General features: G+C 42.6%; 1 protein-coding gene across 1 annotated transcript; it reads right to left on the reverse strand.

The window, feature by feature from the left end:
- Nucleotides 1-37,198: 37,198 nt before the first annotated feature.
- On the reverse strand, nt 37,199-38,409 carry LOC133923439 (pathogenesis-related protein 1A-like). The gene is made up of 2 exons (XM_062368739.1): nt 37,786-38,409; nt 37,199-37,429 (listed from the first exon to the last, which is right to left on the reverse strand). The coding sequence occupies exon 1, from the start codon at nt 38,370-38,372 to the stop codon at nt 37,791-37,793; it is 582 nt and encodes a 193-aa protein (XP_062224723.1). The 5' UTR covers nt 38,373-38,409; the 3' UTR covers nt 37,199-37,429; nt 37,786-37,790.
- Between the last annotated feature and the right edge of the window lie 33,680 nt (nt 38,410-72,089).

Here is a 72,089-nt window from a genome sequence, read left to right on the forward strand (position 1 = left end):
ATGGAGGGTTTCATATTTGATTAGAGTCTCACTCTTTGTTCACAGTATTTACATGTTGAGACTCGGCTTAACCGATGTGTTAGAAATTATGAAGGGCTACAAGGAAAAATTGGTAGTACACCTTTCTTCAACAGCATTGGTCGAGGTTTGGCAGGAAAGTGCATTGTGAATTTAGACCACAAAACATGGCGTCAAGCTCATAGATATGTCTTGTTCAACTACGGCAATATTGGACCCTACTTGAAGTAAGCTAACTATGTCATTTAATAACTTGATTATGCCTTTTTACCATTTTTTTCTAATGTGGTCAATTGACCTTTGCAGCAAGCATTCTCAATATCTTTCCTCAATTGGTATTCAAAATCCTTTCATGAGTGGTTTAGGTTGCATGTAGAAGAAGGCTACGAGGAAGCTCGAGAAGAGATTAAAATTTTAGCTAAAGGGCCAATGCTAATTGCATGCAAGTATAATAGCTACACCATAAATGTGTTCAATTTCCGTACACAGTCCTATGACGAGAGTAGGCCTATACAAAGTAGTGGAGTAGCTCTACTTGCAAAGACAACATGCTTTGAAAGGGGTAATAAAGATAGCTTCATAACAGGAAACAAGACATATTATGGTATTATAAAGGAAATTATTGAACTGGACTATCACCACAAAGGATATGTGGTGCTTTTCAAGTGTGATTGGGTTGACAACCATGTACAAGATAAATGGATCAAAACTGATCAATTTGGTGTAACCATAGTCAATTTCAAGCACTTATTCAACACCGGTGAGCGGATATTAGATGAGCCTTTTTATTTTAGCATCACAGGTGGCTCAAGTCTACTATGTTCCAGATCCAATTGAACCTGAGTGATCTGCAGTTGTTCAATCAAAACCAAGAGATATGTATGATATGGATGACATTGCTGAGAATGAGAACCTAAATAATAATCATTTTGTGGAACTGCCTAATCTCCATTCCAATGTGACTATAAATGTTGTTGTCGGTGCTGTCCCTTGTGTTAGAACAGACATAGATGGTATAATTGTTGATGCAAAAAAACCTAGAAAGTAAGTTTTGTTTCCATAGTGTTCTTGCTATATCTTTACAGCTGATTACTAGACTCTTGCCCATCTATTTATATTATCAGCTTTTCAAGAAGTTACTAAACCTTATGTCACTTTTCAGGAGGAAAAATACCAAGCGCAGCAATAAATGGTAATGATAGCCTGCCTGCCGAGTATGACCAGCAGAGGCTTGCAAACATCGCTGCCAACAAAACAAGGCTGGAAGCTCTTGACATACCGAGTATGAACACTTTGGTGCAGCAGCGTCAACCCAACAAGAAAGCAAAGGTTACATATGAAATTCTTGCATATTCTTGGTGCTAGTCTTATATGTTTCTGTAGTAGTTAAAATAGTCATTTTTTTACTAAAATTAGAGGCCATTTCATATATGATTTTTTGATTTAATGTCAATTGGTATATCACAGGAAATGCCAAAGCTATTGCTCATGTACTAATGAATTGGAACTCTTACATGAGGAATGAACTGCATATATCCCGCAACACCTGAATACAGTAAAGGCAATAAAAACTAAGTTTATAGGGAGTTTGAACCATTCCAGATATATTCCATTAGAGTGCAAAACTTTATCATTACAAATGTATCTAGCATTTTCTGTCATTTTAAAAATTCTCAAATAATGATGTCTTGGTTAAGGATAGTACACAAAGGAAAGAAACTTATTATTTTAGTAAGTCCTTGATGTACTATTTTATCACACCCAGTTTTAACGGCTAAAACCAGATGCGACTTATGTGTGTCCAGGATGTTCGACACACATAAGGACGTCACAAGTGAAGTAACAAAAGCAATACTTTTGTAGAATAAACGTTAAACTCTTATAGCAATTGATATATATTATCTTCTATGAAAATATCTGCAGCGGAACAGAAGCACTGGTGCCCAACAACACCGCAGGCAACTGACCGGGAGACATGTGCCTAGAACGTCACAACGTCATCTTGATAGTCTTCAACATCTTCACTCACTGAGCATGGTATAGGGAAAATAGCAAGTGTGAGAAAAATAATGATATGCAGGCTTATATCAAGAAAAAAATATTTGCGTAAATACAAGTAATGAAAAAAATATTTGGACTCAAAAGCATTAAGTAATTATTAAGTGAATGTAATCCATACAGTCTAACACGCAGCATACAAGGCTCCCCACCTTGCATACCATAACTGTCTAGTACTCCTTGTACTATAATCAAAACCATAACCATCTAGTACTCCCTGTACCAGAACCATAACCACAACCAAACTCATAACCACAACCCATAATCACAACCCACTAATCATGTGAGGATCCAAGTCTCTCATAACTATGAGCACGGCTGTTATAACAGTTTTACACTCTACAGAGGTTGTCCAGCTTTCCCCACGAGTCAGTAAATTCCATGTTATCATGTTCACGAAACACTTAACACACGCCAGTGGTGTGCTACCAAGAATCACTGCATGACATTTACCACCAACCAGAGACTAAACCAGTATGTGTCTGCCCACTAGGTTTCACCGCCAGGCTTTACGCAAGCTAAACTCCTACCCAGAAGCCTCCTTTTGCGCTGACACAACACACACTGGATAGACTCTAACTAGTATGTCACGCCTTACCATATCAGCCTCGTGGTTAGTACGTTACTTCTTGGGTTGTCGCTCCACGAACCGGTCCTTACTTAGTTTACTTGAGAAAATACTAAACCAAAATCATAACCATGACAACCATCAAAACCACTTTGCTCAAGGCCTAAGGTTCCATATTGCTAGACCATTAACACATTAACGAGTATTGTTGCATATGTTCGTTAGTCAAGATTATGACACTTCTCAACATCCCAAAAGCATAGCTAAGCAATCTACCCATAAAAGACATCTAAACATAAACCATCTAGGTTCCAAGGGATGATAAGGGAAAATCTAGGGAAAACCCTAACATAGGTGACTACCCATCATATTGCAAACATTGCATGCAATTTTGTAAAACAAAATATTTAAAAACATAGGTTCAAGATGATCAAGGACACTTGTCTTTTACCCAATGCTACTTAGTGTTGTCGAAATCTTGGTCTTGAAGTCCCTCGAACTACTCCGGAATGTTATCAATTGATCGCGAGAACTACCGACAAACAACACAATGGAAAACACTAAGAACAACATACCAACATCATCAAAACACTTTAAAAAATACTATGGTTGGATAGGGATGATTTTAGAAACATTTAGATGCAAGAATCGTCTAAATTGGAGTTAAGATGAAAAGAGAACATCTTTCGAGAGATGGATTAGACTGAAAAGGAAATGCTGATTTTTTGGAACTATCTTCCTATGGGAAATGTTTTATTGCACAATCACTGTGTCAGGCTTGACAATATTATTGTGCAAGATTCAAGAAGTGTAGGGCAGACCAGACTTCACTGATTAGGCTAAGGAGAATGATGTGGCACTGACTTGGCATGCTATGCAAGTACCATCTTGGATTAAAAAAAGGATACGCTGAGATCTAGTATTGACCACCTATGATGGATCAAAAAGGCTGAAGGTTAAGGATACTACTGGTGACTCTATGTAGCGGTGGTGGTTCGGATTTCGTCAGAGATGGCGATCGGGCACGTGGCCACTGACATCGATGTCGACTTCAGTGGTGTTTCAGTGAAACGAGGGAAGTATGGCGTAGAATGAGAAAGACTAACTCAGCGGTATGGTTGGTTTTAGAAGGGGTCATCCGAGGTAATGGCAAAACAGCAATGACTGCTTCTAGGTTTGGTGGTGACCGCGAACAGATGCAGAAACGAAGACGCTAGCGTTCCCAGAGATTGGCTATGAAATTTATAAAACCGTTTGAACAAAGATGTTCATATATCCTGAGAACACAATTCTATGGCATAGTTTTTGGTAGATCATCCCCTGATAGGAATAACAACCAACGGAAATGAGACGGGTGATGGCTGCGACATGCTGTGGTTGGCAATGGCGTCCTGGTTGTGTCGCTGCACAAACGGGGATGGGCTCCTAGGCTCATATAGAAGACTCCATGAGACACGCTGTGACATGGTTAGTGCATCCATACGGCTTTCGGATTGACGTGGAACGCGAATGCAAATCCGGTGCATGCGCAGAACGTGTCTAGAAACCGAACAGCGGGTATGTCAACCTTGATTACGGTAGTTTGGCTACTCTACTGGTCGAACTGGTTGGTGAGGGTGTGGGGAACATCATGGGACATACATCGGTGAAAGGTCTTGGTTTTTTGACCTCTGGTCGGTCGAGAACGTCGATGCCAATCGGCTATAGTGCAGTTGTCCCGCGGCTGTCCGTGAGGGTGACGACCGTGGCGGTGTAGATCGGGCTTTGGCCGAAGCTAGGGCTTGGCTAGGGACTTAGTATGATGCTAAAATAATAGTAATAGAGGAGAAGAAGGGGTCCTCACCTTCCTTTGATGGTCGATGAAGGAGGATTCACGGAGAAGACGACGTAGCGCATCACGGTCGGCGGCAGCGGAGGCTCTAGCGAACCTCAGGTAATGCACGGACATGGAAGCAGCGACTTCTAGGGCTTGAGGGTGTGGAATAGGGGTAGGAGAGGGCGTGCAACTCATATTTATAGGGCTAGGGGTGGCTGGTTGAGGTGGAGTCCAAACCGAACATGAATTGGATTCGAGTTCGAGTCGGTTACGGTTTCTTTTTTCGCAGCTCTATATTCCAAGGATGATATCTCCATCGTCCGGACTCCAAATTAGATGTTTCTTGATTCTACATCGTTGTAATTGAAAAGATCTACATCTTTGGTAGTCATTGAAACTTCTGAAAATGCCATCTTGATTTCCAAAAATGCACCACAAGATAAACTGTTTGAACTCGGACTTCTCTGCGCAGCACTGATTTCGGGGGCCATAACTCCTAGCTCCATTATCCAAAAGGTTACTTCAATAAGTTCAAATCGAAGCTCTCAACGAGACCTACAACTTTTCGTGGATCCTTTGTTGGGCCATCTAGAAGACTTGGCTAAGGGTTTGGACTTGAGCAAGATTGAGCCCAAATATACTTTAGGTATATCTAGGGTTTAGAAAAGAAACTTTTGCAGAGAAATTTGAATAGAGTTTGAATTTGAATTGAGCTTGAAGTGAATTTAAGAGAAACAAAAAATGAGGTTGAACAAGAATAGGAGTAGATAAGGAATTTGAATTCGGATTTGGGTAGAATTTCAGAAAGAGGAGAGATTGGCTTTAAACAAGAATTTGAATAAGATTTGAATTGAACTAGAGAAGGATCAAGTATGATCAAGGATTGAATATATGATGAATTCAAAGATTTTTAATTCCAACCATTAAGATCCTTAATTTATTCACTACTGAGTTTTGTAAAAACCTTTTCAAAATCTTTTTCACTCAAAATACCAAAGAGAAAGAAAAGAAAAAGAACCCTAATGCATTTACTTGGCTCCTAACAAAACTCAGCATGCAATGCACACAAAATAATAACCTATATTGATTGATTTTTTTGAAAATAGGTTTTAAACCTATTCTATTGGTGAGCTATTCAATAATCTTGAAAATTTTTAGAAATTTGAGAAATCTAAAAATCAAGGTGTTACATAATTGAGCGACTCCATTCTAGCAAAACAAAAATCTGCTACCATCACCATCTTTCCCACTGCTAGGTAATTATTGTGTTGTATGATGAGAAAACAAACTGCTGACAACTGAGTCTATTGTTCAAAATCTTCAGATGCAGCACAATCAGAACTTTGCTTGACCAATGCTTACCACATGTAGATTTACTCTTTACTGTGTAGTTAAGTAATCTGGAAGGAATACTCTTTACATGTAGATTTACTCTTTACTCTTTACTCTTTACTGCAGTATTTTATTTTTTCCAGCTCTATTATCATCTATTTGACAGTGAGATGTAACTTTCTTGCAGAAAAATCAACAGGCAAGTGATGTTGCATGTGAACATCCCAATTTGCGGCCAAGGCCACAGAGAGATAGTCAGGAGGAACAGGGTTGTGAAGAAGGTGCCAATGAAGGTATTTTAAATCCTTTCTTAAGATGTGTCTATAGCATAAATGATTTATGTTGATGGTTCATGTTTGTCATGTCATGTTTCATATGTAGAATTAACTACTCCAAATCTGAATGATGGAATACAAGACAAGAGGAATGGTAGGGGTATCACTAGAAAGGAGAACATATTTTCAAGGACACCTGATATGCTTAAACTCAAAATTGAACTCAATGACTATGGTCAGCCTGTTGGAGAGAATTCTAAGCAATTTGCTAGTGTCGTTGGGTGTCAGGTGAGAAAGAAGCTACCACTTGGATGTGATGATTGGAGGCTTGTTGATCAAGAAAAGAAGTATGAACTATGGACTGACTTGCAGGTATTTTTGTGCCTCATTTATTTTTCTTCTCCTGTTCTGAATTTGCACAAACATTGGACTAATTTGTTCCTTTTTCTTGACAAATAAGACATTTTATGATCTGGATGATTCCGCCTTCAATTGGGTTATTGCTACAGCAGCAAGAAAATGGAAGGAGTACAAGTCAACCTTAAAGGAGTTGTATTTTAATCCTACATTAACTGACGAAGAATTACTAAGCAGGCATGATACAAGAGTCAACGATGATGATTGGAAATATCTCATTGACTATTGGAGGTCTCTTGAACATGGAGTAAGGAACAACTGATTTTCCAACTAATATACAATCTCATTGCAATTTGATTTCTTGTATTACTTGTCGAGAGGCATCAACTAGCTGTTGGACAATGGCTCGTAGGCTAATATTTTTTTTCCTCACTCATATCATAGGCTTGCACAGTAATTGCTAATTCCAATTGTGCAAAGTTGAATCTAACACATATGTTGGGCAGCAAGAGCTATGCTCATTCTGGACATGAACTGGTATGGAGGAATATCAACACTCTTTAGTACATTATTGTAAGCCTAATTCATTAGTAACAATTTTTATACTTTTAGGGTGCTACACTAGGGCGCCCTCCTCAAAGAGATGAGGTCTTTATCAAAACACATACACACAAAAATAGTGTTCCTTCAAGCCAGGCAGCACCAATAATTGTAAGTTTTTGGTACCCAACATTTGTATTGTGGAATAATACTTGCTGATATGTAAATATTCATATTCCATCCCTTAGAACAAAATACTAGAAGTTGTTGTAGCCCACCTAGAATTGAAGGATAAAACGATTCAGAACGGTGACCTATTTGCAAATGCTTGTGGAGAGAACGAGCCAAGAGGACGTGTCCGTTGTTTGGGTCTAGGACCAACTCCACAAATGTGGGCACACCGGGGGTCAAGTGTTACACACCAACAAGGCTCCAAATGGAAATTCTAGCATGCCAAAAAGCTGAACAGAAAGCAACAGCTCTAGAATTGCAAATGAGCCAAGTAATGGCACGAATGGACCGTATGGAGCAAAAGATGGAGAACACATCGCATCATGGTTCTAATTCAAGAGAGCATGTGGTATAGTACTTCACTAACTTTTCTTTAAATACGCAGGAGTAGCTGATTACTTACAAATCTCTTACATATCAAATATTTGATGTAGAACACAAACAATGGAGAATTTGAAGATGAGGGACTTCATCACGATCATGATGAGGAGGGGTATGCTTCTGCAAACAATGAGGATGAGAGCTTGTTTGTCCAACATGCACCAGCAAGGAACATTACATCCACCACAAAGAATCATGATTCCCATTGCAGTGACAATGAAAACCTTGTAATCTTCTCATCTTTCCTATATACTTTCCTATTTTGATTTCCATGTTCATATATGCATTGATTAGACTGTCCTAAATGTATCATTTGCATTAGGTTGGAAAGGATGTGATACTATATGCTATTTTGCGATCTGATCTCCTTATGCCAAAGCAACTGTTATCTCAACTAATCCAAACACCGTGCTGGGAGGTCAACCCCTTGGACTCCAGTTTTGTGAAGTAGTTGTGAATGTTGTGCTGAAAAGGGATGCTAAGCTGCCCCATCCATATGCTGATATGGAGATGATGGCTGATGCTCTATCGATGTCGATTGCGTGGCCATACAAGAAAGTAATAAACTACAATTTATCTTATTTCTATTTTGATTTGTAATTGGTAACCATGAGTTGAAACACTCTAAATTTTTTTGATAGATGAAGATGACCAGGAAGACATCAAACCCATGCCGCGGTACTGCAAAAACAATTACACCTGGTGAGTGCCTTATGAAAAAATTTTCACCTAGTGATCTCAGTTCATATCAAATTTTCAGATATTTCCATGCTATGCTTTACTGCCAATTGTCTCTTTTTGATCTGTTTATTGATTCATGATGCATGACCTGTAATCTATGATGACTGTAACTCTTAACTGTGATTGCATTACTAGATAGGCATAGTAGGAACATTGTTTGCAGCTTGTTTCCAATACAACAAGTGCATGGTTGCATATAACACCTGAGCACCGCATGGTTTGTCATGTTCATATTGATTGTGTTGTAACCATTATATGATTTGGGTGCTTAATTACTTGTAAGTTTCTACACCTGGAATGTGAATAGGTAGACTCTAATTATTGCATGATACCCTTGATATATTGTTGATACCTATTCCTTGTAACTCGAGATGGTCGATAGGCATCAAATCTAAGTTAAATGCTATATGCTTAGCCATGCATAGATCTTCGGTAGAAGACGAGCGGTGGACGTCACCATTGTTCATGAGCAATAGGTAACCGGTGTATATCTGCTGAATTTTTTGACATTTTTTGCTAATTGGTTTGCCATGTGGTACAAACCCATGATTTCACTTTTTTAGGCATGTGGTAATTGTCTGATACACTACCGGCTGGTTGGTTGGTGCTTGCCAACACTGTTGCATCTGCCGTGCAGGGACTGACAGGAAATTCCTTTTCTAGCAACTAGTAGCGATGAGCTCTTTCGGTCACTTGATGGTCTGGTAGCTTTAGTCAAGTGATATGCCACCAAACCAAAACCACTACTTGCTTTGGTTGATTCTACAACAATGCTCTAACTAATTTGAAAAAATCATGTAGATGTAGATGCATTTCCAGCTTTCAGTTAATCTATCCTTCTGTTTGTTCATGGTTTCACATCATGGATTTAGGTTGCTGTTGAGTGACAAGTAAGCAAGTCCTGCCTAACAACCATATCCATAGAAACAAATATTATTATGTGAGATACGACCACCTCATACATGGATCTTCAGTATGTGCAACTGATTCAATTATGAGGAAACAATTTTTTTGTGAGATGAGAACAATTTTAGCATGTTTATTGTCACTTATGCAGATTGCAACTGATTCCATCGTGCATTTTTCAGGCAGTGCTGGACGGTGCTAACTACCACTTTTGATCTCCACATGCATGACAACTTGTGCTAGCTACCACTTTTGAGCTCCACATGGCAAACTATTGAACGCATGGTTCTTGGCTTTTGGACTATGAGGTGTCAATGTAAAATGGGAGCTTTTGGTTGAAAATGTTATCTTTTTGTCTTTTGGGCATGCAAGTATGTATGTTTGATCACTCTAGTCTATTTCTAGCTGAATCTGAACAATGGAATGTGAGCTGTGAGCTTATGGTTGAAAATATATGTGATTGTGTTGAGGAGATCGATGTATATACATTGGGTTAGTGAATGCATGATTTGTGAACTCTCAAGTTGTATGTTGTACTATGAACCATGATGTTTTGCTGAAAATGTATGTGAGATTCTTGTGGTGACCTATAATTGTATGTTATTTTGATCATTGTATATGTAAAGTACTAATTACCGACTGATATGATGTTTGCAAATGATTTGATCTTTTTCAAATGTTTGAATTCTTGGTGTTGGACAGTCCGTCGCTAATAAAGTAATATGCATCTAACCATCAGTCGGTAAACATGAGTCGGTCGGGAAAAATGCGTTGATCTTTTTCAAATGTTTGAATTCTTGGTGTTGGACAGTCCGTCACTAATAAATTAATATGCATCGAATCATCAGTTGGTAAACATGAGTCAGTTGGGGAAAATGCGTCGGTCGGGAAAACTCCGTCGGTCGGGAAAAATTCCATAACACCATCAATCTATTGGTTGGCAATAATGCGTTGGTCAGCAATACGTTTCCCGACTGGGCTTTAAACGACCGAAATATCAGTCGGCAATACTTTTTACCGACCGACGGTAAGTCGTTGATGGGGGCTTTTAGCGACATATTAGGAGTCCTTGATTTTGTGACATGGTGTAGTGTAACATCATGATCCATATCATTAATCAATTTATCAATCCTATACTACCCATGAGTAAGCGCAATTAAGCATTTTCTACCAATAACATGAAAATAACACAAAGGCTACAAGGAAGAACGGGGTAAACTATTAAACCCTAACAATAAGTCACATATTTGACAAGTATGCATTTTATAAAATAAATACTTTCCAAAAGTAGGTGCAACATGTTCAAGGGCACGTGTCTTCTCCGAAGTTCTGCTCGAAATCACCGAAGTCCTGGTCTTTGATGATATCAAACGTGTCCAGGACGAACTCCTCTACATGCGAACAAAACAAGTAGCACTAAGAACAAGTATCCAACAATGCTAACACATCAAACAAATGCTAGGACTAGCTAGAGCATGATTTTAGAAAGATTTGGGCGCAAGAATCGCCCAAATCAGAGCTAGGACGGGAAAACTACAGCTAGATGAATTTTAAATGGCTGAAAAAGGTGAAAACTATTTTTCTAGAATTAAACCTAATTTACTTGACTTTTAAAAGGCCTAAAACATGTATTTACAATTTTACAAAATTATTTACAACATAAAACTAATTATAAAATTTTTATAGAATTTATTTACATTTTTAGGAATTAAAACTAATTTTATATACATCAAAACATATTAAAAGCATTTATTTACTAAATAAAACCTATCTAAAACATTATTAGAATTATTCTAGATTTTCTAAAACTAATTTTCAAATTAAAACATTTATTCTAACATTATTTGCATTATTTTAACAATAAAAAGACATTAAATCACATTTATAGAAATAAAAAAGAACTAAAAATATTTATCTTACTAATAAAACAATTATCTAACTCATTTACTAATTTACAGAATTTTTCTAATAAAGAAAAAACCTATTTTGGATTTAACTATTTTTGTGAATTATTTTTAAAAAGACAAAACCTAATAGTGTGCAAGCTGACATCATCACATTGACGTGGATGCAAACGGGGCTTGGATTGCTGACTTGGCGATCCTAACGAGGCGTGACCATATTGAAATCTACACCCTTGATTTCTAATCGGATGGACAAGATTGGTTTTACACAAAAGGGTATCTAGCTTCTAATCCTAACCTAACGTTTGCGATCAGACGATAGAGGGCAAATCTACCTCTTGTCTGGTGTAGGATGATTTGACGGGGAGCTAGCACGACAGGAGATCATCTTAGAAGAAGTGATGGTGGTGTTGCGGTGCTCGATAGACGATGGTGAACAGTGGAGGATGACCAGATGATGATCGCGAGCTCGTTTGAAGGATCGCAAGATGTCGTAGAGGACTTGGACAGCTTGGCGATGGTGAGCTTCAACAACGAAGGTTTGAAAGCCTCTGGAGCTCCGTGTGGTGGCTGGAACTCAATTGCAACTGGCGGACGACATTGAGATGCTAATGGTGAACGCGGTTGTGAGCTCGGACGGTGTCGGGGAGGCATGGAGTAGCACGATGACGATGTCGGGGTGCAGTGAAGCTACGACAGCATCGCGAGGGCCCTCTGATGGCTCAAATTCGATGAGGATTGGGGCTGGAGCACTGTAAGGTAAAGGGAAGCTCGACCAAGAGTTTGATTCAGGTTTTATAGACGGGAGAGGGAGAATCGAATCAGCCAGCTAGCTTTAATCCTGGTGGTGACGAAATAGGGCTTCGATTTCCATTTTCTTGTTCCATTTCCTTTTGCGAAATGATGGCGCAGCCTATGATTACCATATACATGATCAATCAGTAGTTAAGGTACTTGATTGTGCACAGAGACAGTGGGAATTGGGTTTGAATCGGGGAAGAGAGAGAAGGAAGGGAGATCTGAAGGAAGATAATGATGGGTGGGGTCCATGGTGCAGTGACAGAGAGATTCAGAGAGAGAGAGAGAGAGAGAGAGAGAGAAGGAGTGCAAGAAATCAAGTGTCATAAACCTACCCCCTTAGGATGAATCTCATCCAAAAGATTCGGGATTATCTCCAAACAGTTGTGGAAATTCCACCTTCAGATCTTTTTCTCTTTCCTAAATAGCTTCATCTTCAGAATGGTGACTCCACTGTACTTTGCACATGCAAAACACTTTTCTTCTAGTAACCCTTTTAGCTGTTTTGAGAATTTTGATTGGGTACTCAGAGTATGTAATATCTTCTCAAACATCCAATTCCTCCATAGACAATAGTTCTTCGGGAACACATAAGAATTTCTTCAATTAAGAGATGTGAAAGACATCATGTACATCGGAGAGTTGAGGTGGTAAGTCCAGTTGATATGCCACTTCTCCTCTGTCTAATACCTTGAATGGTCCAATATACCTAGGTGCTAGCTATCCCTTGACTTTGAATCTTCGAAGTCCTCTGATGGGTGATACTTTGAGATACACAAGATCTTAGACTTCAAAAGTTAGTTCTCTGCGTTTGTTGTTAGCATAGCTCTTCTGCCTTGATTATGCAGTTCTTAGATTTTCCTGGAGCATCTGGACTTGCTTTTTCTACATTCTGCAATACCTCTGCCCCAAATACTTCACTTTCACTAATTTCATTCCAATATAATGGAGTTCGACACTTCCTTCCATATAGGGCTTGAAATAGAGACATCTTGAAACTGGCCTGATAGCTGTTGTTATAAGAGAATTCTGCATATGAAAGACTCTTATCACAACTGCACATGTATTTCAGAGCAGATGCTTTCAACATATCCTCTAGGATTTGATTTGTCCTTTCCATCTGTCTCTCGGTTTGGGGGTGATATGCTGAGCAAAAAATTAACTTAGTGTCCATGGACTTATGAAGCTTCTGCCAAAATCGTGAAGTAAACTCAGTGACAATGAATACAGGATAATTATCATATTCAGAAACTCCAGGGTTTCCCACAATGCTTGGGGCATATCTCTATCTCTAGGAAGGGGATTCCTGGATGAAAGGATGCTACCCGGAGGTACGTAGGGTATCCCTTAAATAGGGAAGTTTATCTTCAAGAATGAGAAGACTCTAGAGGACGTACGACACACCTATATATATATGAAGCCTGGGGCCCCTGTGGAGGAGAGAGCCATTAGAAGTCGGATAAGTTCGACAAGCCTTTCAACAAGTTAGAAGATATCCGAAGCCGAGCAAGGAAGTTGTCGACTAGGTTTAGATCCATCTAGGCTAGCCACATACCCTCCCTTGTAACAGGGTAAAATCAATACAAGACAAACATGACATAGGGTTATTATCCTAAAGGATGCCCAAACCTATATAAAACCCCCGTGTGTTCTCATATGATTTGTCTACTCGAAGCATCACGTACCTTTTCATGAGTTTGTTAGATCAGCAGTTCACAAATCATTGACAGCTGGAGCCGTTCGTGGGGATCATGACAATAGGCGTTAAAGAGTCTACACAGAACATGCAGTCGGTGTCACTGAATCCTTCATCGAGAACTAGTTTTTTGGATGAAGAGTTCTACGACAACTTTACCCCTCTTCCTAGCGAGCCGGTGATCGATCGGGTGAATTTCGATGACAAACCTTTCAGCAACGATTCAAGCGATGACGTAAGTCAATTTATGGATCAATGAGCTAAAGATTACGACATCGAGTTTAAACCACTCAGCTACCAAGACAACTATGAATGTCTAATTCACAGCAAGTCAGGATAAATCCTCACAGCTTCTGACAACATGGATTGTCAAGACCAACATAGAGCAATCGGATGAAAAAACCATAATGGATCTGGACACTTCCTCCAGCGGAGGTTACCCTCGAGAAGTTTTCACTATCGAAGACAGGGGTGACAGTTTGGGTAATCATGACAATGACTAAGAGCATCCTTCTTCTCAAAGGGGCCTTCATGCGTCCTTCGAATATAGATTTGGTTACCCCAGTTAGTAAGGATGGATGAACTCGACGATTGACTTAACAAAAGATGTCATCATCCAGGCCGAGAACTCTCATCTGGCCCAAGCCAAGAACAATGCTAATCAAGGCAGACCATGTAATCCCCCATCATGAGACATATCGGACTCAGAGAGGCATAACGGCCAAAACAAAGGTTCTTGGGATGACAACTGGGCGAATAACCGCTGTCGAGCCTCACCAATCAAAGGTCATCCGATCAGTGACTTGCATGAGGTCATCGACCTCAACAATCTAATCGAGGGATGTTCTGACATTGATCAAATTGGGACCGATCTCTGATCCCTATGGAAAAAAAACTCTCGAGGCTACTGGAAACCAAGCAAGAAACCATCATTGGATGCCTGGCTTTCTCCCTCGATTTACAGAACGTAAGCTGGCAGGCAAGGTTTTGCCATGGGACAATTGAGAAATACAATGGAAGTGCAAACCCTATTGAGTTTCTCCAGATCTATACCATGGCCATCCAAGCGGATGGTGGGGATGAGAAGGTAATGGTGAATTACTCCCTATCGCCCTTGAAGGGGGCAGCTAGGACATGGTTGACCAACCTATTGCTGGGAATAATCTACTCGTGGTAATAGCTTTGTGATGTATTCCGAGCCATCTTTCAGGGTACATATGTTTGCCTCCACACAAAAAACGATCTCTACCATTGTGAGTAGACGGGGAATAAAACCTGGCGTGAGTTCGTACACCACTTCAGCAATTACTCAAAACAACATCCACAAGCTTAGTGATTATGATGTCATACAAGTGTTCACTCCAGGAGTCAAGAGCCAGAGATGCATTGAAGATATCACCATCTAGGAGCCTGAGATGGTCAAGGAACTTATGAGATCTTCAATGAGTCCGCCAAGGCTGAAGACTTGCTCCTCTTCATCAAGGAGGAGACTCAGGGCATCAAACGTCCTCAACTCGGGCTTAAGGGTGACATGGTAAAGGCCAAGTGCAAGAAGAACGTCAACGGAAGTAAGGGCAAGAAAAATAATTTTTATGCCCATCTGTCTGACATCTGTCCCAACAAGCATCCTAGTTCTTCCCGGGGCAAGAACTCTACACTAGGCTTCGGCGAACACAACTGTAAGCCTTGGTGCGACCTCCACCAGACTGACAATCACAGTCTCCATGAGTGCTACCTGTGGAAGAAGATGGTCAAAGCGAAGGTTGAGAAAGTGGCCAAATAAAATAAGACTCAGGTCATAGCCAGAGAAGGGATTCTGGCTCCAACGGCAGTGAGGACAACACAGATCTAATATCTTTTCAGCCAGATGAGAGGATGATCAACCACATGTTCGGTGGTTCTACATCGTACAAGTCAAAAAGGCAATACAAATTGGTTGCCCAAGCAGTCTTGCAATCTTAGCTGCCATCCCCAAGGGTCATCAGGCCATTAAGTGATCAAAAATTGAGATATCCTTCAGCCAAGAAGATTGCACTGATAATTTCGTATGGCCAGATTGTTTCGCGATAGTGGTCGAGCCAATGATAAATAACTGTAGGGTTACTCGAGTTCTTATTGATGGAGGGAGTTCCCTGAACATCTTCGCTAATGTGGTCAAAGGGATGCATATCTCGCGGTTTGCTATCAATCCGGTTACACAAGCCTTCCACGGTATATTACCCGGATCTTCATCCACCCCCATTGGCTAGATATCGCTCTCTGTTACCTTCGGGAAGCATGATAACTTACAGACATAAAAGATTATGTTCTATGTGATCAACTTCAAGACGGCATATAATGCGATCTTAGGAAGACCTACCCTCACCAAATGCATGGTAGTCATGCATTACGCTTATCAGTGCATGAAGAGTCCAGGACCCAAAGGAGTCATCACCGTCCGGGATTGGCCCAAGGTATGTCTCAATTGCGACAAGTGGAGTCTCGACATGGCCGCTCAACACCAACCAGGCGAGGAACCCAAGAGCTCAAGGATCAAGGAGGATAAGAAGCATCAGTCATGACTGCGATCATAGCGCCTCGAGACGCAAACCTAGAAACCTAAGGGCTTGATTCCATGACTAATTCGGAGCCCATGTAAACAATGCCTACACTACCCCCGAATTAATAAGAGTCACTACTTATTAGCTTAATCTAGTATGTATCATTTATATTTAAGATGATATGACTTACACAACTCGATGGTCATCAATAAACTTTGTAAGTTGTAAGTGTAAGTACTAAGAGTACATTTTCATAATAACAAAGATCATATTGCCTAGGAAGTTGATCAAATTCTTCTCCTACCTTACTTGTCTTTCTGTGCATCCTCATGCCCGACAAGTGGGTAAGTCGCTTCTCGGGTCCTTCATCCCAAATGCGCACCCAGAGGGGCAGAAACCTTTTCTCAACTCAAGGCAATATGAACTCTCCATGCATTATTACATTTCTACTATTTTAGACTACCTACACGGAACCCTTCTTTCCGAGTAGACAGTCGGGGGCTTAATAAATACTAGGCATTGCAAACGAAAAACAATATATTGTGTACCTTCTAAAAGCAAATTCTAAATAGAAGAGAAGGATCGTTGCGTTGCAAACTCGAGAGTTGCAAAAAGGCTCCTTATCATGTTCCATGAGTGACTAGGTGTTATGACGCCTCCCACTCAAGTGGACCTAAGGCTGATCATAATAAGCGCTCCAACTAGCGATCAATGCGTCCGGACTAATCGAAGGAAAAATTCAATAAGAAGTCCATGATATGCTGTCAAGAGAGTTCAGCACAAAGTACTCCAATCAAATGTAAAAAGCGTTTAAGTTCCCAACCAAACTGACAAAAGCTACCAATTGTTTTTACACATCGTAGGTAAAGAAAAAAGAAAAAGACTACAGAGAGGGTGTGACCCAAAAGTCCATCTCATCCACAAAGGCTTTGGTAGCCCCCGTCGCCTCTTCCATCTTCTACACCGAGCGCTCCTCTGACTTGTCCCTGAAGCCCTTCTGGAGAATGTCAATGTTGATCTTTGGGTAATAGGCCTTTATGATAGCCAAGGAAAAGGCCACCACTTGCGCTGCACTCGGCTGAGACTACCTCGAGATGTGCTCAGCCACCTTCCCTCAGGGTCCTTAGAATGTCTCGATAAGCTTGGTCACCTGGGTGGCTAGTTCGGCAGTGTTAGGGGCACCGTCTGCCTCCGCCTAGATCCTGACCCTGGCAAGCGCCTCCTGGAAGACGTTAAGGGCTGTGATGAGTTGTTGGTGGGTGGCCAACATCTCAGCCTCCTCCTGGGCTATGGCTTCTTGGACCGCACAGAGTTCTGTAGAATGGCATGTTAGGGCAGCATGGCAACATGGCAAGTCGGGAATACCAGAGATGTACCCTTGGTCCGGCCCTCTAATTTGGTGATCACCCTTTCCTTCTCGACGGCCACCTAGGACAGTTGCTGGCACAACACGGTGGTGTCTTCTTAAAGTGTGGCCACCCAAGTGGTTGCTCACCGAGCCTCCTCACGGACTCTCTTCAGTCGCACCGTTATTACATTAGCTAAGTAATTGTTTTGTAGGAAAGCTCTCACCATGTAGAAGGATGACAAGACGCTATCCATATCACAACCAGGAGGACCTTCAATGATTTTCTTCCAAGTCAGATCCCTGGGTAGCCCATGCACGTAGTTCAGGAGGAAAGCTTGGGCGGTTAGAGGATCATCTTTCTTGCTATCGGCAACCATCATCGAGGGCTCACTGAGCTTTCCCACATCTCCCTCAAAGGAGGTCACGACCAGGGCCTGGGAAAGCTGAGGCTTGGGGGGGTGCAGGTGGTGCTCCTAGTAGCCTATAACAAGAAGAATTTGAATAATGTGCTCCTATCGACATAGGAAAGAGGTCTACGGAACTTACACTTGGATCGCTTCTTCTCCAGGGAGGGCTTCACCGGGATCAAGAAGGACGCCGACCTCTTGAGGGTCTTCTCAGGGGCGCTTCCCTTGGTCACCGATCCTGTCATAGCCAAGGGAGCACCGCTTGATGAACCCTTGGGGACGATGGTCATCCCATGGTCCTAGGCTATGGGCTAAATGTGCCTAAAGTAAATAATAAACCGGCTACAAAGGCTCTGGGCAAAAGCTCAACTTACCAGAGTTGGGGCCACCACTCCGAGTGCTCGTGCCATGACCAAATCCTTAAAATTCAAAGCCAAGGTCGGATCCCCAGCTGGTGGGGTCAAAGCCAGGTCAGTGACAATTAAGGGGACTGGAACTGTTGGCATCGGTGGCCTAGAATTTCCAATTAGCAAGTTGGCCTCTACATCATTATCCCCCTTCGGCTCTTCTTCACCAACAAAGGTTGGGACTTGCGATGATGCTCCATCGCCTCTGATCCTACTTGGGCCCACACCTCCCATGATGACAATGTCATCCGTGTCTACAATCGGAGCCCTCGTGTTCTTGGCCTCTGAATTAGGTAGCCTATGCCGAGGAAGCTATTCAAGCCTACGATGACCATCAGTATGGTTACGACTACTCGGAATGAAAACAAAGTTAAAAAATGAGAAGGATCATGAGACTTACCTATATGATCCTCCTTTGGGCATTGAGATCCGTCTCCACGATGGGGACCAGGACTCTCGAGCGGGTGGATGAGGGGATTGCATCAAAGAAAAGCATGGTTTCTTGTTGGTCGCCTCCAGCGAGAGCACTGGGAATAAGCGACAAGTAAATCACGAAGGCTAAGCTAGCAATTCCCTCAAAAGTGATTGCTCGGAGTTGGTAGGTACCCATCTCACCTTCTTGGGCTGGATCCATCCCAACCATGAATTAACAGGAGCCAGTGATCCTTAACTTCAGAGGACTTAGGAGGCGCCTGATGAAGTCTAGCGACATCATATGTCATCAAATTCCTCTCCTTCAAGTGCCAAATCTCTCCAATAAGTACTCGACAGAGGACAGTCATCACTAGCTCTTCTGTCCAGGAGAGCCTCGGTAGTGGCGGAAGACCTCGGTATGGTAGCCCTGGTGGACTGGGCTGGCAATAGAGCCACTTCATGTGCCACCATGACTAGGAACACTTGTCGACAAAAGTCAATGTACTCTACTGACTTGCCCTCTTGAAGCCAAAATCTGACGCCACTAGCAACCTTGTTATGAAACCCCTTCAGTATGTAGAAGTACCTGAAGAGGTCGAAGGATGGGCAAAAACCCAGGAACGCCTCACACGAATGTACAAAGATGCTCAGCATGATGATGGAGTTGGGGTTGAGGTGGATGAGTTCCATGCCATAGAAATTGAGCACCTCCAAGAGGAAACTGGAAGGAGGGAAGTGGAACCCAAAACAGAAGAAGTCGAGAAACACCACCATCGATGTGGTGTCTAGGCTTGGGATTATCTACCCCCACCACCAACAAGCAAGGGATTAGAACTTAAGGAGGGATCACCTCATCGATCTCTGCCTTAATCCGGGCCTCCTCATTTATCTTAGACTCCTGCCAGGTTGAGATCACTCTCGCCATCTCATTGGCACTGGACATCTCCTTCTCAACCTTCTTTCAGCCCATGGTAGTGGAGGGATTGGAGAGGAGGGTTTTCAAGGGGTTTTTGAGGCAAAGGCACGAGAAGCACGAAGAAGATGATGGAAAGCAAACAACAACAGTGGGTGAATGGAAAAGTGGGCTCCCCATCTACTTCTATACATGATGATGGAGCTCGGGGACGTCTCTTTGACTGATGCTGTGTCACAACTCGAGGCCACAACCTCCTACAATCCCGTCATGTCACATTTAAAGTCCGGTGCATGCGGGGCAGTTGGGGCATTGGAAGATGTCCATGAGGATCATGATAAACGACATTGAAACTTCTGCACATGACATGCCATCATCTTCACCCAAACCTGCACCAAGAACCAACTTCTCAGACGATGGGTTCTACGATAACTTTACCCCTTTGACAAATGATGAGCCGGTGATCGATCGGGTGGACCTCAACAAAGTCTTAACTGCGATGACTCGAGTGATGATGTAAGTCACTTTATATATGGATCAATGCGCCAAGGACTACGGCATCGAGTTTGAACCACTCGGTTGCGAAGATGATCATGAGAGCGACATTTGTCGCATGTTGGGATTCTCCCGTAAGGCTTTTGACAACATAGATTGTCAAGATACCTATCTGAAGAATTCTGACGACACACCCATGATGGATGTAGACTCCTGCTCTAGTGGAGATTACCCTGGAGAAATCTTTGCTATTAGAGATGGGGATGACGGTCTAGACAATCATGAGGACAACAACTCTATTGACACGCGGCCACCTGTCGCTCCAGCTGTGAGGGCGACGACCACATTCCACTTGCCACACCCTTCCAGATCCAGAACCCTAATGGGGTGCAGATCCCAATATCTCATGATCATCAGCAAGGGGCTCAACAATACATAACTGCAATGACACAACGGCTTCTCCTTCCATAGGAGGCCATCCTGCGACTTCCTACTATGGATCTGATGACCCCCACTGGTAAGGGTTGGATCAACACGGTGATCGACATGGTGAGGGAGGCTATCACATAGGTGGAGAACTCTCATCTAACCATGGTCGCAAATAGATCTAACAGGGGAAGTCTCGCAGTGACCCTTCCCATGGTGAATCAGATTGAGAGAGACGCAATCCCCAGAACAGGACGATCTGGGAAGATAACCAAGTGCCTAGCCACCGTAGGGCCTCACCAATCAGAGATCATCCTATCAATGATCTACGTGAGGTTATAGATTGGCGAAGATGCTCAAAGACACCTGAGGAGGAATCGACGATGCTTCACAGTCTTATCAGAGGACGTCCCAATGACACTCAAGTAGAAACCGAGGCAGATCTCTGACCCCCATGGGTAGAACAACCATGGCTACCCAAACTGAGCAAGGCGCCATCAACAGGTGCTAATCCTTCTCTTTGGATTTGCGTAAGGTGAGCTGGTCATCTTGGTTTCGGCCTGGGTTGATCGAGAAGTTCAACAGGAACACAAATCCCATTGAGTTCCTCCAAATCTACACTATGGTCATCCAAGCAGCTGATGGGGATGAGAAGTTAATGGAAAATTACCTCCAAATAGCCCTTGAAGGGGCAGCTAGGACCTGGCTGATCAACCTACCGCTAGTAACAATCCACTTGTGGGAGCAACTCTGTGATCTATTTTGAGCCAACTTATAGGGTGCGTACGTCCGCCTTGGCACAAAATGATTCTTTCACTGTGAGTAGATGGAAAATGAAACCATGTGTGTCACACCCGGTATTAACAGACAAAACAAAGCATGGCTTATGTGTGCCCAGGAAGTTTAACACACATAAGGACATCATAGGTGAAGTAACAAAGGTAATACTTGAACTTACAACTGTTTAACTCTTACACAAAGACTTCACCTAACTAACTCTATTAACCAAACTACTAATCTAAATGATGGTAGTGGGACGAAAGCATCAGTGACCAAGCAACTCCACAGACACCAACTCGGGAACATGTTCCTAGTACACCAAGTCGTCGTCTTAAAAATCTTGAAGTCCTCCATTGAGCAGCATATGAATTGCGGGAGATAGCAAGGGTGAATACATGGAGTATTCAACAAGTGTGGGAAAAAATAGTGATATGTAGGCTCACAACAAGAATAAGCTGACACATGGCAAAATAGCAATGTAATTGAAAAGCATTAAACAATTATTAAGTGATTATACCCATATGACCCAAATCATTATTATCCGAGGATAACCAACTTGCAAACCATAACCAGCTAACCATCACCAAGACCATTCCCATAACCAACTAATCAAGTGAGGATCCAAGTCTCCCATTACCGCGGACTCGACTATTATAGTAGTTTTACACTCTACAGAGTTTGTCCAACTTTTAGCCACAAGGAGTGATATCCTTGTTGCATGTTTGCAAGATACTTAACACACGCCAGTGGTGTGCCGCCAGGAGAATCACTACGAAGTATAGTCCATCAATTAGGTCCTGAAACTCCAACAAATGCCAGCTAGGTGTCTAATCGATATGCTAATCCTTACCCATATCGGTCTCGTGTTTGGTACGGTATTTCTTGGGTTGTCACTCCACGAACCGGTCCTTAATCAGGTTACACATGTTTCATTTGCTCATACTGGGGCAAAGACTATCCAACTGGGTAATAACCATCAAATGTTAAAGGACATCTAGAACTTATACAAATGTTAATGGACATCCAGAACCATAGCAAATGTTAAGGACATCCAGAGCCTACCATTATGCTTGGAACGTATCCACAAGTACCAACATTATCAAAGCTATCTCTTTGCCCAAGTCTTAAGTTTGATGTTGCTACATCATGTTTATCACCCTAGTTGCATATGTCTATTAATCAATTATATGACACTTCCCAGCATTAATCAATTCTACCCAAAAGACTCATACCAACTACCATTTAGGCTTCAAGGAATGTAAAGGAAGAACTAGGTAAACCCTAACATAGGAGACTACCCATCAAGTTGGTGTACATTGCTTGCAGTTTTGTAAATCAAAACATTTAAAATCATAGGTAATGATCGAGAACACTTGCCTTCTCATTGCTACTGCTCAGTGTACTCTAGCTCATGGTCTTGATGTCCCTCAGATTGATCCAGGGCGTTGACGTCTCATTGCATGATTACCAACAAAGCACACAAACATAACACACTAAGAACAAATTACAAAAAACGAAAATAAGACAAAACCTATTTAGAAAGATAGAGCACAGAGAAATGAGTCTAACGGCACAAGAATCGCTTAAAATAGAGCTGCAACAAAAAGGTTATGATGGTTTTACTAAAGGAGGGATTTTCTACAAAAATACATGAATTTCAGAGTTTAACGGATTATATTTATTATCAAAATCCTTGAATTATTGCGTTAGCAGAGGGTTTATTGCGCAAGCGTTGACTGGGCTATTGACTAGGTGTGACAAAAAGCGAAACTGTTGATGTGGTGCTGATGTGGCAAGATGGTGTGGCAAGGCTACTGACTGGGCTTAAAGAGGTGACACATGTTGACTATCGGTTGGCTACCGAAGGGGTATCCCTCTGATCTAATCTAGGCCGCACACTTAAGATTGGACAGCACATAAGAGGAGGGGCGGCTGGAGGGGAACTGGACAACGGCGACCAAGGGGAATGTGGCGGTGCACGGCTAGAGAACATGCTGAATGGTGCTCTGGTGCATGGCGAGCGATGGAACATGACCAAGGTGGCACGGCGAACTTGATTTGGAGCTTACCAAGGTCTAGGAGGCTCGGGAAGGCGGTCGACGACAATGGAGGCGGTGAAGGAGCTCGGGATCACGTCAGTGGCGGCATTCCAGTGGCCAAGAGGTGAAGGCGAGGGCGGCACAAGCTTCAGGGAGATCCGGTTGTTCTACTGAGCGGCTCGGGTGAGGTGATGGGGCACTCGGGCGTTTTGGCGGTGATATCTACCAACGACAGCGGCTATGGCGATGGAGGGCTCTAGGTCTCTAAGATTTGGCTAGGGTTTCAACAGTGAGATGCGAATGGGGATGGGGCCTCGGGTTATATAGGCGGCGGAGAGGCCATCAGGACAGGCTAGAAGTCCTTGGTGGTGGCGGTCTCGTGTCCAACTCGGACTCAGCGCTGGAGGCGCATCTAGCTTGGAGAGGAATACGCAGAACGAGGGTGAAGGCGGGTTGGTGCGGTGGCATGTTCAGCTGGCGGCTGGTGAAGCAGGCGATGGAGCAGGCCAGCAGTGGTGTGCGGGCGGGCTGATGGTGGTGGGTTGAGCGAGAGGGAGATGCTGCAGCAGGGCAGGCTGAAAGGAGGGAGGGAGGCTCGATAGCTATAGTTTTTCTTCTTCTTCTTTTCTAATCCTTTGGGAAACAAATCAAAGCAAATCTAACTCAAAACAAAAGCTGCAAATCAAAATCAAACAAAAATGAAGGAAACCCTATATGACTAATTTCAGCAAGAATTCATATAAACAAATATAACCTATGTCAAAATTGGATTTAATATAGAAAATAGGTTTCAACCTACTCTATTTATTGAAACCTTAATTAAATTCTAGAAAATTAGGTAATTGCAAAAGTGAAAATTAGGGTGTTACAACCTACCCCCCCTTGGAATGAATCTCACCCTCAAGATTCGGACAGAACAGAGAAGAGATGAGGGAACTCTGTCTTCAGATGTTCTTCTCTTTCCCTTGTTGTCTCATCCTCTGAGTGATGACTCCATTGCACCTTGCACAATGGTATAACTTTGGTTATGGTCACTCTTTATGATCTTTCAATAATCCTTATCAGATACTCTATATAGGAGAGATCTTCTTGAACATCCAATTCTTCCATTGGTAACTGCTCTCCAGGCACTCGTAAGCACTTCTTTAGCTGAGACACATGAAAGACATTGTGCACATCTGACAGCTGAGGCAGTAACTCCAACTGATAAGCTACTTTCCCTCTTTTTATCCACTATCTTGAAAGGTCCAATGAATCTAGGTGATAACTTTTCCTTGACCTTAAACCTACGAAGACCTCTTATGGGTGAAACCTTTAGAAAGACATAATATCCAGCTTCAAATGCCAATTCCCTATGTCGATTATTCGCATAACTTTTTTGTCTTGATTGAGCAATCCTTAGATTCTCTCAAATTATCTGAACTTACTTTTCTACATCTTGAAAAACTTCTGGACCAAAAACTTGACTTTCACCAGTCTCATTCCAGAATAAAGGTGTTCTACACTTTCTTCCATATAAGGCTTCAAACCGAGACATTTGAAGACTTGTTTGATAACTATTGTTATACGAAAATTCTGCATATGACAAAACTCTTATCCCAAATTTTACCATACTTCAAGGCTACAATCTCAATATATCCTCGAGTATTTGATTTCTCTCTTAGTCTAACCATCTGTTTGAGGATGATATGCGGAATTGAAATTAAACTTCGTGTCCATGGACTCATGTAGCTTCTACCAAATTGGAAGTAAACTGAGTTCCTCTATCTGAGATAATCTTCTTCGGCACTCCATGAAAACACACTATTCTCAACATGTACAAATCTGCTAATCTAGCTCTACTATATGTGGTCTTAACTGGGATGAAGTGGGCAACTTTAGTCAGGCGATCAACTATAACCCATATTAAATCATATCCTCCTTGTGTACGAGGTAACTCGATGATGAAATCCATACCCATTTCCCTTATGGTATCTTCAAAGGTTGTAGAAATCCTTTCGGTCTCTGATGTTCTGCTTTGACCTTCTGGCAAGTATCACATAAAGCTACATATTCGGCTACATCTCTATTCATTCCATACCACCAAAAGCGATCCATGAGATCTTGATACATATTCGTGCTTTCGGGGTGAATAGAATATGCTGAATGATGAGCTTTTATTAGGATTAACTCTTTAATGGCCTTCTGATTTGGTACACAGATTCTCTTCTTGAACCACACAGTACCTTGACTGTCTTATGTAAAGCCTGATGCTTTATCATCCTTGATAAGTTGCCTGATTTCCTTGAGTTTCTCATCATCAAGTTGACCTTTATGAATTTCTTGATCTAATGGGCAATCAACTTCCATGGTATAGTTGCTATCATATCTGCCATAAATCGAAGGTTAAGCTTTTCAAACTCTTTCCATAACTCTGGTTGACCTCCTTTAACCATTATCGAGTTACAATAACTCTTTTGACTCAAAGCATCGGCTACTACATTATCCTTTCCTGGGTGATAATGGATTCCAACATCATAATCCTTGATTAGTTCTAGCCATCGGCGCTGACGATGGTTTAAATCCAGTTGGGTGAATATATACTTCAAACTCTTATGATCCGTATATATCTCACACCGTTTTCCAATGAGATAGTGTCTCCAAATCTTCAATGCATGAACCACTACTGCTAACTCCAAGTTATGCGTAGGATAATGTTCCTCATGCTTCGTTAATTGTCTTGATGCAAAAGCCACAACTTGACCTCCTTTCATGAGAACGCATTCAAGACCTTGTCGCAAAACATCACAGTAGATATCGAAGTTCTTGTTGATGTTTAGCAGAACTAGCATTGGGGCTGTGGCCAATCTCTTCTTCAACTCTTCAAAACTTGCCTGACAAGCTAGGCTCCATCTAAAAACCACATTTTTATGTAGCAACAAGGTAAAAGATTTAGCTATCTTTGAGAATCCTTCTATGAAGCGGCGGTTATATCCTGCTAAACCAAGGAAATTCTAGATCTCTAACACACTTGTAGGCAGTAACCAGTTCAACACATCCTTCACTTTACTTGGGTCTACTGCTACACCACCTGCTATTATGATGTGACCGAGAAAAATGAATTGATCCAACCAAAACTCACACTTGCTAATCTTGGCATACACCTGAAGTTCTCTGAGTGTCTGTGGCACTATTCTCAAATGTTCTTCATGTTCTTTTTCCCTCTTAGAGAAAACTAGAATATCATCAATGAACACTACAACAAACTTGTCCAGATAATCGATAAATATTTTATTCATGACATTCATGAAATAAGCTGGTGCATTGGTCAATCCAAAAGACATGACAATATATTCATATAATCCATATTGAGTACTGAAGGCAGTCTTGGGTATATTCAATGATCGAATCTTTAACTGATAATATCCTGACCTTAGATCAATCTTGGAGAACACTCGGGCTCCTCTCATCTGATCAAACAAATCCTCAATCCGGGGTAACGAATACTTGTTCTTAATAGTCACATCATTGAGTGCTCTGTAGTCTACGCACATTCTTCAAGAACCATCCTTCTTATCCACAAAAAGAACTAGAGCTCCCATGGTGACACACTTGGTCTAGTAAACCTTTATCTAACTGTTCTTGGATTTGCTTCTTTAACTCAACTAGGTCATTAGCGGACGTTCTATATGGCCTTTTAGCTATGGGGGCTGTACTGAGTACCAATTCAATAGCAAACTCAATATCTCGATCCAGAGGCATACCTGGCAACTCATCGGGGAAGACATCGGGAAACTCTCGAACAACTCTGTTCTGTTAAATGGTGTACCTTCAAGTAAATTGAGAGAATATTCTTCTGCTGCTGGGACAATAGCTACAAACTCAACTTTGGTTCCACCTCCATTGGTTAGGTGAACTACCCTTTTGGCACAATCTATAACTCCATCGAACTTGGTTAATCAATCAATTCTAAGGATCACATCAATGCCTTTAGATTTCATAACTATAAAGTTTGCTAGAAAGTCTACCCCCTTATTTTAAGACTCATCCTACAACACATATATTGTGCTTTCAAATCTCCTCCAGGTGAATTAATTAGCATAGGGTGTTTCATCATAATCATAGGCAAACCATACTTTGCAACAAACTGAGTAGTTATGAAGGAATGCGAAGCTCTAGAATCAAACAAAACTGATGCAGGCTGAGAGTTGACGAAGAACATACTATATACCACATCCTGAGTATCCTGAGTTTCTTCTATGATGACATGATTGATCTTCCCATAGATGAAGTTTTGTTGTCCACGATTGTTCTGAGCGGGGGTCTGATTTCCATTACATGCATGGGATTGAAACTGAGTAGGCTTCGGAGTGTTGGTGTTTACCTGATTTGGGAACTTCTTGGGACACATGTTCACAAAGTGTCCTTCTTCTCCACAGTGGAAACATGCTTTTCTTGAGGCAAGAGTAGCTAGGCTATTCTTTACTTGAGGAGTGGCTAGTGGAGTAGGATGGGGTGTTGGAAAATTGGAGTGCTGAACAGGTGCTTGAGGCTGAGTCCTGTACTAATTGTTGGAACGGAACATGGGACCTTGCTGAGGTGCTTGAGTTGTCACACGGGGACGTGTGTTGCTTCCTTGCCTTTGGAATGACATCTTCCTTTTCTTTTCAGCTCACGACGCTTGTGTTCAACTACTAAAGCTTTGTTCACTAGAGCTTGGAAATTGGCAAAATCTTTAGGTAGCAACGCGTACTCTATAGCATCATTCAGACCTTCCAGGAAGCGTTCTTGCTTCTTCTCATCTGTGTCCACTTCAATTGGTGTATACCTAGACAACTGAGTGAACTTGGTCATATACTCCCTCACAATCATTGGTCCTTGCTTCAAGCTCAAGAATTCCTTCTTTTTCGAATGAACGTCTCCTAATGACATGTGGTGAGTGCGAAAACTAGCTTTGAATTCCATCCAGGTGATGGCTGAGGGGTTGCCATGCGCGGCATAGCATGCTTCCCACCAGTCCAAAGCTTGACCGGTGAGTTGGTGTGAAGCATAAGGAACCATCTCTCTATCAGTGCATTGTGCAACTTGTAGCTTTCTTTCTATGTCCTTCAGCCAATCATCTGCATCCATAGACTCTACTGCATGACTGAAGACTAGGGGTTGAGTTCTCTTGAATTCTCCATGTCTTGATGGTTGATGGTGTTAAGGAATATATTTGGTTGTTGCTGCTGCTGTATATGCACCATAGTTAGAGCTAAAGCTTGCAATATCTAAGTCTGCATAGCCATTTGTTGTTCCAGGGTCATTAGAGGAGGTGATGGTGGATTCTGATTGTTGTTACTATCATCCTCATTGTTTCCACTAATGCTTCTTCTTGTGTTAACTATCTGATCAGAGTTGGAAAGAAAGATAAGAGAAGATAGCAAGGTTGGAAAAGATTTAACTAAGAAAACTCAACTATATTGTATTTATATTGAAGATGTGACCGTGGACAAGGTGCCAAAGCATTCCACAACACACAGCGATACTTGGAAAAAAAATCCAAAATCACACTCTTAGCACAATAACAATTCTCACACTATCATTATTTTCCTTAACGATTACATCGACGCTCGACTCTAGTGGCACTAAAATGATCTACTAAAGGACTCTTCTATAGGGACTCCTCTCTTGTAAGGGATCCTAACAAAGAATCGATTGGTCCCTCTTTTTCTATGGCGGGGGCATTGAGGCAGATTCTCTTACATGGAGGTGAGTGGATAGATAAGGCTTCTTCTTCATCTTCTGCAGGTTCTTCAAGGTTGGCACGTTGCTCATCCTTGAGAAGTGAAGTGACAAAAGCGAGGTGATGAACATCTACTAGCTCCCATAGGGTGCAGTCCAGCTCATCTTCCAAGGCCATAGTGAGCGCCACTTGCTCACGTAGGTTGGGATTTTCTCTAAAGGTGTGCTTCACGAACGATTCATCACTTCCACGAGTTCTCTAGGGATAATAGGCATAAGGTGATTTGACCATCTTGCTTTTGTATTGATCACGGACACAGGATATGGCCTGACATGCTGCATCTCAAACACCGGTGATGAAGGTAGCAATTGGGGACATTGCAGAGTGAATTCCCACAATTCGACGAACATCCATGCCTTCATCTTTGCTTTGCTCGTAGTCATAGATGGTGACTTCTACATTTCATTCCACATATCTAGTTCCCTATTTCTTGATTCCTCTGTAGATTGGCTTCTACGTATGTCCAAGTCCAGAAAGTATTCCCCACAGCAAGCGAGGAAGGTGTCCAACCTGAAGACCATCACTCTTGTAGACGTCAGGAATGGAATCCATGTTGCGGAAAGTGGGATCATCAATCCTCTTCGGTTGGGACACGTTGAAGAATGGGCAGGCGGCCTACTGTTTACTTGTGAGTAGTGAGCAGTTGACGAACCATCTATAAAAGAGAAGATAGGATATAAGAATAACCTTACAAGATAGCAAGAGATGAGAAAAAGAACTAAGAAAAGCTTCTAAGGTTTGAAATGAACTAGGAGAAACCTTAGCAACGACCATTCTAACTAGGCTTGATGTCCTATAGTCAGTATGGCTCTGATACCACCTCTATCACACACGATTTTAACGGACAGAAACAAGTACGACTTATGTGTGCCCAGAAAGTTTAACACACATAAGTACATCATATGTGAAGTAACAAAATTAATATTTTAACTTACAACCATTTAACTCTTACACAAACACTTCACCTAAGCAAGTCTATTAACCAAACTACTAATCTAAATGACAGCAACGAGACAAAAGCATTGGTGACCATAGCAACTCCACATGCACTAACTGGGAAACGTGCTCCTAGTACACCAAGTCGTCACCTTGAAAATCTTGAAAGTCCTCCACTGAGCAGCATATGAATTGCGGGAGATTGCAAGGGTAAATACATGGAGTATTCAGCAAGTGTGGGCAAAAAATAATGATATGTAGGCTCACAACAAGAATAAGCTGACATCTGGTATATTTCTATAAGTGTGAGTAAAGAAAACAGTAATGTAATTGAAAAGCATTAAACAGTTATTAAGTGATTATATCTGAATGACCCAAACCATTATTATCCGAGAATAGCCACATTGCAAACCATAACCAGCTAACCATCACCAGGACTATTCCCATAACCAACTAATCATGTGAGGATCCAAGTTTCCCATAACCGCAGGCACCGCTGTTATAACAATTGTACACTCTACAGAGGTTATCCAACTTTTAGCCACAAGTCATGATATCCTTATTGTTGTGTTTGTAAGACACTTAACACATGTCAGTGGTGTGCCGCCAGGAGAATCACTACGAAGCATGGTACATCAATTAGGTCATGGTACTCCGACAAATGCCAGCTAGGTGTCTAATCGATATTCTAAGCCTTACCCATATTTGCCTCGTGTTTGGTACGATATTTCTTGGTTTGTCGCTCCACGAATCAGTCCTTAATCAGATTACACATGTTTCATTTGTTCATATTTGGGCAAAGACTATCTAACCGGGTAATAACCATCAAATGTTAAAGGACATCCAGAACCTATACAAATGTTATCAGACATCTAGAATCGTAGCAAATGTTAAGGATATCCAAAACTTACCATTATGCTAACATATCCACAGGTACCAACATTATCAAAGCCATCTCTTTGCCCAAGTCCTAAGTTTGATGTTGCTACCAAGGTCTACGAGGCTCGGGAAGGCGGTCAGCGACAATGGAGGTGGCGAAGGAGCCTGGGATCACAACCGCGATAGCGTTCCAGTCGCCAAGAGGCGAAGGCGAGGGTGACACGAGCTTCAGGGAGATCTGGCGGTTCTATTGAGCTGCTCGGGTGAGGCGGTGCAGCACTCGGGTGAGGCAGTTGATCGATGGAGGCGGCTATGGCAACGGTGAGCTCTGGATCTCAAAGATTTGGCTCAGATTTCAGCAACGAGATGCGAACTGGGAGGGGGGCTCAGGTTATATAGGCGGCGGAGAGACTATCGGGGTAGGCCGGGGCTCCTTGGCGATGGTGGTCTTGTGTCCAACTCGGATTCAGCGGTGGAGGCACATCTGGCTCAGAGATGAAGACGTGGTGCGAGGGCGAAGGCGGGTTGGTGCGGAGGCGTGTTCGGCTGGCGGCTAGCGAAGTGGGCGTGGGAGCAGGCTGGTAGAGGCATAGGGGGGGGGGGCTGACGCTAGGCCGGGAACGCGGGGTGCGACCCAGGCGGGTGGTGGGTTGAGTGAGAGGGAGAGGCGGCGACAGGCCGAGCTTGGCTGGGTTGAAAGGAGGGATGGAGGCCCGATAGCTATATGTTTTCTTCTTTTTTTCTATTCCTTTGGAAAACAAATCTAACTCAAAACAGAAGCCACAAATCAAAACCAAACAAAAACAAAGAAACCCTAGATGACTAATTCCAGTATGAATGCATAAAACAAATCTAACCTATCCATATAATCAAAACCAAACAGAAATGTGGAACATGCATCCACAATCATAGCCTTTTCCTACAAATGACCCATACCTAGTCAACACTACTTTATTGACTTGAAGACTAACTTTATCCTCTACCGGCACAACATTGATCCACTTAGTAGATTTCGGGTCATGGTAGGCACAAACAGTACGTGCTTCAGGACAAGAGTCTTATCAAAACTCAGCTTCAGGCTCACTTGTCCTACTCCGCGTACTGCTTCAAAGACCTCATTTCCCATCAGTATGGATCCACCATCTGCACCTTGAAGAGAAGTAAACACGTTAGATCAGCACAAATATGCCTTGTAGCACTTGTATCAACCCACCAACTTACTGGTGAATTTACCATAAAGGCCGCAGATACATGCCCACTAGTGGAGTCACCTTTATCGGTATCATCGACCGTTGCAACAGCCACATGCACTTGGGCTTTGGCTGCCTTCTGCTACTCGGGTGTCGGCCCCTTGACCTTATGATCGTGGCATCTGTTGGCTTTGTGATCCAACTTGCCCCAGACGTAGTAGACAATCTCGAGCTTCTTCTTCTTCTTCATACCATTAGCCTTCGGTCCTGAAAACCCAGGCTTAGTCTTCTCTTTCTTCACATTCCTCCCAGGCTAGTTATTGTGTTCGACAAGGTTAGCTTGAGCAGGTGCCTTCACCCCACCATAGCCTCCCTTAGACTTCTCCTTGACATTTATAGCAGCGATGAGCTTATTAAGAGTCAGACGCTACTTTAAGTGCTGATGTGCAGTGACAAAGTCATACCAAGAAGTGGGCAGTTCGATTAGGATGGCATTAACTTGAAAATTCTCAAGGAGGACACAGTCATACTAGCCTAAGTCTCGCACGCTCAAATGCAACTCATGGATCTGTTCCATGACTGATCTGCCATCTCCCATACGAAAGTTTAGGTAACTAGTCACCATGAAGGACTTATTGCCGTTGTTGATTTCAGCATACTTGTCATTCAGCCCCGACCACATCTTCCATGCTTCCCCGAACCCCACGTAGATGTTGAAATGTTTGTTCGATAGGACGGCCAAGAGGCATGCTAAGTTTGAGGCATTAGCCTTCTCCCAATGGGCCCTTAACGCGTTGAGATACGTTCTTTTGACCTTGTCTTGCATGGCTTCCCCTGGAGGGGCAGGCAACTCTTCGGTGAGGACCTAGGAAAGTCCGAGCTCCATCAACCATAGCCTTGTCCAGGCCTGCTAGTGCTTAAAGCCGATTCCATTGAAACTTTCAGTAATCGCATCGAGGACAACGGTGGTAGGGTACAAGAGCTAGAGCTAGCCATCACAGAAGCAATTGGATTTCAAGATTGTAGTAAATAATATGATAATATAAGTATGGATTTCATCCCACATATAAAACTAGAATAGCATACTAGCACATATACATTGAACATGATCATACATGAGAATGCCAGTAGTACAGAAGCAAAGACACCTCCCATCAGGCAAGATAAATAACTGAACAACAAATGGTTGATTTAAAAGAAAGTGCTCTCATTGAATATAGCAATTAGCCCCAAGACTACTGATGTCATGCTCCCTAATTATCCATTTGACACACTATAAGCTAGGCTAGAATCTAAGATCTCAACTAGATGCAAAATTGAAAAAAATTCTCTAAATTTCAACTATCTTCGTGGACAATGCTATTGTACACAAATACTAAAAAGAAGTAAGATTACTCTTTGAGAAACAAATACTAACTGAACAACATTTTAACAGAGCTATACTAACAGATATTCTACTCTTCTAGAGGACAATAAAAAAAAGATTGATTAAACCAACAGTTACAACAGCTCCTAGTCCAGGAATCAAGCCTAGTAGGTAATGTACTAAACAACAGCAGATTACATAGGAACTGAACAAAGAGGGATAAAACACAACCTTTAGAATCACTTGTGCTGATCCAAATATCAAAGAACAACACAGATCAACACCTTGTACTCAGACATCTAGCTCAACTTCAGTGTATGGTAACATCACAGAGCAATAAGCATAAACAACCATTCCGTTCAAATCAAAAGTATTCGTGTGGATCTAGACAGAAAAGGAGATGTTTCTATGTCCCTCACCAAGAGGAATCGGCCCTCTTATAGCCACGACCTCACCCTGCAGCCCTCACGACCCGCAAAGGAATTGAGGAGCGCAGTTGCGCCGCCGCTGCTGCACAAGAGCCGCCACCAACCTCTCTATCTCTTTCACATTTCCCTTCCTGCAACCCTAGCCGAACAGCTATTGCCCCCCATGCAACATTAAAATTCAAATATTGCTCAACATGTACCACTGCTATCAGGGACGGAGCTTAGTAAAGGCCAACATGTCATTAGATAGAGTATTGGACATTTTGTCTATGTAGTGTTTGAACATGATAAAACAGCTGCATCTTCTCATGAAATTCGTTGCTTTCAAGTGTTTATTTTGTGAGCAAGCTCCATCACTGACTGTTGTTGCCTTCACCACTAGACAACCACCCTCACTGCCGCAGCAGCTCACCTTCTAGACAGAACTTAGAACTGACTGGCGGATGTGGGATCACAACATCGTGTCTAGGAGACCCGTTCTGGCATAGCTGCTGTAGAGTCGGTCCTGAGATTTTTATGGCCCGAGGCGAAACAAAAATAGAGCTCATTGAATTGAAACATAAAAAATAATTAATACATAATTTATAAAGATAATATTCAATGCATAAAATCATTTTCGATAAACCTTCAAAGTATATGAAAAAATAACGCTCACATCAAACACCTTGTACTAAAGCATCTTAAGCTATTTCTTCTAATATTTGTAGATACAAAATTGTTGATGATGATATCAATACCAACCTTATTCACTAATTTATTCTCAATATATAAAGTTGCCAAACTGTCTCACCGCTAAAAATTGAAACAAATTAACATTTCAGATGGGCACCACAGTCGGCGGAGCAGATAAAAAATTCAGAACTGCAGCAGCAGCACGACTCACCGACTAATGAGATCAGCTGATCAGCAAAGCAGAATTGCAAGAGAAGCGCATGCTTTTATCCTGCACATTCTAGACGGTGTGGTCCTGGTCTAGATTAAACATGGCCAAATAGGCCGTTCGTGTCGGCCCGGCACGGGCCTGACTCGGCACAGTCCGGCTACGGCACGGCCCAAACGGCCCATCTATAGTAACGGGCCGTGCCGTGCCGGCCCGCATGCCTTCCCCTCGGCCCACGGCACGGCCCGTCGGTGACCGGACCGTGCCGTGCCGGCCCGCGTGCCTTCCCCTCGGCCCACGGCACGGTCCGTCGGTGACCGGGCCGTGCTGTGCCGGTTCGGGCACGATTTCGGCCCGACGGCCCGACGGGCCGAAATAAATAAAAAATATAAAAAAATGAAAAAATACATAAAAAATATATAAAAAATAGATAAAAATATAAAAAATAGATAAAAAATATTTAAAAATAGATAAAAAAAATATATTTAAAAATAGCTAAAAAAATTAAAAATATAAATAAAAAAATAGAAAATAGTGCCGGACCGGATCGTGCCGGCTCGGGCTGGGCCGTGCCGTGCCGGCCCATCGTGCCGCGCGCTCGGCCCAGGCACGGCCCGTGGCATCGTGCCGTGCCGGCCCAGCCCGTCGGTAATCGGGCCGTGCCGTGCCTAGGCCGTGCCTACAGTGCCGTGCCTTGGGCCGGCCCAGTAGGCACGGCCCATTTGGACGTCTTTAGTCTAGATACTAGAGCCAGGTGAGATACCCACGATTTGATCAATCATGATGCAATCAATCGCGGGAGGCAGCCCCACCCCCACTCCCACCTTCTGGACAACCACGAACCACGGCTACACGGCCGCAGCAGATCTGAGTCTCGTCTGGTCGAATCGCCGAAACAGGTGACAGTATGACTAGAGTGACGGGTCACAGGGGGAGCAGGCCTGACGGGGAGTCGTCGTCTCGTCTGACGGGGAGATCAGGAGACCCAGAGGTCGGCGCCGCCTACCGTAATGCCGCAGCCCGCAGACCCAGGGATATGGATGCGTCTGCCTTTTGGGACAAGGGTAGCTTCTTTATTTCTTTTGGGCCGGATCAAAACTCGAAAACCAACCAATATTGTGTGTGAAATATATATATCATAAGATTATCTTTAACAAATACTTAAAAATTTATCTTTTATAATATTATTATAACAAACCTTAATACTATTACAGTATCTCTTATTTTTTATCTTCAACAGCTATCATATTTCTATCTTCTATTATTCTTTTCCTCCCTCAGTTCTACAGATATACTCAGAAAATAGTATTACCGGATCTCTATTTTTGTCCGTAAATTTGCCAATACTCCTTCCATGCCGAATTATTTTCGCATCACTGTATCACTGAACGGCCAGCCCTGGACCAGGGCAAAAGGGGCGTCGGCCTTAGGGCCCATGAAAGGTAGGGCCCCGGCCCAGGTATACCAGCTATGTATATACTAGATGACCTTGTATATTGCTCGCTGGGCTACGCAGCCGACAAACTACAAAGCAAATGAGTTGTGACCCAACTTGGCAAGGAAAATAAAGGCCCAAGGACAATAACGGCCTAGCCAACGAAGTCCAACAGGCGGTTTATCTGCCTCCGCAGAGACAAACGTCACCGTCACCGATTTTTCTTTTCCCTCATACTCTAATCCACTTTATTTCTTCTGTTTTCCCCAAAGCAACACATGCTTCCATCTCAACAGTTAACACCTACTGATCTACAGAAAACAAACTCCACTATTTTATCATTTTTAATTTTTGGTTTCATTTGGTTCATAAGATGGACGTACTAAAGTTTCACATGAGCCGATGAGTGTTACAAAGAAGGATAGAAAGGCCTGGATGGCTAATTGCCCTTTCAAGTTCATAGTAAGATTCATTCATTTAATTAAATATCTCAGTTATATCTTCGATTTTTCTAAAGATGATATGCTTGTATATTTTTAGGACCCCTTTTTCATAATATATTGGTTTCTATTCAAACATCAAATTCCAGGCGCTTCTGTTCCTTTTTTCTGTATAAACTAATCTTATAACATTATACCTTTCAGTGGTGAGATGTATGTGTAGAGAGTTTCTAGAAGTGAAATTGAAGAAAGGAAAAGGAGAATGATTGGATTAACTGATAGGATCCCGCGAGGAGAGACATCTATGATTTCTTTTCAGAATTTGTGATGTGCTTTTAGAGTTTAGAGGCTAAAATCATCCATATATAATGTATTAAAAAATGATACTATAGTTGAAACAATAAGTATTATTGTATGATTGTGTTTCGAATAAAGGGCTTTCATTCTTTTGTCACCTAGGGCTCCAAAAGTATCAGGATTGGTTCTGGTTGAAAGCAACCCTGTTGGAGGACGGATGACGGACAAGAGCGATCGAAAAACACTGTAACACCAGGATAACAACTCCGCTGAAATTGCTCTGAGTTTTGGAGAGACAGAGCGGTCACCCCGCTCGGCCCCCTAGGGCCGGTCCTGAGGTGCTGGTGTACGTGGCCAGTGTTGTGTTCCACAAAAGTGGCGGCATGCCGACCGCTCTCCTCACCGCGTTGTGCATCGACAGGTTCTGTGACGCGGCTGTTGCGTCGCCAGTGGATGCGGTAGTTGTGGAGACGGGGGCCAGTGCCAGAGAACAGAACACGAGGTAGGAGATGCAAGAAATGGTTGTGGTCATGTGCTTCGTTGTGATACTTACACGGAACTGAATGTGATTATATAGGCAAATTAACATTGCGTATTCAAGTAATAAAAGGAATCTCAGTTTTACTTTAGCGTACCAAATGCCAGCGCCAAATAATCACAACGACAAAGGCAATAAATTACAGTTCAATGACATCACAACGACGGAACAAAGCAACGCATAATAGGATAATGCCCCAACGGATGGTAATCAATTTTGCATACACGAGGTGATTAACTGACCACGATTAGTACGGCCTGCCGGTTCCGTAATTGCCCGGAGGGAAGTAGTCGCAGACGAGCAACGTGTCGCCCGAGTCGCACACGATCCTGGCGCACCCGAGCTGCGTGGTGTTGCGCCACACCGCCTGGGTGTAGTGCCCGCACCCAGCACCGGGCGGTGCCGCGCACGAGTTGCTTTCGTAGTCATACCACTGTCCCTCGTCCACCCACGCTGCGGCTAGCGACGTGGCGTTCCAGTGCCGGCCTTTCCCCACGAACAGGTTCTCGCCGAAGTAGAACAGCGGGGACCGGCGCGGAGCGCAGTCTCCGCGCCGTGACTGCGCGTAGCTCTTTGCGTACCCGGCGATCTGACCGCTCCATGCAAGGGGCGGCACCCCGACCGCCTGCCGCGCCGCGTTGTGCACCGACAGGAGCTCGAAAACGGTGGCTGCGGCACGTGCACGGCGACGGGAGTCCGGGTCGCTGCCGTTGCTGCCATCTTCGTTAGCTACGCTCGGTGTGCACAGTGAAGCCAGTGCTAGTAGTAAAAAAATGGTGATGTAGTAGCTGGACAAGTGAGAAGACATTGTTGCGCTTGCCATTTGCATGTGTTGTCAAGAGATTTGGTTGTTCGGAGAGGTTGAGAGCAATTTTTGGATGGAACCAATCGGAAATTCGACGTGATTATATAGGCGCATTCCCTGAATTTGAGGTGTGAGTAGGTGTTCGATATCTTTGAATGCTCGCATGGCGCGGCTGGCATGCATGATTGTGTGCTCTAGCTGGGTTCACGCCACATGCACATCCTTGGCATGATGGCATCCAAGGCACAAGCGAATCTTTCAGATTGTTTTATACGATAATCAAACATGTTGGATGGCTAAAAACAAGATGATGTGCTTGACCGAAAGATCAAACAAGCGCAATTGAACATATGTGTTTCGGTATGTATTCCTGGCTGGTTGCTGTTTTCAAGGAGATGATGAGGTGTTTCTGAAGGCGCTGGCGCATCCTGGAGTAGCAATCAAACTGAGAGAGCGAAGATTAAGGAACAAGCAAGAGCAGCTGCAAAGCAAGCTTTGCCGCCCACACGGCTTACGTACGTGATCGATCCATCGGTGCGTGATTTTGTTTCTTATTTTATCGATCATATAGCAAGCCGCATTTGACCAGTGAACGACAAATGCGTGCTATCGCTTTTACCGGAATTTTGTCCCCGTTATCCGGCGAAGCACGTACTACTAGTGTCAGTGTCATTTTATTTACAGTATTTGAATGGTTACTTTTTTTTTTTGGTTAATATTACGTCTTGGACCTTAGGTGGACTTGAAATGGATTTTCGGATTGGTTTTTTTACGTCTCTTTATTAGATAGAGCTAGAGCTGTAGTATCTGTTCATATATGTATACATTCATACATACATCTTTATAACTACATATAGCTTAAAATATCGTATCTCTAAAAAAGAACTAACCGAGACTAATAAATAACAGACAGAGAAGGAACGATTTTATTTTTAGAAGCAAACCCTGATGAAACATCGCGTCTAAAGCCAAGCGGTCGAACACGCGTGGGCATGGAACCAAAGATGTTTCTACCATCGGGCTATCAACCCGTTCTCGGAACGACCCTCCTAACGTCCAGACGTCCGATTCGGACCGTAGCACCGGATGATTTTACGTCGTCGGATCAGATTATTTGAACCACCTCGTAGCCACATAATTAAGAGCGAAAAATTCCCACCGCAACATATTGATATGCTGCACGCAACATCGCACGGACGTCCAATTCACCGTCCGATCCAATTAATAGTCTTTTGCAACATCTAAAAATAGTATTTGTAACATCGAAAAATACAGAAAAATAGCTTGTTATATGCATCCGATTCCAAAAGAAAAATTTCCACTGCAACATCTCATCATGTTGCACGTAACATATCAGACAAAAACACATATGATATAAAATTATATGCAACATATGAAAATAACTATAGCAACAAATTTTTATAACGTCTGAAACATTAAATTTGAACATCTGAAATATTAGAGATTAAAAAATATAGGAATTAACTCAAATAGATAATTTTTTCAGATCTGAATATGTACGCGAGATATTCGAGATACAACATACAAAATAACTATGATCACAAATTTCTATAACGTTTGAAACATTAAATTTGAACATCTAAAATATTTATGCATATAGTCTGCAACACGGCAAAACACAAATTGCAATAAAATATCATACGAAAATACCCACCATAATATTATATAATTTTTACTTGTTGAACTAAATGTCCCATGCATCGGATGTAAAAAGAGTAGCATTGTCGTTCTCGGAATGGTTCCTCATGTGTTGCCCAGAGATTGGTAGGTGGATCACTTGGCACCCGAGCCACGACAGACCCTATACGTTGGTTGTCCCATCAATGAGCAGATACGGCCGACAAACCAGCTACGTGTTCTTTTCTTTTTTATGCTCTTTTTTCTAAACCTTATGCTTAATACATTGTGAGTTATTTGAATTTTTGTTACAGCACTCTATAATTTTTTTTAAAAATATCTTTCAAACGCAAAACTCAATTCAATAATTTGTAAAACATAATTAGACAATTATGAAGCATTAATTCAACATTATTAAAAACAATGTTTAACATTTTGTGAGACCTATTTTAACAATTTGCGAGACATATTTTTACAAATTATGCATGAGAACCATTCAAATCATACTCAGCTTAATTAGTAGTGCCGACTATCCATAAATATAAGAGCTAGCACATACCCATCATTTAGCGTGCAATGTGCTAACACACATTTAAAGACATCCCTCGCAGCCACATTCTGATTAAAACGAAAGTGATCTTGAAAGTCTCGATATATGCTCAACAAGCTCAACATCACAACACATATCATTTATAACAAGCAAATCACACCAAGATATGATAGACTATAAATATTTAACTTAGATTACATGTCTTAATAATATTACAAGTCCATAATAATTAGTACCATAATCTTAATTTAAACGGGGGAGCTACACATCACAAGTTTAAGCTCTCGTTCTAGTTGAAAGCACATGCTAGAGAATTATATTACAATATAAATTCTTTATCTAGGATATTAACGTCTCAACGCAGAGGGAGTATTGAAAAAATATATATATATTGGAGACACTATTGCCCATAAGGCACCACCAGAGTTAGCTACAGTAGGTAGTCACTATTCTCTCCCATCATCGATATTAGTAGGGAAAATGTATCCATATACGAGCTTATCCTCATCTGCAAAAACTTAAGGATAGTACTATGAGTATGAAGGTTCTCGTAAGGCCTACACAATATGGGTATATAATAGTCACGACTTTAAGGGTGATGCATTTGGATAAAGCAAGGAATGGTCACAAAATTAAATTGATTTAGCTGAAAAGAAATTTAATGGGCGAGTGACATGATCATCTAGCATTGATCAACAATCTTCATAACCTCCGAGGACCACATGCAAACATGCCTCACTCGACATGAACATTCTCTTATGCTCCTCATGACAGCCACATATATATCATTCATACCATAAATTGAATGAAACTCTATGATAATGTCCAATGGACATTAAGCATACTCATAATCAAGAGCACAACAATTCGAATAATCCTTATACCATGCAGGGAAGTACTTAAGACCCATGTGACATGAGTCTAACCTCTTGGCACCCGTGACAATCTTTCCCAAATAAACACCAACTATTTGGATATGCATCTCTAGGTTCAAAGGTCACATAGGTCTACTCTAGGAGCAACCTAAGATGCCTCTATAAGCCTGCTTACTTGAAATGTCACCTAGAGGGGGGGGGGGTGAATAGGCGAAATCTAAAACTTCTGCAAACTTCAAAACAACGGATTAAAAAGTTTAGACCTTCCGCACTTTTGTCCGGAACCTCCGCACTTGTCCGTAGGTTCCGGAGAAAAGTGCGGATACTCTGGACTTTTGAGAGACTTTGAACTGAAGCTAAATCTAAGATGATGAGTGACAAGTTTATGGGTTACCAAACATCAGTAGATGTATAACAACTTATAAGACCAAATACCTACAGCTCAAACTTTGCAACAAGAGAGATCGGGTATAAACCCTAGAGATCTATTCAAACGAAAGATTATAAACAAATGCTAGAAATTGAACAAAGCTGACACAAGAATTTGTTTACCGGAGTTCGGCCACTCCACAAAGGAGTGCGTACGTCTCCATTGATGTGCTCACAAAGAGCCGGGTCTTTTCCAACCCTATCCTCACCAAAGCGACCACAAAGATCAAGCTTCGGGTTTCTTACTCAACTTGTCAGGGTGATACAAACTTCCCGAGGCTCACCACAAACTTGGGAGCTCAACGGGCAACGCCTTGCCGTCTAGGTGGACAAACCACCAAAAGTAAAGAACTTGAAATCATCGGCTTTGACAAAGAAACAAGTGCTCAAGGATGGCTTTGTACTTCACTAGCACTCTTGCTTAAAATCACTCAACCCTAGCAAAGATCTCAACAAGAATCACAAAAGGGGAGTGGAAATGAGCTTTTAATGTGCTAGAAGCCTTTTGTCTTAAAGCTGGTTGGAATTAAAAGGTTAGGGTGTTGTTGCATTGAAGGGTGTGAGGTATTTATACTCCACACTCAAAAACTAGCCGTTATGTTCTGAAATAGTGCGAACCCTCCGCAGAAAAGTACAGATACTCCACAGTTAGTTGAGAACTTACGAAAGTGCGGACCCTCCGCAGGACAGTACGGATACTCCGCAGTTAGCTGAGAACTTACGAAAGTGCGGATCCTCCGCACAAAAGTGCGGACCCTCCGCATTTTTCTGAAACAAAAGTTTTAAGGCTAACTTGCTATGATTCTCATGGATTTGTTTGGACTTTTGAGCACTGTTTCTGTACAACCAAGTAGATTTCATGTCCCCCTTTATAGTATGGCATCCTAAACTCAAATATAAAGCATAAAAGAACTTAAAAAAGCATAGGAGCCAAGTCACTTTTCTTTATATATTTTTGGGGGGTTCACAACACGTCACAGTTCTTACTTGATGGAATTAACACCTGTCCATGACTCATAAAACTCATTATTTTTTTAATTGTTTTGTCATTATCACCAAAACCCACTTGGGGGTCTAGATGCACTTTCAATCTTCCCCTTTTTGGTGATTGATGACAACCCAATTAAAGCTTACAAAAGATATATGCGTTTAAAGATTTTAAATGCATATGATATAGAGAGCTCCCACTAAAGATGTGCATTGAATTGACTTCAAAACTATTGGCCTAAAATGCCAATTTGCACAAACTTTTGGGACATGGGCTCCCCCTATATCATAGCATTCGTGGGGTGCAACAACCATATGTGTGAAAAAGGCATAAGTAAACGTAATGCATATGATAGGATATATCACAAATTTTAAGTTCAACAAAGCATCAAAGCATCAAACTAACATGAATAAGGTCTTACAAGATTAAAGGTTCAACTAAGCAAACTACAAACACAATAGATAGGATGACCAAAGATAAATAGGCCTTTCACTCCCCCTTTGGCATCAAGCGCCAAAAAGGAGAAAGGAAAGACACGAGAAGCAGCTAGTCATCATCTTCATCTTCCTCAGTAGCATCTTCTCCTTCCTCATCATTGTCGCCTTCTTCTTCATACTCCTCCTCCTCCTCTTCTTCTTCAATCTCACCACGGGAGTAGGAAGTACGGTGAGGGCGGGAGGCTCGAGGTGCTTCTTGTTCCTCTTCTTCTTGTTCATCCGCTGCATCCCACTCGGCAAATGGATCTTCAAAGTCAGGCAACTCTCAATGAGGAGAAGTGGGAAGTTGAAGGTGCTCCTTGACTTCCTTCACTTCTCGCCGCAACTCATTCACCTCCGTAGCATTGTATTTGCAAATGTTGAAAATGGCACGGAGAACGGATTTGACACGTGAGCCACAAGTACGAGAGCTACCACCACCACCATGAGAAAAAGGTGATGGTGCATGAGGTGGGGCGGCACGAGACGAACTTGCTCCTCCACTAGATGAGGCCTTGATCTTCTTCGGGCGATATGGTTCATGGATGCAATCCTTTGGAAAAGAAATCTTGGTGACTTTTTCAGTGATGTACATAACATAAGGAACATATGGGAGGTTCTTTCTTGCATCTTTCATGGCATCAATCAACTCTACCCATATGAAATCACCAACACTGAATGGTCGACCACCGGTTCCCATCCTTAGAAGAATATTCTTTGTGATGCCATGGATTTTTGTCACATCCCCCTTCTTCGGATATAGGGTCTGACGGAAGAGAAGGTTGAGGATGTGATAGAATGGCTTCAAACCATGAGTGGTACCATCAGCCATCATGTTCCTTTCATATAAATCACCTCCCTTGATTTTCTTTTCAACATGGATAGAACCATGCTTATCATCTTTGGTTCCAAGTGCAAGGAGACGAGAAAAAGTCATGTAGTCTATGTAGTAATGGATTCCAAGAGTGGTCCAATGTATTTCATTCTTGCTCGCCTTGAAGAAGAAAGAGACATGAAATTGTCCAATAATTTCTTGATTCCAATCAAACTTGAAACCCATGACTTCTTTCAAACCTTTTTATGTGCATGCTTCAATCACTTGGTCAATATATGGGATCTTCGGCATCCTCCATATATTTCCAATCAATGTATTGCATTGGCACGATTGGTCTGTTCTTTGGTTCATAGAAAACGGATCCATAGAAATCAAAATGAAACGGATTCCAGAATCTTGCATCTAGAGACTCGTCTTTTGGCCAAATAAAGGGATCATTCTTCCTTTCTCTTGTGACTAGATCCTTCTGATTTTTGTAGTTTTTGGGTAGATGAGGATCATATGGCATATAGACTCTAGGTGGGCAAGGTTTTGGATACTCATCGTATTGGACTTGATCTCTCCCAAAGATTAGCTCTATCCGAGGAGGAGTGTTGGGACACGTCCTCGGATCAATTTCCTTTTCAAGTCTCTCTTCATCTCTTTCAACTTGTGTTTTGTCACCTTGATTTCTTCGAGCAGCAGCTGCAGTACCACTATCAGTTGGTTCAATGATTCGAATTCCTTGTGCATTGGATCTACCATCACGCCTAACTGGTGCCTTTGTTGCAGCCACCTTGATATAAGCACCACGTGGCCTAGACGAGCTAGACCCACCGGTGTCATCTCCTCCAATTTGGGCTTGATGATCAAGACACCCTTTGGTGCGATGTTCTCCTTGTTGCAAATCCCTTGGATCAGGGTGCTCCATCACAACTAAAAAAGATTGATGATGCATAAGCGACAGAGGAAGATGGAGCACTGAAAAGTAGAGGTTATTCTGCGAAAGTTCAGAGGTTCCGCACAAATGTGCGAACTATCCGCACATGTGCGGAGGTTCCGCACATGTCCGGACTATCCGCACTTCGCAGAATAAACCCTAGATCGAGATTCCGAAGATTTTTGCCAAGAGAACCAAATGCCACTAGAGGTATATGATCTAAGACATCTAAGGAAGATATCTATCAAAGGAAACAAACTCTAAGGCATCCAATAAGGAGATCGGGCAAGAACTTGATTTTATACCTTGAGAGAGAGATACGAGATGAACTTGAGGTCGATCTTCGTGAGCTTTGTGGAGAATCCACACCAAGAAGAGATGGGCTTGATTTTGGAGCGGAGCCTCCAAAGCAATGTCCTTGAGAACCTCAAGGAGGAGATTTTGTGGAGAGGGACTAGGGCTTGAGAGAGAGAGAGAGGGTGCACGGTGGAAACAAAAAGACCGAGGAGGGGAAAAGTTTTAACCGAAGGGACGATTAAAAGGGGTAAAAGGAATTCTGCCAAAGTCTGGACCCTCTGAACTTTTATGCGGACCTTCCGCATATGTGCAGACCCTCCGCATATATGCGAATACTCCGCACTTTGAAAAACAACAGAGATAGATTTCAAAAGGATTTAGATGGATTGAGCTTAGATGGACATGAGATTTCATACCACTTTGTGATTAGCCATCAATCAATCAATCAAAACAATAATCACAAGTGATATGACTTGATCAACGATCAAAGATCCAAATTTTGCAAATCACACAATTCTATGCCTATTTCTTTTGAAAAGCTTCTATCTAAAAACTAGAAATCTACAACAACCAATTGTATGCAACAGTTCAAGCCATGTTGCGAGAATCTAGGATATTTAGCTCACTTCTCAACTCGCAAAACTTTTGCTCATCTGTTGGCTTTGTGGGGATATATCGGCTAGTTGTCTTTCAGTTCTCACATGGCAAATATCGATATCCCCTTTGGTTGAGTGGTCTCTCAAGAAATGATGTCTTATGTCTATATGTTTGGTTTTTGAGTGTTGCACAGGATTGTTGGCTATTTTGATGGCACTTCCATTGTCACACAAGAGAGGAATATTGGTCATGTTATAGCCATAATCTTTCAAGGTTTGCCTCATCCATAAGAGTTGGGCACAACATGCTCCCGTAGCAACATACTCGGCTTCGGCGGTGGATAGAGCTACGGAATTTTGTTTCTTTGAAGACCAAGCAACCAAGGACCTACCTAAGAATTGGTAAGTCCCCAAGGTGCTCTTTCTATCCACTTTACAACCGAATAGCCGATTAGGTCAAAGGATGACCCTTTAGGATACCACAAGCCAAGGTAAGGGGTATGAACCAAATATATAAGAATTCTCTTAGCAGCCACTAAATGACACTCTTTAGGAGCGGCTTGAAATCTTGCACACATGCACACACTAAGCATAATATCGGGCCTAGATGCACAAAGGTAAAGTAAGGAACTGATCATGGAATGATATACCTTTTGATCAACGGCCTTGCCCTCCTTATTTAGGTCGAGATGCCCATTTGATATAGGGGTCTTGATGGATTTGGCATTCTCCATATCGAACCTTTTTAACATGTCCTTGATGTATTTGGTTTGACATATGAAGGTTCCTTCTTTGAGTTGTTTGATTTGAAATTCGAGGAAGAACTTCAATTCACCCATCATAGACATCTCAAACCTTTTGGTCATGATCCTACTAAAATCTTTACAAAAGAGTTGATTAGTAGAACCAAATATAATGTCATCGACATATATTTGGCAAACAAATAAATCATTATCAACATTTTTTGTAAAGAGAGTAGAATCGGCTTTGCCTATTTCAAAGCCCTTTTTAATAAGAAAATCTCTAAGGGATTCATACCATGCCCTTGGTGCTTGCTTAAGCCCATAGAGTGTCTTATGGAGTTTATAGACATGTTGAGAATACTTAGGATCTTCAAAACCGAGTGGTTGCTCCACATATACCAATTTGGAAATTGGTCCATTAAGGAATGCGCTCCTCACGTCCATTTGATATAGCTTGAAATCATGGTGAGTAGCATAGGCTAATAATATGCGAATTGACTCAAGACTAGATACGGGAGCATAAGTCTCACCAAAATCCAAACCTTCTATTTGCGTGAATCCTTGAGCAACCAACCTTGCCTTGTTCCTTGTCACGATCCTGTTCTCGTCTTGTTTGTTGCGGAAGACCCATTTTGTGCCAATTACATTTTGTTTTGGTCTTTCCACTAAGGACCAGACTTCATTCCTTTTGAAGTTGTTTAACTCCTCTTCCATGGCCATCACCCAATCTGGATCTTCAAGAGCATCTTCTACCTTCAAAGGTTCCAAAGAGGAAACAAAGGAGTAATATTCATAAAAATTTGCAATTCTAGAATGAGTAGTTACCCTCTTTTGTATATCACCAAGAATATTATCGACGAGGTGATCTCTTTGGATACTTTGGTGAACTCATGGGTGGGGCAAATGGGTGTGAGCTTGAATGGGTTCTTCATCTTCATCATCATGGATGGATTGACTATTGTTTCCATGATGTTGTCCTTCAGCATCATCTCTTACAAATGCTTGATCTCCACCTTGAGTTTGGACTTGATCTTGTACATGTGTAGAATTCCTCAAGTTTTTCTGGTGAAGTGCGGATCCTCCGGACATTTGTCTGGACTATCCGCACATGTCCAGACCCTCCGCATAATTGTCCGGATCCTTCGCACATTGGCCAACAGCTGAGGAATTTTCAACTTCCTTTTCAACTATCTCTTGATCTTGAGCTTCCTTGGGTTTAACTTCTCCAAGAGCTAGTCTTTTTATTGCCTCACAAGGAGGTTCTTTGTTATCTACAACATTTAGATCAACTTGCTCTACTTGAGAGCCGTTAGATTCATCAAATGCCACGTCTCTCGCTATTTCAACACAACCGATGGTTTTGTTAAAAACACGATAGGCATAGGCATTTGATCTATAACCAAGCATAAAACTTTCATCTATTTTAGGAGCAAATTTAGAACTCTTCGCTTTCTTATTCAAAATAAAGCATTTGCTACCAAAGACTTTAAAGTATGAAACATTTGGTTTGTTACCGGTTAGGAGCTCGTAGGCGGTCTTTTTCAAGATCTTATGGAGATATAACCGATTGATGGCATGACAAGCGGTATTGATTGCCTCAGCCCAAAATTGGTCCGAAATCTTGTACTCATCAAGCACAGTCCTTGCCGACTCTATTAGAGTCCTATTCTTCCTCTCGACAACCCTATTTTGTTGAGGGGAGTAAGGTGCCGAGAATTCGTGCTTGATCCCTTCTTCATCAAGAAACTCTTCAACTTGTATATTCTTGAACTCGCTTCCGTTATCGCTTCTCACCCTTTTGATCTTCACTTCAAACTCATTTTGGGCCCTTCTTACAAATTTCTTGAATATAGCTTGTGTTTCACTCTTGTCGTACAAAAAGAATACCCAAGTGAAACGAGAATAGTCATCAACAATAACCAAACCATATTTATTACCGCCAATGCTTATGTAGGAAATTAGCCCAAATAAATCCATGTGAAAAAGCTCCAACGGCCTTGTAGTTGTCATCACGTTCTTGGCGGGATGAGGTGCTCTTACTTGTTTTCCTGCTTGACAAGCACTACAAATTCTATTCTTCTCAAAATAAACATTTGTTAGTCCTAGGATGTGTTCACCTTTTTGAAGTTTAGACAAATTCCTCATGCCAACATGGGCTAGTCGACGGTTCCAAATCCAACCCATGCTAGACTTAGCCATTAAGCAAGTTTTAGGCTTCACTTCATCCATTAAAAATCAACAAGATAAAGTTTACCTTTCAACTTACCGGTGAAAGCTATTGAGGCATCTTACCTTCTAGAGACGACCACACCCTCATTAGAAAAAAGACAATTATAACCAATTTCACATAATTGTGAAACGGATAGCAAATTATAATTAAGAGACTTGACTAACAAAACATTTGAAATAGAATGATCATTTGAGATGGCAAATTTACCTAAATCTATTACCTCTCCTTTTCCGTCATCACCAAAGATGATGTTTTCATGAGGTCCTCCATCTTCTTCAGAAGATGAAAACATACTCTTTTCTCCGGTCATGTGATTTGTACATTCACTATCAATGACCCAACTTGATCCACCGGAGGAGTATGCCTACAAAATAAAGTTATGCGTTAGTCACAAGCACCTTTGGTACCCACACATTCCTTTTGACAACTATATCTTTTGTGCGGGGACCAACATAGAGAGCAACCACTTTACCACGGTGGTTTCTCTTGAGCATATACGAGGCATAAAATGTGGATTGAGGAGCATGAGCCTTTGGTTGTTTTGCTTGAACCGTGTGACCGTCTTTCTTGCCTCCTTTGATGAACTTGAGGTATTCCACTCCATTCATCATCACACGACTACTTGACTTACTTGTGTATTGGTCAAATCCAAGACCTCTCTTTAGTTTGTTGTCTTTGGCTTGGATGGTCTTGTAGAGTGCATCTTTTGATTTATAGGTTTTGATGCATCCATATTTGACCAAGGCATTTAGCCTCTTATTCTCCTTTTGTAACGCTTGCAAGGATTCAACATTAGTTGTACAGGCATTTGTATTAACATTGAAACAATGAGAGCATCCATTGCTAGTAGATGCACTAGATAGTAAGTTAGCCTCATTAGAGTTGGATGATTCACTCTTAAGGCTATCAATTTGCATTTCAAGAGTTTTATAATTTTTATCCAAACATGATAACTTCTCTTGAAGCATAGAATTATTACTCTTAAGATTGGCAATTGAGGAATTGGCCAATTACAATCATTTGATAATTTCTCAACTTTCTCCTTCTCTTTAGCAAAGAGCTCCTTGAGTTCAAGGTTTCTCTCCTTTTCAAGGATGAGCAAGTCCTCTTGTTTCTCAAGGGTCTCCTCATGACTATCTATTGTATCCATTAGCTCCTTTATTTTAGCTATGATATTTTTACTTAAGCCTTTAAACATACTATCACAATCACTATCATACTCACTATCGCTATCTAGGAGCTTAGATTGAGATTTTACCTTACGGCCTTTAGCCATGAAGCACTTGGGGAAGTCATCATCATCATCTCTCATTAGGAGTGATTTTCTTGGTGTTGGCTCACGGATGGCAATGGTGGCGACCCCTTCATCATCGGAGTCGGAGTCAGAATTGGAATCCCACTCCTCTCCGATGTGTGCTTGACCCGAATATTTCTTCTTGTGGGTCTTGTATTTGTCCTTCTTGTATGGCTTACTCTTATTTTCTTCCTTGTCTTTTCCTTTCTTCTTCTTGGGACAATCGGCGATGAAGTGACCAACTTCACCGCATTCATAGCATGCCCTCTTAGATGTTCTTTTCTTTGGCATGTCTCTCTTGTATTTGGCATAGCCACTCTTTCCCATGAATTTCTTGAATCTCTTCACAAAGAAAGTCATTTCTTCATCTTTGGAGCTTTCTTCTTCACTTGTGCTTGATTCTTGAATTTGTTTGCTTTTGCTTGCCTTGAATGCAACTTCCTTGTTCTTGGAGGTTGAGCTTTATTTTGCATGAATCTTTACTTCATTTGCTTCTTCTTCCATGAGCTCATGAGCAAGTATCCTTCCAAGCACATCGCTTGGTTTGAGTCTTTTGTAGTCTCTTCTCTCTCGAAGAAGTGTCACCAAAGTGGGATTTCTAGGAGCAAAAGCCCTAAGCAATCTTTTCACCACTTTGTGATCATCAATGTCTTCACTCCCGAGCCCTCTTAACTTGTTCACAAGAACCATCATGCGATCATACATGGCTTGAGGAGTTTCATGATCTTCCATTACAAATATTCCTAGCTTGCCCTCAAGTAGCTCTATCTTAGATTCTCTCACGCTTGTTGTCCCTTCACGAGCAACTTAGAGAGTACCCCAAATTTGCTTAGCCTCCTCAAGTCCATCCACTTTATTGAATTCCTCCGGACTCAAGGCACTAAGCAATACACATGTAGCTTGAGCATTGCGATGCATATTTTGTTCTTCATTTGACGTGAGCTCTTGATCTTCATCCGGCAAGTCAAAGCCTGTGCAAACAATCTTCCAAATACTTGGACGAAGAGAGATTAAATGCATTTTCATTTTGTGCCTCCAGACGGCATAATGTGTACCATCAAAGAATGCAGCACACCCGGATGGCACAGAGATATAATTACTCGAAGAATTTAAATGGTCATAATTAAAAGGAATTTCACTTCCCTTTCCCTTACCATTACCATCTTCATTCTTCGATGGATCATCTTTTAAACCCCTCGGGCTTCCGGATGTCGACATATTAATTTCCTCCAAGCGGTGAAGCCTTGTAGGAGGTTAGGCTCTGATACCAATTGAAATGTCGCCTAGAGGGGGGGGGGTGAATAGGCGAAATCTAAAAATTCTGCAAACTTCAAAATAGCAGATTAAAAAGTTCGGACCTTCTGCACTTTTTGTCCGGAACCTCTGCACTTGTCCGGAGGTTCCGGAGAAAAGTGCGGATACTCCGGAATTTTGAGATACTTTGAACTGAAGCTAAATCTAAGATGATGAATGACAAGTTTATGGGTTACCAAGCATCAGTAGATGTATAACAACTTATAAGACCAAATACCTGCAGCTCAAACTTTGCAACAAGAGAGATCGGGTATAAACCCTAGAGTTCGATTCAAACGAAAGATTATAAACAAATGCTAGAAATTGAACAAAGATGACACAAGAATTTGTTTACTGGAGTTCGGCCACTCCACAAAGGAGTGCCTACGTCTCCGTTGAGGTGCTCACAAACAAAGATCGAGCTTCGGGTTTCTTACTCAACTTGTCGGGGTAATACAACTTCCCGAGGCTCACCACAAACTTGGGAGCTCAACGGGCAATGCCTTGCCGTCTAGGTGGACAAACCACCAAGAGTAAAGAACTTGAAATCAACGGCTTTGACAAAGAAACAAGTGCTCAAGGATGGCTTTGTAATTCACTAGCACTCTTGCTTAAAATCACTCAACCCTAGTAAAGATCTCAACAAGAATCACAAAAGGGGAGTGGAAAGGAGCTTTTAATGTGCTAGAAGCCTTTTGTCTCAAAGCTGGTCGGAATTAAAGGTCAGGGTGCTATTGCATTGAAGGGTGTGAGGTATTCATACTCCACACTCAAAAACTAGCCGTTATGTTATGAAAAAGTGCAGACCCTCCGTACAAGTCCGGAACCTTTGCAGAAAAGTGCGGATACTCCGCAGTTAGCAGAAAACTTACTAAAGTGTGGATCCTCCGCACAAAAATGCGGACCTTCTGCATTTTTCTGAAACAAAAGTTTTAGGGCTGACTTGCTATGACTCTCATGGGTTTGTTTGGACTTTTGAGCAATGTTTCTGTACAACCAAGTAGATTTCATGTCCCCCTTTATAGTACGGCATCCTAAACTCAAATATAAAGCATAAAAGAACTTAAAAAGCATAGGAGCCAAGTCGCTTTCCTTTATCCATTTTTGGGGCGTTCACAACGCGTCACATTTCTTACTTGGTGGAATTAACACCTGTCCATGACTCATAAAACTCATTAGTTCTTTAATTGTTTTGTCATTATCACCAAAACCCACTTGTGGGCCTAGATGCACTTTCATTACTCACACCATAAACCAACAAGCCAAAGGGTCATAGCAACATAAGGTATTTGACTTGTCTTTAAAAAATGATTATGCCAACAACACCAACAATCAGTGCTTAATCAACTCAAACGATTCGGGACTCCTTTCCCAAACTATCCGTATCACCCACTCAAGTGTTGTTTCAACAACCATTCGCATCATCCACAACTGATCGTCCTCAAGAGTGTAACAACCAAAATTCTGAACCAAGAACAAAATAAATTATTTTTATTTTGCAAAATGAAAACTTTTGCAAAATTAAATAATCCAATGGTTATATATCTACGTATACATGCTTATATACATACATATATGAGTATGTGTATGTGTGTATAAATATATATTCATGAAAGAGCTATTTTCTTTAAATGGGAATATATTTAAGTATATATGCATGTACATATAATAAGTATACATGTTATACATACATATATCTGTACACATGGGCAAATACTTGAGAAAAAGAATAGAAAAAGAAGGAGAAAAACAAAAGAAGAAGGAATTCACCTCGGGCCCAAACCCAACCAGCAACCCATTTCACCTATTTTCCCTCCCTCTCTCTTTTCATGCTTGTCAGCCCAACCCAGCAACCCTCCCCCTCCCCCTTTGTTCTCTCCGCACAGGCCGAAGCTGAGCCAGCCCAGCTACCTTTCGAGTTTTTTTTTATTTTAATATTTTTTCGATTAAAAATTTAAATAAATAGATTCCTCATTGCAATAATCGCAAAAATAGGTGTCTGCAGCCCCCTGAGAGGGCCTGCCGCCCAGTGGGAGGGTGGTTAGCAGCCTTGCCGCCCTCCTGGGGGGTGGTTATGACATTTTATTTTTTGAAAGTTGCAAAATATACTGTATAATGTTGATCAATATTTGAAATAGGTATTTTGCAAAATTTGGAATTAAAATGGTTGAAGAGTACTAAAAACGATATTGGGGAAGCGAGATTTTGGAGTAGTTTACGTATTATTCAGAGGATAAAAAATCAATATTTGTGAACAAATTGTATATGTGAAGCACTCGCAGCATATTACGCGGGAATGAGGTTGCGAACAGCGACAAATATAAGAATAAACATATGGTGAAAACATTACATGAGACTGTAACTACGACGACACGATGAGAAAAAAAAGGTGGCATGTACGGTTCGCACAAAGACCCACTTATTAGTGTGCTACTTCTGATTATAACATGCCTTAGGGAGTGAAAACATGTCGGGTTACATTAGATACTCTCTACTAAGTGCACCTAGGATATTTTTCCTTTCGCAGGGTATCGGGACCTACCGCCTTAGCACGACAGGCCCTCTCCCGCTTCTTTGCCCTCTTAGCCTCCCAAGTCCGAGTCGTGGTATGGTCCTGCGTTTCCTTCCTCATGCGCTCTTCTTCCTGCCACTTCAGGCATAGTTCCTCTTGCTGTTGCTCGTACTCCCGACGTGCATAAGCTTCCCTCCACCTCATGGTCATGTCGGCCCACCGCTTATGGTCCTCACTTTGCTCAGTGTTGAGCCATTGACATTGAATAAAATCACAGATCGATGGAGGGGACTGAACAAATAGAACAAGATGAGAGGTTAGTAAAATAGGGTGTGAAATCGGCAAAGATATGGCTGATATTTGTTGGTATACCGGTGGATACTCATACGATCCATGTTGAGGCTTGTCATATTGGTAGTTGGCACACATGAAGAAGCGCAGCCCATAGGTGTATGAGATGTCTTGCGACTCACGAAGCCTACAACGGTCACCACAGAAGCACATCAGTGGTTCGATCCCTTGAGGGATGAAAATCTCCCAATGTTTCTTAGGTGGGCTTGGTGGAGCTGAGAAAGATATTGCAGTTGAGAGAACTGAGAAATGAGTGGTGCATCAATGTATGGAGGTTGGGTTATTTATGGTGGGGGAAGGCAAGAGCATTGGATTCCCTCTTGAAGAAAGGAGTGGGTGGAAGGGCTTAGAAGGTGGCAGAAGCATTAGATTTCATCTTGAAGAATGGGAAAGTTGTGGCATTGATGCTGGACAGAGATTCCATGTCTCAAGGTACATGTGTTGTCATTAAATTTTTGGTAAAAGTTGTCCCGTGTTGTCACTTCTTGTCTAAAGCCTGCGTAAGGAGAAATGTGTTGTCATTTCATGGTAAAAGTTGGGCGGTCAATTCGTTTCTGCAGATTACACTAGGAAAGAGGTGATGTCGCTTAATGGTTAATGTTCAGTAGTGTGGTCACTTCGTGAGTAAAGTTAGACTCTCGACAGGGTTATCGAGCGGTCACTTTGTGTATAAGTAGCTTTGTAAGATATACTTTTCTAGGTCTGTCGTGAACGGTTCATACATGGTCGAGGACGATAGAAAGTAGCATGTGGTCACGTTGTATTAAGAAATGCAACTAGCGTGCGATCACATTAGAATAAGAAATGCAGTTACGACATGGTAAGTGGACCATAAAGATTAAACGCATCCGAATACGTAAGAATACATCGCGAATCGAATATGCATATGTAAGTTACAAAAACAAATGTACAATCCTACTGTTGTCTCCCCCGTTGCCGTCGGCCATTCCCCCCATCATGGTCCCACTGCCACTACCGCTGGTTGACCCTCACGTGGCCCCTAGAGTAGGTGAGGGGGTCGGGTGGACCGATCTGCCTGGTAGGCCTAGTAGGGGGCACCGGTGTTGAGGCCTCCTTCTGTGTGTGTTGTGTCCGAAGTGAAGTACTGGGTACCTGGGACTGCTGGAGGACATCGTTGTCTGGTGTGCCCCCGAAGAAGTTCCGCACGAGGTCGTACAGGAGGTCCAGCCCAGGCTCATCCTCCTGACTAGGGTACAAAGACTGCGAAGGATCCGTGGGTATCCATGTGTACTGGCTGGAGTGGCCTACGAACAGATAAATGTATTACATATGGCAAATGTGGAAATGAAAGTAGTTGTACAAAATGCACTATTGTACCTGTGTGGTATGCCGTGCAGCAGAAGATGGCCAAGTAGTCGTGCCGTAGTAGGGGTCGAACAGTGGTGGTGGGATCAGTCGCGGGGCAGTTGAAGACATGCCGGCCTCATCACCGAAATAACCTGTAGACAATATTAGATATACTGTTGAATATATTGAATACGGGAATGTAATGTTGCCCAGTACCCGAGGGTGGAGGCACAGGGCTCAGTCTATATGGTTGCATCGAGGCGTGTGTAGGTGCACCTAATATTTGTTTAAAATCAATGCACCAGTAAGGAACGAATATATTTAAACGCCATGCGAATAAAAAATCTGTACCTATTGGGTCCGAGCCTGCATGGCGTGGTAAAAGGGGTCGTGTGGGTGCCGACACCAATGAACGGCGGTGCACATCAGACCTCCTGGACGACTCGATGTGGACCCCACTCAACCTATGAGGCGCTCCTGCGACGTCTGTGGTGGACCGACAAGAGGTAAGCTTCAAGGCCCGCGTGGTCTTGTCGAAAACCCGCTTGACGAACCCCGCTACATCCGACGCACTGAGGTGCACCCCTTGCCTGAGGCGGTCCATGGCACCAAATGCGTCCCTATGGATATCATAAATGATATCAGTTTGTAGAAACAAACAAGAAATAACAATTTCAATTTATAGTCGTTGTTACGCAAGTATGGAGTACTAAAATGAGAAGTAAATTACACATACCGCCAATGCAGCGTCCTCGTCCCAATGGCCCGGGTACGCCTCCGTAGTGACGCGACGTGGGGCCAGACACACTCTGGGGTGTAGGTGACCTGTGTACGTGTACGTGGCACGTACCATAGTAGGTAGTCCTCAAAGTTCCGCGCGTCGAAGGGACGCGCCTCCTCCATGACATCCTGAAGGGCTTGGGCCCATGTTGAGATGTACGGGGCCAAGCGATCTGCCCAGAGGTTGTCAGCTGGCTGGCCCTTGCGTGTATACCTTCAAGTGAACCATGTTAAATAGAATTGATAGTAAGAAAAATTTCACGAATTATTCAATTCTTTATATTTACGTGTGGATGTGCACTGGAACAGTGCGAATGTAGACGAGAGGGAAAGCTTGGTGGCGGCTAAACTGCCGCATGACGCGGTGCGGTGAGTACTCCTCGACGTAGATGTCGAAGACAAGTGGTGTCCTCGTAAGCCAGTACTCCTCGTCTCAGGTACACAACGGAGACAGACCCAAACCTGCACGGCCTTGGACGATCAAGAAGTTGTATGGCTGCCATACCACATCATCCGGACAAAGCCAGTCTAACTGCAACCAAAAATGCTCATAAACGCTGCGAGGCTGTCCATGTGCCCAGTGTGGTTGTGTGACAAACATAGTTGGAATTCATTAGAAATATATGTGACAAACATGATCTCCATCCATAACAATAACATGTGCCAATTAAAGTATTAAAAAAAAGTACATGCCCGGCGTCGACACCAAAGCGAGGCCATGGTAGGCGCGTCCTCCTCGAGCTCGCCGTACCATTCCTCAGGGTATGGGGAGCGGTCCACCACTGGCCGGCCTATGGCAAACCGCTCGTAGGACCACAGCTGTAGAAGAAGTGGCCACCCAGCAAAAGTGACAAGAGGTTCCTTCTTCGTTCATGCGTCGCACAGTGCCCGATACATCATAGCAAGGACAATAGATGCCCATACAGCTCATGATTCCAGGTGTTCAGTATCTGATCCTTCATGAAATACTTTGAAACATATTACCTGGGAAGCATATTGTGCTTCGCACATGCAACTGTGACGTGTGTACAAGTTTTGTGAAGTAATTGTGGCTTCTGGCAAGTACAAATGCATGTCCCACTCATAAGCAAGCACTCTTGCACATGCCGCTCACGTCTTCCACCCCTACGACCCTTATCCCGGCACATGACACTGAACCTGTGCTCTGTAGTCCCCTCTTGATTAGTGCAATGCATGTGTGCCTTCTTTGTGGCCTTCTCCATATACTCACATAGCATCCGTCCATAAAGCATACGATTATCCTCCATTACATTTTTAGTAGCTGTGTACTGATCAATAAAGTATTTACAAGTCCCATGCAAAATGCCTTCTAAAATTCCAACGAGTGGGAGGGACCTCATTCCTCGCATGACCCAGTTATAAACCTCAGCAAGATTTGTTGTCATTACTCCATACCTTGCCCCACCACTGTCACGTACAGCAAAGCCCATTTTTCATTTGGCTGATTACGTATCCACTGTGAAAAGCTCCTAATAGCTGACCCTGACCTCCTTACTATCTAAGGAGTATCTATTGGGAGAGGTCCTGGAGCTATTGGTTCATCACCAGTGGGTGCAACCTTTGCTGTCTGTTTCAGAGTTAGTTCGTCCAGTTTGCCTATAGGGCATTGAACTTTCGTTGCTGTTTTGACTGCATAATTTTTTGAAAAGCTTCGTCAACTCTTTGTTTTTGAACTGTCTATAGAAGTTTGCACCCATATGGTGCATGCACCCATATGGTGCATGCACCACCTGCTCTTCAGGTTGGGCCACTGTGCTGCAACACCCCGTCGAACACTCCCATGTTGCATATCCAGCAAAGCCTGCAACAACCTTGCATGTCTATCATGAATCAGACACACATCTGGCCGGTCAAGCACAATAGCATATTTCACCCGCTTAAAGAACCAATACCAGTCCCTATTCTCACTCTCCATGAAGGCAAACCCCAGTGTCAGGACTTAGTTGTTACCATCGACCCCAATTGCAGACAATATCTGTCTTTTGTACTTTCCAGTCAGGAATGTCCCATCCAAGCAAATGATGGGTTGACAGTACCGAAATGCTTTGATGGTTGCAGCGAATGCAAAGAAAGCACACTGCAATACTCGTTTCCTGCTGTACTCTGCATTAGTGGAGAGGTAATGCTCGATATCATAGTAACTGCCTGGGTTCCTTCCACATATTGTGGTTAATTGACGAGGTAGATTGTGATATGAATCTTCATATGTTCCAAACCTCATCTCAATAGCCTTCTATTATGCTCTCCATGCCTTCACATAGTTTATTGTATACTGGAATCTTTGCTCAATACCACGAATTATTGATCGTTGCTCATACCTTAAGTTGTCCACAATCTCCCCATACATAACATTAGCAATAAAAGTAGATGACAGGTTCTGGTGGGTGAGCTCTATTTCCTCAAATGTGACAAATTGTTCCCTGACTATTGAGCACTGCCAGTAGTCTACCCATTTTCCTCTGAATGCGTGCACCCGCCAATGACATTGAGGCACCAAACACTTCACATCATACTCCCTTTTACTTGATTTAACAACCTTGAACTGCCTCCGAAGAGATAGCGACCAGAATTTAACTGCATCAATAACAGCTTTCTTTGTAGGGTACATAGCACTCTGAGATACCTCGTTCTCATGATATTGCCACGGTGTCCGATCAGCCTCACTAACCACAAGATTTGAAAATTCATGATCCCTCCACTCTGCAGGCATTGGAGCATTACCCTCATCGTCATATGAATCCCCATCGGCAATGACTTCCTCCAGCTCTTGATCCTCCAACTCCATCTCTTCAATTATGATAGGGATATGCTCCCCCTCATCGGCTACACCCATTGGTTGCATCTCAGGAATATCCCCAACATCTGCTCTGGTCCTGACATTTACTGGGTCTGATTGATCTTCCACTGCCTCACTTAGTCTCGCTACTGCTTCCGCAGAGTTTACCTCTGTTTCATCTTTCTGGTACGCCTCTGCTAACAAAATTAGAGGCAGGCCACGTTCAAAAGATATATCTATATACTGCCTCCAAATTGATGTGGCTTTGATCAGAACAAGCTCGCCAAAGTATCCCTAACTAGCATGACTAAGGATAGTTTTCAGCTTAAGATCATATTGTTGCAGATCCAGTTGGAAAAACCGCATCAGCCACTTGCACACGCCCGCAATGGTCCTCTCATTAGCTTTACTAAGACCCTTCATGACATGACGAAATCCAGACAGATCTACACCATTATGACCATACCTAATTTCACCCTCACCATAATATATTTGAAAAATTAATTTATCTACCATCCCTGGAAACATCCACAAATATAACCAATATTAAGACCGACGAACTATATTTCTAAGTATCGGAACTAAAAAAATTACCAACACCGATTCATGCCTAACAATAGGTTCTTCAATAATACCCCTAATCAAACTAACCTACAATTATTACTCTATACAATCTACATTTAATAGCTATCCTACCATGTCGAAATTAATATTAACAATATACTAGCATTTTCTAAACCCTAAACCCTAGGTCATACGTTAAACCCTAGGTCATACAGTGCTAGTTCCTATGTCACACAATGTTACCCTACAATTATTACTCTGTACAATCTACATATTCAAAACTACCATACTACAAATAATATTCTGTATTTAATTGCTATCCTACCATGTCGTAATTTATATTGATAATATTCTACTAAATACAGCATTTTCTAAACCCTAGGTCATACATGTCTAAACCCTATATCGTACAATGCTACTATACTTATTAACAACAATAAAAGTATACAAGAAATTACCATAAAGTGTTCTTCAAATCCACGGATCAAATGCAATAGGGCTTCGTCGTGCTCTCTTCCTCTCCTCTCCTCTCTTCTCCTCTCCTCCCTCTTCAGAGCTTTCTCTTTTTTTGGATTAAAAATGAGGATTTCTCCTCAATTTTCATCCTTTTATAGAGAAGGGAGGACGTGGGGGGCGGGCGGGCAGCCTCCTTACCGCCCCCTGAGAGGGCGACAGGGGCCCTAACAGCCCTCTCAGGGGGCGGTAAGGTGTAGCGCATGGGGGGGGGGGGAAGGCCATACATGCCCTCTGAGAGGGCCCAGCCCCCTCTGCAGGCTTCTATTTTTGTAATTTTTGTGACGAGGAATCTATTTATTTAAATTTTTAATTGAAAATATATAAAAATAAAAAAAAACTCCTACCTTTCCACCCTCCTTCCCTCTCATCGTCATTGATAGCCTGGGCCCACACATCATCTTCCTCCCTCATCCCCTCAACTCAGAGTCCAGCATGGAGACGACAATAGCGGCACTGACAAAATGCAAGGAAACCTTCTAGAAGATGGATGTGGAGCTTACCCTCTCATTTACCTCTCTATCTCTAGCCGGCTGCACTTAAATGGAAGAGACCAAGATCCAGCCGCTGTCCGATTTCAATTTGAAATTGATCCGAACTCATTCTCCAACAAATCGACCTCCCCTAGGTATATAAACTGGGCCATAGGTCCCTTGAAGCATCCCACACCTTTCCCCTAACCTCTGGCCGTAGATCCCCCACGGGAAGACCACCTACACCGAGCTTTGAAACCCGCCACCATACCTCACCATTGCCAATGTGCTCTGAAGCTCGCTGGCGCCAACATGTGCATAGAACGGGTTCGCCCGAGTTCCCTATTCGAGTTCTACCACTCGTTGAAGATGGGTACACACCGCAATGTGATTTTGATGAAAATCCAGTGAAGTTCCGCTGCATCAAGTCATTGCCATTGCTATCAAGAGCCAGAAATCGTTAGGGTAACTCCCTCACCGTCCGATCCAATCTCAACGGTCAAGATTAGAAACCATTATATCTCTTCGAGCCGATAGATTGCAACCACCCGATCCAAGATCGACGGCTCATATTCTATGGATTTAACGGTGCCATTAGCCGGCGTTGAGGCCATTCTGTCAGGCACCTCAATAGCCACGTTGTCAGCCATGTCAGCTATAGGACCTACGTGGCAGCCATGTCGGATGACTATGCTGACGTGGTATACACAACTAGCATTTTTGTTTTAATTATTTGACTAATGATTGCTGACATCATATATATGATACGTGATGCAATAAATAGGTTTAATATTAGTATAATTCAGATAATGTTTAAACATAATGTTTTCCAGTACAAAATAATTCAAAAATAGGAATAAATTAGAAAATGATTTTAATAATGTTAGTAATTTTTAACAATGTTATTTAATTTTGTTTAATATTTTATATAGTTTTATAATTCAAAGAAATACTAGAAAATCTCAGAAAATTATAGATGACTCAAAAGATTCGAGAAATATTCCTAATCACATAATTTCATCTTTAGTTAATATTTTTTAATCTTTTGGAATCTATAACTTGTTAACCGTAGTTCTGTTTTGATCCATTCTTTCATCAGATTGTCTGGAAAAGTAAGATATTGTGTGTGGTAATGTTTGTTCTGTGCTGTTTGGTTGATTTTGGATCTTGTTATTTACGTGTTTCCTTTTTGCTTATGTTCACGAGTAGACGCCATGTTCTGGAGGAGCTAGAAGGACTTCAGGATCAAGACTTTGAAGACCCAAATAACTACAATGAAGGCAAGTTGTGTTCTTAATATATTTATCCTAGTTTTGTTTAAAAAAATTGTTTTCAAAACATGCATGCTAATAATTTTGTCAGAAATCCTAAGAGTTAGACTTTAATCTAGTTTTCCCTTATCATCCTTGTAACCAGGGTTATGGTTTCTGGTTAGGAAAGGGTAGATGATGCTTGGCCTTGCTTTAGGATAGTGATCATGACAATGGCTCAACGAATGTGATAATACTCCTATGCAACAATGATAAAAGATGATGGTATAATTTTTGTAGCAACGTGGTATAGGGATTTGAGCAAGTTGTTTGATGAAACTGGTACAAGATGTACGGTTGGGTTGTGGTAGTCTTGCTCAAATCTAATGATCGGTTCATAGAGCGATCTTTTTGAGTTAACAATACAACCACATGCGTAGAATGGGACGGACCTAGCCAATTAATTTGCATACTCTCAACATTGTGTAGACCATCCGATTGTGTGGAACGAAAGGGTGTACTTTCAGGGTTCCATTGGTGCAAGAGGAGGCTTCCCATAATGAGGTGTATTCACACGGTGGTGAAACCTTAGCTAGTATGTATGTACTGAAAGGGGCCTTGTAAAGGCTTTGTAGTGGTCAACTCAGCTCACACCTCGGAAGTGTGTAAGGTATTGATGGGTACTGATAACAGAGTATGATCATAACTTGTGGGTAAAGTGTAAGATCTTTGCAGAGTTTAAAACTGGTAAACCAGTCATACTCACAGTTACGAATGGCAAGAAAAAAACTCAAATGATTAAAACTTGATGGTTTGATCAATTTGGTCAATCATAGTGGTCAGAATTGTTCAACCTTGGTGGTTTGAACCTTGGTTAGGTGTTGGAAGGTTGGTTAAATCAAGATGGTTGGAATCTTGTGGTGGCTATTTATTTACAATTATTTACTTAATTATTACTGCTTTTCTAATACTTTTACTTGATGTTGTTTTATGCAAAAGAGCCATGTTGTGAAATTCTTATCAAGCATTCATATGCATTTTGTTCCTCAAAACTTGTTGAGTACAACATATGCTCACTCTTGCTATCATCAAACACTCAGTTAGAAATGGAATTGAAGAGCTCACTGAGGATGGATCGTACTATTTTGCATTCTATGTCGATTATGCCTATAGAGACATCGCAAAGGATTAGAGTCTGCGTAGATATGCTGTAGTTTTATTTTGATCTTGGCCCTTGAATGTCACTTGTGTATGATGTTTAATAATGATTAAGTTTGATGTTGTAATGATATTCACTATGAAGTCACTATGTGTTAGGATTGATTCCTAAGCTTAACACATAGATGATATTGGTCTTTTCCTTGGATCGATCTCGACAAAGAGTAAAGATTTATAACCCTATAGCTTACGGAAGATGGTGACGAGTCACCGCACTACTTCTACTGATGACATATGCATGACTAAGCATTTACTACATCACTTTTAGTTAGACATTGGCACAATAAACCCATGTTATAAGGATCAAGATTAACAACTCTATCAAGGTAGATACCATGAAAACAAGTAAGATGTACCGGACTATTTCCTAACATCACATTTGATAAACATGCATATATGACATATAAAGATGATAGCAATTCAACCATCATCACATTCACCAAAATAAAAGAAGTAAATCTGCATAGATACTTGCCTTGCTTATGTGTTTCACAAGTAAGCTTAACCTCAGTTTCCACCTCGATTACCCCCATGTCACTCTCCAGTTTGTTGTTAAGGTTGAAAAGATGATTTGCAATTACATGATGAAATGCTATGATAAATACTCCAAATGTCATGAAACTTTATGGAGATGTAGTGTACTGAGTTAAGAATACAATGCAATAAGTATCATTTAATTTGGAGTTTATTTACTCATGGTATCAACATTTTAATGCAGTACTGTCCAAAGGGACATATCACTGACAGCTCTAAAAAGTACAAATTCAACAAAAACTCATATTAAGAAACGACTCTACATGCTAAGTAATATTTTCCCTGGGTATAGCTTAACAAAAGAGGAGTTTTAGAAGTGGAAACACATTGATTGGATTTTTATTAATTTCTATACAATATTTCAATATTTACAAGTTGAAAAGGCATAAACAAGCTTAGCCTAAAACAGGAGGTCAAACAGATATAACAAGTGGTACATATTTTTTCTACGCATTTTAAATTAACAAAAATGATTTCAAATTTGTGGAGGCACATTCATTTTCCTACGCATTTTAAACTATTCAGTTGATTTAACCATGGAATACCAATACATTTTTTATTTTATTTCCAATTTCGGGTTTCACAATTTTTCTGAACTTTTCAGATCTAGCCAATGTGTGGAATAGTGGGATTGGGCCTGTGATGACCCTGGTAAAAACCTGAGCATGGCTAAGGTCACACATGAGCTATGGCCGATGGCCTGTGTGGCCTCACCGGTGATGAGCGGGGGTGCCGTTTGGCCTGGGAGAAGCAGCAGGAGGTCCAGCGCATAGAGAGGAACCTGTATTAGGCATATGCACCTCACGGCATCAACTGGAGCATGGCCAGCAGAGAGAGGAATGGTGGTGGCCTTCTATTCATGGTGGAGGTGCCGACATCGGCCGACATAACGGAAAAGAAACAACAGGTGAGCTTTACGTTGACGCATACGAGCTCGTAGTGGATTCAAGGGGGTCGAGGATGTTGACTCCTGCCTCAGGATGATGCGCGCGCTTGACCATGATGAGTACATGTGCGATCAGTTCATGCCCGACCATGACTAGCTTACGCCCAACCACTCGACCATGTGAGCGACCAACAGTGCATGCTCGACCACATAATCTCTCAAGCACACAGGCATTCGACCACGCGGGTGTTCAATCACGCAACCACCGAGTACGTGCCCGTGTAGACACACATGAGTCGCGACCTACCCAGCGAGATGCAAAGACAAATCGAACATGCGTAACTTGAACCTGATGAGAATGTATCCCTGCAATCTTGTCGAGAACAAGCAAGACTCAGGAGCAGATCAAAACTTCTCTGGAGGAAAATTTAGATTGTATTAACTTGCTACAATCCAGGGGTTAAAACTCAATATTTAAAGTAGTTAACCGAACTCTAAACTGAATCAATTCTTACTCGAACTGTAACTATACATACTCCTACTCACATACGATATCCGACCCGTATAAGAACCATATACGAACTAAAGTTTCTAACTTGAACATGACTCCTTGCTTCCACGACGCGTGAAATGAGTCCCCGAGGCCCACATTGGGATTAGTCCAACATACTCCTCCCTAATCCTGACATGGGCTAAGATCGCGAATTTCCATTAGATGTTGCATGACCGCCAGCTTCACCATCGGCTATGCTTTTGTCAGAGTTTCGGCTCGCTGCTCCTCCGTGTAGATGAATTCAACCTGAATCTGGCCTCCTTCAACGCACTCACGGATGAAATGAAACTTGGTGTCAATGTGCTTACTGTGGCCGTGAAACACTAGATTCTTCATCAAAGCAATCACTGATTTGTTATTAACAAATAATTTGATTGCTTTGGGCTCTTCTCCCATCAGCTCCCCCAATAGACTTCTAAGCCACAATGCTTGGCTTGCCGCCACCGTTGCTGCCATGAACTTAGCCTCGCACGAAGACAGAGCTACCAGTTTATGCTTCTGTGAGTTCTATGGCACCAAGCTATAATTCATATAGAATGCCATACATCCGGTACTCTTCCTATCGTCCATATCACCGGCTAGATGTACCCGATGATTATTTCTTCTCTTCCTCCTCTCATATACGCAAGCCCATAATGAATGGTGCCCTTCAAATACCGAACAATCCGCTTCACTGCTTTACTATGCATCACCGTGGGCTTCTCTGTGAATATGCTTGCCACCCCGATAACAAATGAAAGAGCAGGTCTTTTATGGAGCTAATACCTTAGACAACCAATGATGCGATGATATTCAGTTGCATCCACTGACTACCCATCTGGATTCTTATGCAGTTGAGTCCTCTATTCCATGGGGAATTTTATGGGACTGCAATCTAGCATACCGAATTGACTAAGGACCTTCTTCGCATATGCTATTTGCTTGATTGTAATTCTCCCATCTTCTTGTGCTACCTCAATCCCGAGATAGTAATTGAGGAATATGAGATTGGTCATCTCGAACTCACTCATCATCTGTTGCTTGAATCCCATGATCTCCTCTGGACTTTCTCCTGTCACAATGAGATCATCAACATATACTCCAATTATCACACCTGCAAGACCTGATCTGCTTGTGTATATGGCCTGCTCTTATGAACATCTGCTGGAACCAATCTTTTTAAAGCTTCTTTCAAGCTAAATATTCCATACACATGGCGCCCACCGGAGTCCATTCAACGCATTGCTGAGTTTGAGCATGAGATGCTCTTTGTTCTTCACTGCAAATCTTCCTCTTTGAGCTCACCATTTAAGAATGCTAACTTTCCATGCAAGTGATGAACCTGCCAACCTCAATTGGCTGCAACAGTAAGGATGACGCGCATGGCGTCCAGCCTAGCCACTGGCGCAAACTCTTTTTCGAAATCGATTCCTTGCAGCTGCACATATACTTTCGTGACTAGCCTCATCTTGTGCTTGATCATGTCTCCTTCTGTGTTCTTCTTCAGTTTGTAAACCCATTTGATTCCAATTGACTTCTGACTAGCTGGTAGCACTGAAAAAGTTCATGTGTCATTCTTCTCTACGGACTCGATCTCCTTAGCCATGGTGTCCTTCTAGACTTGGTGCCTAGCAGCCTCGTGGTAGCAAGATGGCTCCTCCATCTCCATGAGCATGGACTCTTCTTCCATGTCCTCCTCATCAAGGTCCACCCTTTGAGAATCTCTCATGATGTCGTCGATATACCTATAACGAACAAGCCCTTTGTCTGTGCTACTGCTGCCACTTGGTAGAGGTGTAGACTGATCATCCACTGGTGATTTAGGGGTCGGCATCATCATCTGTGTAGCAAGAGATGTCAGGGCGGTCAGTGTCATGCATGCTACAGCCCGTGCCCTGGTGACTGGTCCTCCCGGCGTCACCTCGCTGGCCAGCAGAGTCGACGAAGGAGCTGGATCAACTTGTGATGTGGGCCTGGCATGCTTGCCGAGCCACGCGCGTGAGGCATAGAGCCACCCACTACCGGTTCTTCATGTGTGGCGTCATCACTTTTACGTCGCTGTGCAACCGAACACACAAAGGTGTGCTAGATGCAGCTTCCTTCCATTCCAGACCTCGAACGGAGTGCTATCGTCCAGCAATCGCGTAGGACTGCTATCATATACGCGTAGATGCTCAACATCAATGACCACCTTGTGTCCAACCTCGGTAAGTTGTCCTAGGCTGATATTGTTGCACAGACTTGGAATGTAGTAGACCTCCTGTAATAGAAACAGGTCACTCTTGCAGCTGAATAGGATAGATCCTAAACCCATGATCTGCACCATGGAGCCATCACTGAACTTCACCCTGCCAGTGACACTTTCATCCGGTACTCTGAACTTCTCTTTGTCACCAGTTATGTGATTACTAGCTCTATTGTCCAGGTACTAGACCTCAGAGCTAGATTCAACCTCCATGGTGTCGCGTAGCTTCGGCTTCACCTTCTCGTCATTCAACAATACGGTATCCTGCCTTTCTACAGTCCTGGTACCGTTTCCTTTAACACTGCGAGCAGTAAGCCCAGCTCGGTGTCATCGGTACATGTGAGATGTGTCTCACCTTTCTCTTCCTCCTTCTTCTTTGGTGCCTTGCATTTATTCGCGTAGTGCCCCATCTTGTAGCAATTGTAGCACTTAATTTTACTCTTGATGCAGCGACCGCCACGTGAGTTGCTCTCCTCACCATTACATGATGTACCACGGTGGCCACCTCTACCACAACCTCTGCCACATCTACGGCCACCTCGGCCGCGGATGCTATCTGGAGGAGGGTGGTATTTGCACTTGTTGCTTGACGAGGAGTCATCGCCATCCTTCTTCTATGGCCTGAGTGATTGCCGCTGGATGCAAGCGGGTGAGCACGTTATTCAAAAGCCTTCAGCCGCTCCACGGCTTCCTCGAACGACATCTTGTCAATGATGTAGAACTACTCGATCCTGGTGATTACACTCAGGAATCGATCCGACATGGTGTCAAATAGCTTCTTGACCAATGCAGTGTCATCGAGCGTCTCCCCTAGATTGGCGTACCTCACGGACATGGCGTTGAACTTTTCGGCGTATTGGTCCAATGTCTCTTCGTCCTGCATGCGCATGGCATTGAAGTCACCCTTCAATGTCTGCAACTGTGTGTTCTTAACATGATCTGCACCAATGAACCTTGTCTTGAGACAGTCCCAGACCTCTATTGCAGTTTTCTTCCTTGCCACATGCATCATGAGATCCTCCGGGAGTGCTTGGAAAAGATGCAACCTTGCCTTCTTGTCCTTTTGCTCATCGACGGCTTTTCTGACCACCAGCTCAACTGCATCTTAGATGCCTTGATCTTTCATCATCACCTGCACCAAAATTACCCAGCTCGTGTAATTAATCGTCGTCAGCTGCGGGTACAGGAATGGCCCACCGCCGCTCTCCCACGTAGCCCTGCCTACCCTATGGAACGATCGATATCTTCACGAGTTAGTGCTAGATTTATTCTAGGCTCTGATACCAGATGTTGACTCGTGCCTCAGGATAACATGCACGCTTGACCACGATCAGTATATGTGCGATCAATTTGTGCCTGACCATGACCAGCTTACGCCCGACCACTTGACCACATGAGCAACCAGCAGTGGATGCTCGACCATGTAATCTCTCGACCACACAAACGTTCGACCACCGAGTACATGATCGTGTAGCTACACACGAGTTATGACCTACCCGGCGAGATGTAAAGACAGATTGAACACACGTAACTCGAACCTGACGAGGATTTTTGCAATCGTGTTGAGAGCAAACAAGACTCAAGAGCAGATCAAAACTTCTATGGATGAAAATTTAAACTCTATTAACTCACTATAATCTAGAGGTTATAACTCAATATTTAAAGTAATCGCTAACCAAACTCTAAACTGAATCAATTCTGACTCGAACTCTATTTATATGTACTCTATTCACATACGACATCCGACCCGTATACAAACCATATATAAACTAAAGTTTGTAACTTAAATATGGCTACTTGTTTTCGTGCCATGTGAAACGAGTCCCCGAGACCCACGCTATGATTAGTCCAATAGAGGAGTGGATGCCAGCGGCCGGGGCTTAACGGAGCAGCTGCCGGTTTCGTAGAAGAAAGTGGCATGCGCGCGAAGTCCGATGGGGAAATCAACGGGGACAGCCGGGGAAGCAACCTGGATCTTCAGTGTGGTGCAGGGATTCGAGTTGAGGCATCAGTGGAAGCAGTGGTGGTTGGTTGGCACATGGCTGGTGATGGCCGTGGCAATGACAGCGCGGTGGAGACGAGATGGCTCGGCAGCACTGTACCAGGGAGGAGAAGAGGAGCCAAGACCTTGGTTGGCTTCTACGGCCCGTGCAGATGCTGTGATATCGAGGACTCGAGCTCAGGGTTGGCCCTCGTGACGAGATCTGGTCAGCTGGGTTGCCCAGTCGGAGCACTGGCTGTGGAGACGAAGGTGGGTGTGGGAGCTCGGGTTCAGCCACAGGATAGGAGATGGGAGTGGACAGGGAGTGTATATGAGTTCTGGGTGACTAGCGCTGAGTGGATCTGGGCAAGGGAGAGAGCTCAGAGCTCTGAGAGAGAGAGAGAGAGTTGCGGCGTCTATATGTTGCTCGGTTGAGAGAGAAATGCAAGAGGAAGATAGAGCAGAGACGAGACCGGGTGAGTGGATAAGAGCACCAAGTTGATGGCGTAGTCGACGACGTCGGCTGGCACCGCTGTCAGCCACACCTCTGGCAATTCAAGCTATTAGGATGCCAAACACACACAACTCACGTGATTCTGGATGCAACAGAACAGAGCTCCTGCAGAGCAGTATTTGGTGCTGCACTCATAACTTGCGGAGTTTTCGGTTTTAGCAATCACTATTTACAAACCAATAATAGGGATACTGGCCTTTCTGGTTGCAGCAGATGCGCCATGATCAGGCCTCTTGTTTGCCATCCCGCACATTACCACCACGTCCCACGTCCACCACCCAATAGAAAACAAACTAGACTCGGACTGACTCTGCAATGCCATATCTTGGTCTTATGAAGAGCAAAACTAGACCAACAAACTCGATGCTAACAGAATCTAACATGCAAAGCAAAATATTATTATGACATTTCACCCTCCTAATGCTTGTTCTCTTTGTTGACCTCAATGATCCCGATTCGGGCGCGTAATTCCTGAAGCATGATGTGCCCAAGTGGCTTGGTCAGGATGTTTGCGAGATGACCCTCACTGTCGACAAAGTCAACACCAATATTCCCTTTATCAACACACTCCGGAATGAAATGATATCTCGTTTCGATATGCTTGCTTCGATCATGAAAGACAGTATTCTTGCTTAGGGTGATTGTGGATTTGTTGTCGATCTTGATCGTGAAGGTGCTGCACTGCTAGCTTCTCAGCTCAGAAAGGTGGGACAGCCAGACACCATGGTAGGCCATTGTTGTTGCTGCAATATACTTTGCTTCACACGATGACAATGCCACAGCCTTCTGTTTTTGGGATTGCAAGCTAATTGGATTTGGGATAAGGAAGAACAACACACAACTGGTGCTCTTGCGCGTGTCGATATTGCCAGCCAAGTTGATGTCACTGTAGCCAATCAGCATCATCGCCCATCCTCTTGTAGTGGCAGCCGTGGATAGTTCTGGCAATGTACTGGAGAATATGCTTCACCATAGCCTAGTGCTCGGAGGTGCATTTCTCCATGAATCTATTGATGTAGCTGACCAAAAATGTGATGTCCGCGTTCGTGTGAACCAGGTACCGCAAGCTCCCGACGATGCTTCGATACTCCGTCGCATCAACTGCTGGCATCAAGATCACCTTGCTCAGCTTGAATAGTGGATCTATAGGGGTTCGACAAGGATTGCAGTCCTGCATGCCCGCCTTGTCAAGGATCCATGATGCGTATGTAGATTGGCTCAAGAAGATCCCTTCAGCGTTCTGCTTCACCTTGATGCCGAGGTAGAATCTAAGCAAGCCGAGATCACTCATCTTGAAAAGATCTTTATCTCAAGCCTGAATTTGGTGATCTCCTGGTGGTCGTTCCCAGTGATGATGACATCATCTACTTACACATCAATCAACAGTCGTGATAAGCCATGTCCATGAGTGTACACAACATGTTATGATGTGTTGTGCTGGAAAACAAGCACCTTCAAGCTTAGATCTAGCTTGGCATTCCACGCGCGGTACTTGACATAGCCCATACAGAGCTTTGTCAAGCCTTAGCACCTTCCCCTCATAATCGTCAATGATGAAACACAGAGGTTGTGTGATGTAGACCTCCTCAACGAGCTTGCCATTGAGGAAGGCAGACTTCATATCCATGTGATGCACTGGCCACTCCACCTAGGCAGAGAGTGAAGCAATGGGTGGACAAAGTCAAGGCACGCCACAGGAAAGAAGACTTCATCGAAGTACACCCTCATCTGTTGCACGTACCCTTTGGCCACCGGACTAACCTTGTGCTTCACCACCGTGCCATGGCCATCCTTCTTGACCTTATACACCTATTTGAGCTGATGGGGCAGTGTCAGGTGGTAGGTTGATGAGGTGCCAAGTGCAGTTCTCCTTGATGGAGCTCATGTCCTCCATCATGGCTCAACGCCATGCTTGGTATTGCTCGACATCAGTGAACGTCGATGGCTCCTCTGCAATGAATGTCGATGGCAACTTACCAGCGTCGAGCTGCTACAGAGCAAGGTCGAGTGGTGTGGTCAGCCCAAGGTCATTGTTGACTGTGCAATAAATAGATTTCCAATATAAAAATAATGCTAAAAAGGAATAATTTAGGAAATATTTTTTATAATGTTTGGTAATG

Source organism: Phragmites australis, chromosome 7 (genome assembly GCF_958298935.1).
Source record: "Phragmites australis chromosome 7, lpPhrAust1.1, whole genome shotgun sequence".
Classification (NCBI taxonomy): domain Eukaryota; kingdom Viridiplantae; phylum Streptophyta; class Magnoliopsida; order Poales; family Poaceae; genus Phragmites; species Phragmites australis.

Excerpts from the sequence above, each read along its gene's own strand:
- LOC133923439 (XM_062368739.1), bottom strand. The coding sequence starts at position 38,372 with ATGCAAATGGCAAGCGCAACAATGTCTTCTCACTTGTCCAGCTACTAC.